At 48.4% G+C, this 71,492-nt stretch overlaps 2 protein-coding genes, 1 long non-coding RNA gene and 1 pseudogene across 7 annotated transcripts in view; 2 read left to right on the top strand and 2 right to left on the bottom strand.

Moving 5' to 3' along the window:
- The window catches only part of LOC100501651 (putative acetate/butyrate kinase domain protein), a 5,762-nt gene extending 3,343 nt beyond the window's left edge, over positions 1-2,419 (top strand). Inside the window, exons 9-15 of one of the 2 annotated variants that reach the window (XR_004849249.1) lie at positions 19-53; positions 162-372; positions 959-1,180; positions 1,258-1,317; positions 1,425-1,587; positions 1,710-1,931; positions 2,043-2,266. Coding sequence is in view for 1 of the 2 variants with exons in the window: in NM_001196331.1 (NP_001183260.1) it covers positions 19-53; positions 162-372; positions 959-1,180; positions 1,258-1,317; positions 1,425-1,464; positions 1,710-1,931; positions 2,043-2,129 (877 nt within the window). In the remaining variant the exon portion in view is untranslated. Of the gene's footprint in view, positions 1-18; positions 54-161; positions 373-958; positions 1,181-1,257; positions 1,318-1,424; positions 1,588-1,709; positions 1,932-2,042 lie in introns of both variants that reach the window. The other variant, NM_001196331.1, reaches the window with a different exon arrangement.
- Positions 2,420-3,360: 941 nt separating this feature from the next.
- On the bottom strand, positions 3,361-7,771 carry LOC118471959 (homeotic protein knotted-1-like; annotated as a pseudogene).
- A 24,116-nt stretch (positions 7,772-31,887) lies between these two features.
- LOC103627122 (ABC transporter A family member 10) lies at positions 31,888-47,434 on the top strand. Of its 4 annotated transcripts, XM_008647437.3 has the most exons (18): positions 31,888-32,064; positions 32,252-32,648; positions 32,768-32,850; positions 32,930-33,032; positions 33,241-33,360; positions 33,460-33,629; positions 33,834-33,998; positions 34,103-34,265; positions 34,400-34,525; positions 34,633-34,716; positions 34,832-35,205; positions 35,509-35,709; positions 35,988-36,097; positions 36,219-36,303; positions 39,504-39,632; positions 39,733-39,838; positions 46,647-46,735; positions 46,833-47,434. In XM_008647437.3, the coding sequence occupies exons 1-18, from the start codon at positions 32,005-32,007 to the stop codon at positions 47,133-47,135; spliced, it is 2,868 nt and encodes a 955-aa protein (XP_008645659.1). In that variant the 5' UTR covers positions 31,888-32,004; the 3' UTR covers positions 47,136-47,434. The 4 variants fall into 4 exon arrangements, with proteins under 4 accessions (XP_008645659.1, XP_008645661.1, XP_008645662.1 ...); XM_008647439.4 differs by lacking the exon at positions 39,733-39,838 and having other exon boundaries at positions 31,889-32,064; XM_008647440.4 differs by lacking the exons at positions 39,504-39,632; positions 39,733-39,838 and having other exon boundaries at positions 31,889-32,064.
- Positions 37,434-39,496, bottom strand: LOC111589347 (uncharacterized). The gene is made up of 2 exons (XR_002748360.2): positions 37,986-39,496; positions 37,434-37,906 (listed from the first exon to the last, which is right to left on the bottom strand). It is a non-coding gene; the product is annotated as an uncharacterized lncRNA (long non-coding RNA).
- Positions 47,435-71,492: the final 24,058 nt, after the last annotated feature.

Raw genomic sequence — 71,492 nt, 5'->3', positions numbered from 1 at the left:
TCAGTTATGTTTTCCCAGGTATGGTTTCAGCAAAGAAATTGTGGAGTGCCCAGGTGAGCTCTGGTGCCCTCCACATCTTTCTAAAATCATTTTAGACATCTATATATATCTTCAAATTTGATGTACCTCATTTCAGTATACTTTACATAACATCATTGTAGGATATTGGCCGTTCAATGCTCATGCTTGTGGCTTTTGGTTTCTACCTATGGATTGGCAATTTTCTTGTGACAAATGCATGGAGTTGTCTGGAAATATCAATTCTTCATTTGGTGGTATGTTGTGTGCAAACCATTCTTCCCTGGAACACTTCCTCACAAGGAATGCTTATTCATCAAGACCTATATTTGTAGGATTAAGTTCCATTGGTAGGTGTGTTCTCATCTGATATTACTCGTATTTTTACTCTTTTTACCCTGGCACCTGTGCATTGCAACGGATCTCCAATAAATATTGAAATTATGTCTCTACTCATTGAGCTATTCATCATACAAATATTATTTTTTTATTTTAACCTTGAAGCTACATATGGATTTTTCTGACTTATCATTAAGCCATAACCTCAAAGAGATTCTGTACAGCTGTGCACAAACGATTCACCGAGCGTACACATATGCATAAACAAATCAATGCACAAAAGTTCTCTGGGTTAAGGCGTAGTAGAACTTTAGAACTAACCACCGTCACCAACTAATCTTTTTAAGGAGTGTATATCAGGTATGTAGATTAGAACCAAAGTTGATCAGCTCCCATTGCATTATTTTCCTTTAAATATGACTGTTAATAAAAAGTTTTTCGACAAGGTTTTGCACTTTGGGAAACATTTTGCTTCTACTTTTGTTTTGGATATCTATGTTATATGTTTTTATGAGTTTTTTCCCTATTGCCTTTCCAAATTGTCTTAGAAATTTCCTAGACTTTTTCCTTACAAATTTCCTTTATGACCAATCTGGTACAGAATGGGCTTTCTTAGAAATCCTAAAGCATTTTTAATGGTGCTTAAGGCTGCCATAGAGTCAACGGATTATATGTTCATCCTTTTCTCATCTGGATACAAGCCATTGGATTCTGCAATTCAATCTATTGCTTCATCAGTAAATGAATCAAGAGGGGTGGATTCACCTTCTCTTGGTGGTGACAGCGCTCTCCTTTTTAATGGCCGCCTTTTCTGCTTTTTAGGGTGAGTACTAGATTGATGTTATATGTTTGCGTTGTCCTGTCATGTGGAATTGGTGGTGAGAATGTTAAAATTTTCAGATCAATACCGTACAGTTGGCTTTTTCCTAGGTGTGCAGCCGCTATTCACCATGCTGGCAGGTAATGGAGCGCTCAAATTTCTCTCGTTGGCAAGTGCCTGATTTATAATCTTGCATGGTACTGGCACTTCCGCAGAAGATTTTATATTTTTACTGCTTTGATAACAGTGGATCAACAGCTGCAGCACTACTTGCTGGTATCCCTCAGGTGACAACAACACTTTCTACAGCTTCACCCCATGTTTTGAGGCTGTCTTTCTGCTGCTCTTTTCTTGTCCTTTTATTTATTCGCAACCTGTGATACCTGGATGTGTAGGAAGCATCAAGCCTGGTAATTCTATAACCCAAAAAAATGTTCTGATGCCGACTCAAACAAATACGTTATCTCCCAACTTCTGCATTTTCTTGATGATGCTTTGAGATGGATCCATTGTACTAAATTTTTTCGTGCAGGTAACATGCCCTTTCATGATGGACCAATTTTACTGGTCAGAGAGGCTACAGTGGTTGGGAGTGGCGCCTGAACCCCTACAAAGACAAAATCTAGTCCCAGATAATGATGACGCCTTGAGCATCCACAATGCTGCAGATGTGCTAGTTGGAGCTATCAGGTCAGCTTTATCGCCGGAAACCAAAGCTCAGGCGGCCAGAATTGCTGATAGGCTTTCTTCTGAGGTGCGTTGTCCTAATGGAACTGTATCAAGGGTATAGCCATATAGACCATTGCTTATTGTTTTTTTTAAAAGGCAGAAAACTTACTACTTTTCACTTTGCTATTGTGGCCAGGATGGAATTGGAGAAGCCCTCAGGATATTGAAGGCGAGAGTGTTGACTCAGAACAAAATCATCAGCTCATTCATCGCAAGTAAATAATTAGTACTGATATGATATGAGGCATTGATTTAAACCACTAAATTTAAGAAATGGACTTCTAATGCACCGCCCCATGTAAGATAGAGTAATTTCTCAAACCAATCAACTTTACGGGGCGTTTGGATCCCTTTATTTTAGAGGAATTAGAATTCACTCAATAAATTAACTTATTTAGTTTGGAATTTGATATTCCACCACTTTCCAAAGTTCAGATAGAAGGCTATCTCAAATTCATGAGGTGTAGGATGGAAAATGATTTTATACATTAGTAGAATTTGTTTCTACTCTGTAACTTACACGACACTCTTCGTCTCACTCATCTATAGTAAAAATGTAGCACATAAATATCTTCGACATCTTACTAATAATAGTATATAAATATATTTTGCATAAAACCGAATTAGCTGAAGGCCCCGTTTGTTTTTGAATTGAATTTCATTTTAATAATTATAAGTTAGACAAAACTAATCAAGTTCATATATTTATATATGTAATATATTTGTATATTATCCTAAATCATATGAGAGAGATAGTTATATACTACATTTATGTTATAGCGAAGCAAGTATATAAGAGTGATATAAGTTGTACATCGGAAAAATAAAAAATCAATTTTCATCTCTCACCTCATGAATTTGAGATAATATTATATGATAATTTTGGAAAGTGATGGAATGTCACATTCTAAAAAAATAGTCTATTCTATTATTAAGATTCTAATTCCTTAAAATGAAAGAAAATAAACGGGATCTAATTAATATATATCTAAATTATTATTATTAGAATGAAATTCAATTTAATGATCAAACGGGACGTTAGTTTATTTGAGAGAATAAAGGTGTAATGCAGTTTTTTTTGAGAGAACGATTCTACAGTGGTCTTTGGGAAAAAAAGATAAGCAAAATTGTAAATAGTTCCACTGTTCCTGACCAACTGATGGATGCCTCGCCGATAGAGATACTACCTGGGTAAAAATGTAATCTCACCACTTGCGAGAGATAATTTCAAGAGTCGATGCCTGGGGGAGTTACATGCAGAGCTAGCAAACCAGTCTCCGGACACCGGAACCAGCCCTAGCGCCAGCGCCAGCACCAGGCACCAGCTCCATGCAGCTCTTTCCCATGCAGAGCAAGCAAACATCTCGCGCTCCACGCCATCGCCAGGCAACCACCTCGCCCCCCCCCCCCCCCCCCCCCCCCCCCCCCCCCCCGCCGCCGCCGCCGTGGCAGTTTTACTGGCCGTGTGCGCGTCGCACTCGGCGCCGGGGCCTGGGCGGCTGCGGCGCGCCCTGGCCAGCGTGAGCCGGCGGCGGACAGAGCCGGTCGTCGCGGTCGTGCACCAGGTGCAGTCCGGCGGCGGGGGAGGCGTCGCCGTGCGTCTGGCAAAAGGGCGTCCTCATGGGCGGCAAGTGCCAGCTGCCTGATGACTTCTCCGGCGTCATCGACTACGGCGGAGAATGTTATCTTATTTTGCAACGAATGGCAAAACTTACGTGTTAAACTATGTTTATTTTTTGAGGGTTAATTACCTTAAATTCGACCAAAATTTTAATAAAAAGGATTAATATCTATCTATCTATATTACTAAATGAGCACTATTTCATTTACCATGAAATGCAGTTGCATGATGTATATACTAGTTGGTTACCCGTGCGTTGCGACGACTTACAACAATACCCACATATTATCTACAAAAGATATGAAGATTTTTTATTGATTGTCTCCACTCTTTGCATGATATTTTTTATGGACACACGGGTACCATAGACAGCAAATCAGAGACCACATCCCTCGCCTTCCCCACTTCCAAGGTTTTGTAGAGCAGGAGGGGAAGGGAAGAGGCGGATATACATGTTCGTTGTCGGAGAAGGACACGACGAAGACCTGGGCATCTGGATGCGACATAGTTAGTATATCACTAGATATATAAAGAAAGAGCACGCAAGCGGAGAAATAAGCCTAGCCGGAGCAGCTCCAAACCAAGAGGAACCCGCACCAGACGTTAGTCCGAGAAGGGCGAGAGAATGCGAGTGTCTTCCCAGTCCTGGTCCGTCGAAGCGACACAACACCACCACCAACTCCGTAGCATATGCCGACTGCTGCCACGCTATGGGCCTTAGTTGTCCAATATCTCAGACCTGTGCTCCTCATCGCTAAGATAACCTAAGCGTGGCAGGCGTCACCATGTCCTCCTCGACGGCACGCATGGAGAAAGGCCAGGAGCATGACCGACTCGCGGCTTCGATCGTGGGCGGGGGCAGCAGGTTGGGTATGAAGAACAGGGCAAAGGCTGGGAGGACGAACGGGATGTCCGACAACGGCGAACACGATGGTGCGTGCATGATATGAAACATCATTGTGGACGTGCAATAGCCACTGCACGAGTCGGTGTCGAGGCTGGTGTCGGACAAATACAGGGATGAGGTGGCGTGGAGGTGAAGGCATGAGGGGAGAGAGAAAAGAAGTAGAATAGCGAACGATGTGGTGACAACTGAGGCGAGGACCATCATTATCGTGCAGAGGTATAGATGGCTATTGGGGGCCTTCCTCTTCCGAAGGTCCTAAAAACATGACTAACCATATGTTTTCAGTATGACTGACTATTACAGGAAGCTTCGGCTTTGGGATGAAGGCGTGTGATATGAGGATACAACTTGAAGGCAAGGATGGACGCTGAAGCTATGGCTAAATGAGCTTCGGCTTGGTATGATAGCGAAGATGAAGGACAAAACCGACCTAAGGTGGAAAAGACTACTTAATCCTTGATAGTTTGCATTATGATTAAGAGTAGATGTTAGGGGCATGAATGTAATCTTATCCGGGCTGCGTTCCGTGCCTATAAATAGATGAACAGTAACACTGTACTGTTCACGCTGGATTATAATCACCCTCGTGTCATTTTCGCAACTTCACCTTCTGGCAAGCCGAAGATATCAATGTAACTCAAATATTGTTGATGTTTGTTCATATTTATGAAATGAGAATATAAATAACTTACTGATTCATAATCATTATTTATATTATTTTGTATTTCATGTACCCTTATTTATATTTATTCACTGAGATGATGAAGGTATGTCCTTTGTCGAAGAGGAAATTCTCCGGCTGGGTGGCGGAATGCACCCGCCCTAAATCCTAAGATGAGGAGGGGGCCTAAGCGTTTTGCCTGTCTGCTAGATGATCGACGAACACGAGTGACCATAAGAACACACAAGAGTTTTAGAGTGGTTCAGGCCGTCGGAGCGTAATACCCTACTCCACTGTGTGTTGTATTGAATCTGTGAGCTTGAGAGCTTGAGTGTGTGAGAGCCTGAGTTGGGTTCAAGTGAGCGTGTAACTGAGTCTGAAAGTTTGCCTTGTAACGTCGTGTGCCCTCCCTTTTATAGCTCAAGGGAGGCACGTACAAGGATACTGAGCCCCGATATGTGGACCCAGGGCAAAATGGAAGGAAATAACTAATGCCTGTAACGCCTGGGCGATCTTCGAGCGTCATAATGTCCGTAGTTCATACAATATTGATATGTCGCGGCTGCTTCCTTGATAACGCGCGAATCATGATGAGTGTAGTACACGCGGCAGCATGGGCGTACTGCTTGCCAACGGAATGGACAGGCACGCCGCCTGCGGGATGGCCTGGTCGCCGCCCATCAGCGGAGTGGACAGGGCTCATTAAATGTTGAGGCGTCACATCGCCTGTCAGCAGAATGGACAGGGCTCATTAAATGCCGAGGCGGCACATCACCTACTAGTGGAATGGATAGGCGACGCGCCTTATCCGCGATAAATGCAGAGGCCGCGCGGCCCAGAGGCCTTACGTCATGCTCCGCCCGCTGGCTTACGTCACGGGCAGTAGGCCACATGGCAGCATCGGGGCTCCGCCTGAGCAGGGAGCAGAGGCGTACGGTATGGTCCAGACACGTGTCGGCTCCGGACCCCCGCCTGGCCTTGATTAAGGCCTGGGTATTCTTTGTCCCCGAATCCCGGAACCTTGCTGTGAGTGGCCCGGACCACACACAGAGGGGTCCAGAACCCATCCTAGGGGTCCGGTTTGCACCCGTGGAGGTCCTGGACCTTACCCGGAGGTCCGGTCTGTATACACAGGGGTCCAGCACTTTCCCATGGGGGTCCGGACCCACTGTTGATACCTTGGAGTATATCGTCTTCTCTGGCCACGTGGCGGCCCCGGAGCCGTCCACGTGGTGGGGTCGGGCGCTGTTTACCACGCGACTAGAGATAGCCGCGTGGGTATCACGTCTTCATACTGTAGTAAGGGGTACCCCTGTTTCAGGGTACCGTTAGTGGCCCTCGGGCCCACCTCAGGGGAGGGTACGAGCCTGCAGGTGGGGCCAAAGCTTGACTGGCGATTGGCGTGCCGCTTCCGTGTGTTTGCTGACGTAATCTCCGCCAATCCGCCTTTGGTCACGCCATCTGCCATGTCTGTCCCTGCGGCTGACTGACCTGTGGCCCCCACCCTTGATGGTTTTCCTGGGCCACGCGTGAGGTGCCTCGATACCGCTGCACTGGTTTAAAAAATCGCCTTCTCTTTCTTCTGCGGCGGCCCCGAGGAGGCGCAGTACTGGCGCGAGCGGCGGTTCGCTCTTTCTGCACCCAGGAACCGACGCCCAAGGAGTACGACTTGTGGGCCTGGGCCCCCGTGTCACAGACTGGGCCGCTTTGGTGCGCGTCGGGCGAGATTTTCCGCAGTGTCTCGGGGCGCGAGCGGGAGAGTCTGCCTTGAAAAGGGATTCACCCCGCGTGCGGCAGTTACGCTTTCGCATTCTCTTCAACTGCTGCGCCCTTTCGCCTCCGAGTCCTCTGCGCCCCCTTGCACTCACGCTCTTCTGCTTTCCGCCGCCGTAGTCACCATGGCCTCGCTAGTCCATCCCGAGCGCTTCCAGTCCGAGGGGGCACTCAACTTGGTGCGCAACCTGCTTGGATGGAGCGCGCCAGCGTTCGCCGGAAGGATCCGCGCCGGCGCCACTCCCCTCAGCGATCTCGTCGCTGGGGAGTTTGTGCTCTTCGTCTCCTACCTCTCCTGCGGGTTGGCGTTGCCGATCTCGCCTTTCTTCCAGCTGCTGCTGGAGGAGCTCGGCCTCCAGCTTCAGCACCTCACGCCCCACTCCATCCTCCAGGCAGCCATTTTTGTCCACCTCTGCGAGATGTGCGTGGGGGTGGCGCTCTTCCGCCAGTGCTCAGATGAAAGGGTGTTGCACAACGACCTTCCGGAGATGGAAAGCGAGGTTAGTTGTGACTCTGCCCTTCGCATGAACTCCATCGCCTCTCGTAGCGGCCTCATCGGTTCCTCCCTGAACTTCACCAGCATCTCATGGTGCGCCTCCATGAACTGGTCTAGCTCCGGCTCCGCCGCAGCGGCTAGGCCGCCGTGCACCGCTGCGCCTCCACCTTCTGTGCTATCTCCGTCAGCCTCGCCGACACCTCCGGTGGTGCCCCCACCTTGTTGCACTCGAGGTAGGCAGTGAGGAGCGAGTAGTAGCCTGGGTGCGAGATGATCTTGGCCTTGATGGCCTCGACATCGCCTCCGTAGGGAGACGACAACAAGGGTTCCAGGCGGCGCAGGCAACACCAGGGCCCCAGGCGGTGGAGGCAACGAAGAAGGCACTTGAAGATCTCTAGGCAGAGCATCGCGTCGGGGTCCAGCACATTGCTGCATGGGCCGGCGAGTCGAGGCCATCAAGACCAAGATCGTCGTCGCCTGATGATGAGTAGCTAGGTCTGTAGAGAGAAGGCAAGGGTCTCGCTGGGAAGCGGCTTTGTAATATTTTTTGGTCTTTGTAATATACTTTTGAGTACTTATTTATCAAGCAGTACTAGCATTTATCTGTATGCTATTTGTCCTTGTTGTGTGTGGCGTTACCAACTCCTCCCTGGTACTTGGCCCCCCTGGGATGTAGGCTCGACGTGTCGAGGCTGGATACCAATATACCTAAGAAAGAGTTGGCAATGGCCCCCGGGAGGTAGCCTCGACTGGGACCTGGACCTGTACACAACTTCGGCTAGGAAGTGTTAGTAGCACACCCATAGGACCCATCGTCTGGTATCAGCCATCCTTTGATTCACGCCATAGGACCTGCAGGATTGAGTCTGGGAAGCCAAGCCTCATGTCCGGACCTATAAGATCACAACTCCAAATACTAGGGCACCCGTTGAAGAGTGGTGGAGGTGCAGGCTTAGGGTACGGGACTAGGCTAAGTGGCTACACAGCTCCGGACCACCCCAGGAAACAAACGCCCTATCTCTAGAACCGGACCCGCAGGTTGCCAGACCCCCTGTATCAGGATAGGGGTCCCGAACTGCAAGCCTGGCTACTCAATTTGGGTGTCATCATACCAGCAAGGGTGGGATCTGTATGGGTGGGTTAGATAAAAAATAATATCTGGAAACTGTAGCAGAATTAAATCATCACAGAAGCACATCTGGGGGGAGGTAAATCTTTTCTTTATAACTTGATATGTATGGGTGCAGACCAACAGGCCGGGCTTATGAGGGCGGACCTCACCGGGCTGGCGTACACATATGCACAACCTAGTTACAAAAATAAGAAACCTTAACCCCTCAGGCTTGCTCCTATGGATAGTGAGAGCACCTAGAGGGGGGGGGGGTGAATAGGTGATCCTGTAAAATCAAACACTAATAGCCACAAAAACTTAGTTTAAGGTGTTAGTACGGCTAAGTAGCGAGTTCTTGTGAACACAATAATCACAGAGAAAGCAACACAAGTGACACACGATTTTTATCCCGTGGTTCGGCCAAGTAATACTTTCCTACTTCCACGTTGTGGCGTCCCAATGGATGAGGGTTGCACTCAACCCCTTTCAAGTGATCCAATGATTAACTAGAATACCAGGGCTTTCTTCCTTATAGTTTTTCTCCCGTTTGCGAGGAATCTCCACAAGTTGGAGCCTCTCGCCCTTACAATAAAGATCACAAAGAATGCACAAGAGTAAGTGATAGTCGCCTAGAGGGGGGGGGGTGAATAGGGCGAAACTAAAATTTACAAATATAAACACAACTACAAGCTGGGTTAGCGTTAGAAATAAAACCGAGTCCGCGAGAGGGTGTAAAACAAATCGCTAGCGAGTAAAGCGGTGAGACACAAGGATTTGTTTTACCGAGGTTTGGTTCTCGCAAACCTACTCCCCGTTGAGGAGGCCACAAAGGCCGGGTCTTTTTCAACCCTTTCCCTCTCTCAAACGGTCCCTCGGACCGAGTGAGCTTCTCTTCTCAAATCACTTGGGAATCAAACTTCCCGCAAGGACCACCACACAATTGGTGTCTCTTGCCTCAATTACAAGTGAGTATGATCTCAAGAACGAATGCGAAAGAAAAGAAGCGATCCAAGCGCAAGAGCTCAAATGAACACTACAAATCACTCTCTCTAGTCACTAAAGCTTTGTGTGGAGTTGGGTGAGGATTTGATCTCTTTTGGTGTGCTTTGCAATGAATGCTAGCTCTTGTATAGTGGTTGAAAGCTGGAAAACTTGGATGCAATGAATGGTGGGGTGGTTGGGGTATTTATAGCCCCAACCACCAAACATGACCGTTGGTGGAGGCTGTCTGTCGTATGGTGCACCGGATAGTCCGGTGTACACCGGACATGTCCGGTGCGCCAGCCACGTCACCAATGCCGTTGGATTCCGACCGTTGGAGCTTCTGTCTTCTGGGCCCGCCTGGATGTCCGGTGCACACCGGACATGTACTGTTCAATGTCCGGTGCGCCAGTATGGGCGTGCCTGACTTCTGCGCGCTTCTGGCGCGCATTGAATGCGCCCGCAGGTGACCGTTGGCGCGAAGTAGCCGTTGCTCTGCTGGTTCACCGGACAGTCCGGTGTACACCGGACATGTCCGGTGAATTATAGCGGAGCAGCCGCTGCGTTTTCCCGAGGCTGGCGAGTTCCTGAGGCCGCTCTTCCTTGGAGCACCGGACACTGTCCGGTGTACACCGGACAGTCCGGTGAATTATAGCGGAGTGCCTCGGAAAATTCTCGAAGGTGGCAAGTTCGAGTTGGAGTCCTCTGGTGCACCGGACACTGTCCGGTGCCCCAGACCAGAGGTGCCTTCGGTTGTCCCTTTGCTCCTTTGTTGAATCCAGTATTTGATCTTTTTTTATTGGCTAAGTGTGAACCTTTTACACCTGTATATCTCATACACTAGAGCAAACTAGTTAGTCCAATTATTTGTGTTGGGTAATTCAACCACCAAAATTATTTAGGAACTAGGTGTAAGCCTAATTCCCTTTCAGTAAGGTTGGAGAGCAACACACACAAATCCGCAGCACACACACGCACACAAGCCAAGACTTGAGCTCAAAACGTAGCACAAAGAGTTCACAACTAGAACGGAGCTCAAATCACTAACACAATCGATCAAATGTGCGGAGACGAAGTGTGGGAGTCTTAGAATGCTTAGTGAATGCTTGGGTTGACTCCTCCATGCACCTAGGGGTCCCTTTTATAGCCCTAAGGCAGCTAGGAGCCGTTGGAGGCCAACTTGGTAGGCCAAACTTGCCTTCTGTCGAGTGGCGCACCGAACAGTCCGGTGCGCCACTGTCACACCCGGTTTTAGAAGGCAAACCGAATGCGAACCATGTACGTGCCAGGATCAGTTATTCACGTACACAGCAGTTACATAACATGGACATCATCACACATTGCTCAAAATAGTATTAAGAAGGGAAATAGTCGATTACATCATACGTCTGAGACGTCCATATAGTCCTTACAATAAATCAAATTGCGGAAAAGAAACGTAGATAACCGCGGCCTTCACAGGCAGCCGACTGGGGGTTGCCGCTAACCCACACCTAGAACTCGTCGTAGTCTTGGAACTCCTGGAAGTCTCCTTCCACAGCTTCATCTTCTCCTGAGCAGTGGTTGCAATGCTGACAACCTGGGGATGGGGGGTTTGGTGTGTAGAGCAAGGGTGAGTACACATCAACATACTCAGCAAGTATCCTGTTTGGCTGTAGTGGACTAGCTTTATGTGGGGGATAAGTCAAGCAGTTGCTTTTAGTTGGTCAGATTATTATTTACTAATAGAAAGCCAAGTTTTAGCGTTAACCCAAGTTATTAACCCGATGTACCCTTTCCAAACGGAAAGAATACCACTTACCAGCACCATAGTCATAACCGAAACCATCGATCTCATAGCCACCTGTACCAAAGTATCTCTGATCAAGTACCACTAATCACTGGAGCTCCCTTGGCCGCTCATAACCGTGAGCACGGCTGATATATCAGTTTTCAAACACTCTGCAGAGGTTGTGCACTTTACCCACAAGCCGTGATTCCCTTTCTACCCGGAGAGAGCTACTCCCCATTGACCACTACCTAGGTGGCCCAGCAGGGCATCACTACGTAGCCTTTACAAAGATTCCCCGGGGCTGTAGCCACCCGTTAGGTTTCCTAAATGCACCGCACTCCTCCCCAAGGGGGCGAACCCAAGCTTGGCAGAGCGAGCCGCATACACCGAGCCCCATTGACGGCACGACGGCTAAGCGAACTACACCCCGGATCCTCTAATTATTCAGCTAAGGGCATCCCATTCCACCCTCATGGTTGCACTGTTTTCCCGGGCGGTCATCCAAAGAACAGGTCCTTATGGAGAGGCACTCGAGAAACCGCTCGAGCCCCCTTAAAGGCCACAAGTATAACATCATAATAAGAAGAGGGAAAACAGCGTATCATAGATAATCTCATCATGTTCATTGATTATAGTTGAGCAATAGCATAAAGCTAAACAATAATAATCCAACCCAAATAGGTAAACAAGGACATGGATAACAAAAGCTAGTCAATCCTTAGGTATAAATGTGTAAAGCGGGAGGTGAATTAAATAATGAATAGGACAGAGATAGGTCAAGAGACACTTGCCTCCACCAACCGACTACTGCTCAGGGGCTTCTCCTGCGAGTTCCTCGGGCTCTTCGACCGGATCGTTCTCTATGCGATTGCAAGCATACATACATACATCCATTCAAATTAGGAAACAAACAGTACACCACACAAGGGGACAAATAAAGTAAATATGCATCAAGTATGACATTCGATATCGCATTCGTTAAGGTTAGAAAGAAACGGGGAAAGGTCTCGCAGGGGTTAAAGATTATGCACTAATGATTAGTTAAATTATGCGCTCTAGTTCCAATTGGTCCTAACAAGAGAATTAGTTATATGCACTAACGGAAACCTAGCCCTTTTTAGTTGATCGACCTTAAGCGAAATGAACAATTGACTATATGAATTGACTAATGTAACGGAATTCTAAATTAAGTTTCCTATTTCATTAACATGAACGATGATTAGCTTGCCCAAAATAAAATAAATAACAGTAATGAAAGAAAATAAAATAAAATAAAATAAATAAAAAGGGGGGGGAGGGTTGAACCGGCCAGGGGGCGGTTGAACCGGCCTGGGGCAGGGGCGGCTGGGCAGGGCGCGGGCGCGGGGCGGCCGAGCTGGGGCGGCTGGGCGCGCAGGGGGGCGGCCGAGCTAGGGCGGCCGAGCCGGGCGGCCACAGGGGCGGCCGAGCGGTGGCTGGGCGCGCGGGCAGGGGCAGTTGGGCCGGGCGGTGGCCTGACCGGGGAGAGGGAGGGGAGGGGAGAGGGAAGGGAGAGGGGAGGGCTCACCGGGGACGGGGACGGGGCGGCTGAGCGGCGGTGCGGCCGAGCTGCAGGGGGCGGCCGCTAGGGCAGGGGGCGGCGGCTAGAGAGAAAATGGGAGAAAGGGAGGGAGAGAGAGGGATTTGGGGGGAAGAGGGAGGGGCGGCTGGGCCAGCTGGGCCCAAAGGGGGCGCGTGGGGGGGGGGGGCGGCTGGGTCGGCCGGGGCGGCCCACGGCGCGGGAGAGAGAAAAAAAGGAGGAGAGAGAGAAAGAAAAAGAAAAAGAAAGAAAAGGGTTTTTCTCCTTTTCGAAATCCGATCTTCCTAGATGAATGCACTTACATTTCTAAGCAATCAAAGAATGCATAGTTCGGCATGGTGCATCAAACAACATAAAGTAATTTAGGGTTTTTCTTTACACGGGAATTCCAAGCCGAATCCCGCTAACTTTGGAAAAGATCAAGGTCTAGCGAGAAGAAAAGGGAAAAAGGAAAGAGTAACGCCTGAATTTGGTGAGAGAAAAGAAGAAAAAATTCTACCCCCAAATTCAGGGCGTTACAAACCTATCCCCCTTAAAAGAATCTCGCCCTCGAGATTCAAGGTTGGCTAGCAAAGAGCTCTGGGTACTTGGCCATCAGATCATCTTCACGCTCCCAGGTTGCTTCTTCCTCAGAGTGGTGATTCCATTTGACTTTGCACATTCTGATGGTCTTCCTTCGGGTGACTCTGTCTGCAACCTCAAGGATCTGCACTGGCTTCTCAACGTAGGTCAAGTCCTCCTGGACTTCAAGACCTTCCACTGGCAACTGCTCTTCTGGCACACGCAAGCACTTCTTCAACTGAGACACATGAAAGACATCATGCACAACGGACAAATTCTCTGGCAGACTGAGCTGATAGGCCACTTCTCCACGTCTTGCAAGAATCTGATACGGACCAATGTAGCGGGGTGCTAGCTTGCCTTTCACTCCGAACCTTCTGACTCCTCTGATCGGTGACACTTTTAGATAGACAAAGTCTCCGACTTCGAAACTCAGCTCTCTTCTTCTTGTGTCTGCATAGCTTCGTTGTCTTGACTGCGTTATCTTCAGATTCTCTCGGACCATCTTGATGTTTTCTTCATCTTCAAGCAAAATGTCTGGCCCAAACACCTGCTTTTCTCCAGGCTGATCCCATTGCAACGGAGTTCTGCAACTCCTTCCATAGAGCGCCTGAAATGGTGACATCTTCAAACTGGTCTGGTAACTGTTGTTATAGGAAAACTCTGCATAAGGCAATCTCTTATCCCATCCGGACTGATCTTGCAACGCACATGCTCTCAACATGTCTTCAAGAATTTGGTTGGTCCTTTCGGTCTGGCCATCTGTCTGCGGATGATAAGCTGAACTGAAATTCAGATGCGTGCCCAAAGCTTCATGCAACTGCTGCCAGAAATGAGAGGTGAACTGCGTTCCTCTGTCTGACACTATCTTCTTTGGCACACCATGAAGACAAACGATCCGAGACATATACAATTCTACCTCTGAAACTGACCTCCTGACTGATTGCTCTGACGGTTCTGGTACTAATGCTGAGGGTACTGCCTTTGGAACTGCTGATGCTGAGGTGGACGCTGGTTCTGCCTGAACTGCTGAGGTTGATTGCCTGAGAAACGAGGACGATTGCTGCTTCCAGGCTGGGGTCCACTGATCTTACGCTTACGATCCTCCATCTCCTTACGCTTCCTCTCTGTCATGATTGCTCTGTCAATCAGGTGCTGAAATGTCGGGAAGGTGTGATTCATCAGTTGGTACTGCAGAGGGTCAACCAAGCCTCTCAGGAAACGGTACTGTCGCTTGGCGTCGGTGTTGACATCTTCAGGAGCATAGCGAGACAACTGCAGAAACCTGTCCCGGTACTCACTGACAGACAATGGCCCTTGCTTGAGGGCCAGGAACTCCTCCTTCTTCACTGTCATCAGACCTGCAGGAACATGGTACTGACGAAAGCTACCTCTGAACTCTTCCCAGGTGATGGCGTCAGGGTGGGCATGGGTGGCGAGGTAAGACTCCCACCATGACTGGGCTGCTCCTCTCAACAGACGGGGACCATACAGGACTTTCTCCCTGTTATCGCACTGAGCGGTATGCAACTCCCGCTCCACAGTGCGCAGCCAGTCTTCAGCATCCATGGGGTCAGAAGAGTGAGCGAACGTTGGTGGATGACCTCTCATGAATTCAGCACGCTTGTCTCTGGGCATCTGAGGCATCTGAGGCTGAGGTGGGGCTTGCTGCTGCTGCTGCTGCTGAATGGCGGCCAAAGTCTGACCAATGGCTTGAACTGCCTGAGTCTGCATCAGAAACATCTGCTCGATCGACATCGGGGGCGGGGGCGGCAGGTGCTGCTGCTGGGGCACCTCCTCCTGTTGAGCGGCTCGCTCCTGCTGAGCACGCCTTCCTCCTCTGCGCCTGTTCTCTGACATCTACAGAATGCAACCACACATCAGAACCGATCTGGCAAATCTTGCAGCATAAGAAAAGAGTATAGAATTCTTCAACAGCACTGAACATATGAGCATCTTCACTGATCTCCAACACAGACCACACAGCTTCTCAGATAAAGAGGAAAATGGAATAAAAGGTTTTCCAACTATATAACTAACTCCATTAACATAATAGGTAAACTAAAATGCAGGGGATACCCACACTCTGGTGACAGTCATTACAAAGATCCAAACCAAACATAGTTCATCATGACAACCATAAATGCACAGGATATAGCAAACTACCCTGTCTAACTAAGACTAACTAAAGCGAGACTAACGCTAAGACTGTAGCTTCTATGTATGTATATTTCGTATTAATTACAAGATCCAACTCTAACGAGCTATGGTTCTAGAGTTATCTTGGTCTTGCAGTCGGGGTGGCCATAAGACTGGTGTCCACGCCGAGGTGAGCGGTACGGGTGCTGAGTCCCGACGGGAGCGGGGGAACCATCATCCAGGTGACGACGTTCCGCGCGCTCAGCCCGCAGCAGGGCGATCTCAGCACGAGCCCTACTCAGCTCGTCTAGTGCATGGTCCAGCTCCGTGTTTAGCACGACGACTAGGTTGACTGTGCTGCTCAACCTAGGATTGCCCTCACCGACAGGTGAGACAATCACGCCTCCTGTGCTGCCAGATGGACGGCGGGGGTAATACTTCAGGTCAAGGCCGTCAGCTACCCCACCGAAAACCGAGCAGTAGTGCGAAAGCGCACGCCGTGCAGCATCTTGCATGGCTGCCTCAGCTGAGTCCCGCTCAGAGATAGAATAGTGCTCTGAGCAGGCCTCCGCACCCTGGAGACTGTTCTCCGGACGGCGCACCAAGCAGGTTGCCTCCCAGCGGTCCGGGTAGACCCCGCGACTGTGCTGGTAGACTACACAGCGATACTCGATAGACCAAGTATGCCGGTTAAGTGCCCGACGTAGCAGGGTGTCGAGCGCATCGTGGAAGTGACACCCGCGAGCAGCGTCGCGAGTGATGGGTCGAGCAACCCATCCTTCCAGCTCATGGTTAGCAGAAAGGTCGGTGTCGTGGCTCGAGCTGTCGTCACCACCTCCGTCGTCTGGGTCTCCTCCAGCAGCTACTCCAGAAGCTGGGGCGCCCAGTGATGGTGCAGGGGGCGCCTCCAGGGGAAGCACGGGGGAGCAGCTCCTCACGGACTCTATCTCCTGCTGGAGCGAGAAGGAAGAGCCCTGCTGCTCCTGTCGTCGACGTTCCTGCTCCTCATGCAGGCGGTGGTGCAGTCTCTCCAAGTGGCTGGACTGTCCGGCCACGGGACGGCGAAGCGGACGCTCAGCAAGGCGGGAGGGTAAGAAGGGGATGACAGACTTTCGTGCAGTGTGTCTAAGTCGAGCCATCTACAAAAGACATCGCAAGCAAAAGGGTGAGAACAGAATTAATATGACCAGCAAATAATGAATCATAAGTAAATGAAGGATTAGAATAAAACATGATTTTCAGCAAGGTATAATATATAGTAGAACATAGGTGTGGTCGGTATGACCAACTTTTGAAGGGATATCAAAGTCAAGGCAGGGACAGAGGTCTATAGTCCTTAGAACGACCATTCTATTCTAGGTTAGCGGTCCTACAGTCAGCACGGCTTTGATACCACTTATGTCACACCCGGTTTTAGAAGGCAAACCGAATGCGAACCATGTACGTGCCAGGATCAGTTATTCACGTACACAGCAGTTACATAACATGGACATCATCACACAGTGCTCAAAATAGTATTAAGAAGGGAAATAGTCGATTACATCATACGTCTGAGACGTCCATATAGTCCTTACAATAAATCAAAGTGCGGAAAAGAAACGTAGATAACCACGGCCTTCACAGGCAGCCGACTGGGGGTTGCCGCTAACCCACACCTAGAACTCGTCGTAGTCTTGGAACTCCTGGAAGTCTCCTTCCACAGCTTCATCTTCTCCTGAGCAGTGGTTGCAATGCTGACAACCTGGGGATGGGGGGGTTTGGTGTGTAGAGCAAGGGTGAGTACACATCAACATACTCAGCAAGTATCCTGTTTGGCTGTAGTGGACTAGCTTTATGTGGGGGATAAGTCAAGCAGTTGCTTTTAGTTGGTCAGATTATTATTTACTAATAGAAAGCCAAGTTTTAGCGTTAACCCAAGTTATTAACCCGATGTACCCTTTCCAAACGGAAAGAATACCACTTACCAGCACCATAGTCATAACCGAAACCATCGATCTCATAGCCACCTGTACCAAAGTATCTCTGATCAAGTACCACTAATCACTGGAGCTCCCTTGGCCGCTCATAACCGTGAGCACGGCTGATATATCAGTTTTCAAACACTCTGCAGAGGTTGTGCACTTTACCCACAAGCCGTGATTCCCTTTCTGCCCGGAGAGAGCTACTCCCCATTGACCACTACCTAGGTGGCCCAGCAGGGCATCACTAAGTAGCCTTTACAAAGATTCCCCGGGGCTGTAGCCACCCGTTAGGTTTCCTAAATGCACCGCACTCCTCCCCAAGGGGGCGAACCCAAGCTTGGCAGAGCGAGCCGCATACACCGAGCCCCATTGACGGCACGACGGCTAAGCGAACTACACCCCGGATCCTCTAATTATTCAGCTAAGGGCATCCCATTCCACCCTCATGGTTGCACTGTTTTCCCGGGCGGTCATCCAAAGAACAGGTCCTTATGGAGAGGCACTCGAGAAACCGCTCGAGCCCCCTTAAAGGCCACAAGTATATCATCATAATAAGAAGAGGGAAAACAGCGTATCATAGATAATCTCATCATGTTTATTGATTATAGTTGAGCAATAGCATAAAGCTAAACAATAATAATCCAACCCAAATAGGTAAACAAGGACATGGATAACAAAAGCTAGTCAATCCTTAGGTATAAATGTGTAAAGCGGGAGGTGAATTAAATAATGAATAGGACAGAGATAGGTCAAGGGACACTTGCCTCCACCAACCGACTGCTGCTCAGGGGCTTCTCCTGCGAGTTCCTCGGGCTCTTCGACCGGATCGTTCTCTATGCGATTGCAAACATACATACATACATCCATTCAAATTAGGAAACAAACAGTACACCACACAAGGGGACAAATAAAGTAAATATGCATCAAGTATGACATTCGATATCGCATTCGTTAAGGTTAGAAAGAAACGGGGAAAGGTCTCGCAGGGGTTAAAGCTTATGCACTAATGATTAGTTAAATTATGCGCTCTAGTTCCAATTGGTCCTAACAAGAGAATTAGTTATATGCACTAACGGAAACCTAGCCCCTTTTTAGTTGATCGACCTTAAGCGAAATGAACAATTGACTATATGAATTGACTAATGTAACGGAATTCTAAATTAAGTTTCCTATTTCATTAACATGAACGATGATTAGCTTGCCCAAAATAAAATAAATAACAGTAATGAAAGAAAATAAAATAAAATAAAATAAAATAAAATAAATAAAAAGGGGGGGGGGGGCGGTTGAACCGGCCTGGGGCAGGGGCGGTTGGGCAGGGCGCGGGCGCGGGGCGGCTGGGCGCGCAGGGGGGCGGCCGAGCTGGGGCGGCCGAGCCGGGCGGGCACAGGGGCGGCCGAGCGGCGGCTGGGCGCGCGGGCAGGGGCGGTGGCCTGACCGGGGAGAGGGAGGGGAGGGGAGAGGGAAGGGAGAGGGTAGGGCTCACCGGGGACGGGGACGGGGCGGCCGAGCAGCGGTGCGGCCGAGCTGCAGGGGGCGGCGGCTAGGGCAGGGGGCGGCGGCTAGAGAGAAAATGGGAGAAAGGGAGGGAGAGAGAGGGATTTGGGGGGAAGAGGGAGGGGCGGCTGGGCCAGCTGGGCCCAAAGGGGGCGAGCGGGGGGGGGGGGGGCTGGGCCGGCCAGGGGCGGCTGGGTCGGCCGGGGCGGCCCACGGCGCGGGAGAGAGAAAAAAAGGAGGATAGAGAGAAAGAAAAAGAAAGAAAAGGTTTTTCTCCTTTTCGAAATCCGATCTTCCTAGATGAATGCACTTACATTTCTAAGCAATCAAAGAATGCATAGTTCGGCATGGTGCATCAAACAACATAAAGTAATTTAGGGTTTTTCTTTACACGGGAATTCCAAGCCGAATCCCGCTAACTTTGGAAAAGATCAAGGTCTAGCGAGAAGAAAAGGGAAAAAGGAAAGAGTAACGCCTGAATTTGGTGAGAGAAAAGAAGAAAAAATTCTACCCCCAAATTCAGGGCGTTACAGCCACCGGACAGGTCCTGTAGACGGTCCGGTGCGCGATCTCCTTCCAAATTTGGCATATCCGACCGTTGCTCCTCTGGGCTGATTGGCGCACCGGACACTGTCCGGTGCACCAGCTGACCGTTGGAGCAATCCACGTGCACACGAAGATTACGCGGCCGACCGTAGGCGCTACCGACCGTTGGCTCACCGGACAGTCCGGTGAATTATAGTCGTACGCCGCCGTCGAATCCCGAGAGCGGCGAGTTCACCACGGACTAGTCTGGCGCACCGGACACTGTCCGGTGCACCACCAGACAGTCCGGTGTGCCAGACTGAGCTGAAGTTTGGCTGCTCACAGCCAAGTCTTTTGCAATCCGATTCCTCTATTTTTGGCACTGTTTCTAGCACTTAGACAAACAATTTTAGTTCAAAAAACAATGTACTAAGTCTAAAAACGTACCTTTTACTTTGATTTGCACCTTTCACATATTTAGCACATAAGTACTCAAATAATGTGTTGGACATTTAATCACCAAAATATTTATAGAAATTGCCCAAGGGCACATTTCCCTTTCAATCTCCCCTTTTTTTGGTGATTTATGCCAACACATCAAAAAGCAACGAAAGAAGTGCAATATCGAATCAAATTGAAGACCAAATTGTTTTTGCTTATGATTTGGCATATTTGGATCACTCTTTGCCACCACTTGGTTTGTTTTTGTAAATCAAATCATTTTTCCTATCTCTAAGTCAAACACACTTGTTTGGGCAAATCAAGAGATGTTCCAAGAGAAAAATTGATCAAATACCAAAAACTCCCCCTTTTTCCCATAATAAAAAATTCTCCCCCACAAGAGACCAAATTTTGCAATTTGAGTATTTTGACAAAATCAAATTCTAACTCTACTATTTTCAAAATTCTCAAGTGGTTGGCTGATCCATTTGCTTTGGCCTTAATTTCTCCCCCTTTGGCATTAAGCACCAAAACATGATCATTTTTGGCCCTTTAACCCCATTGCCTCACCAAAAATATCTATTAAGAGAAAAAAGGCAATGAGAGAATAAGTATGAACTTGGAATTGAGTACACTAATATCGGAGTGCAGTGGAAGTCTTTGTGTCGTCCAAGTTCACCTTTCCCTTTCAATGCGCTTTTGAGACTACATGAAGTATACTCAAACACAAAGGTTAGTCTCAAAGGGTCAAGTTGCAGCATATCTCCCCCTAAATATGTGCACCATTTGCATATGGACTTGTGAGGTTTGGGGAGGTCTTGTACAACTTGAGCACCACAAATATACAACGAGTAATGTAAATGCTTCAAAGTAACATGATCAAAGGCATAGAACACATGTATGCTATAGATCAATCCAAGTTACGCGAATCTAAGACATTTAGCTCACTACGCAACCTGCAAAATGTTTTCTCATCCAACGACTTGGTGAAGATATCGGCTAACTGGTTCTCGGTGCTAATATGGTACACCTCGATATCTCCCTTTTACTGGTGGTCTCCCAGGAAGTGATGCCGGATGTCTATGTGCTTAGTGCGGCTGTGTTCAACAGGATTATCCGCCATACGGATTGCACTCTTATTGTCACATAGGAGTAGGACTTTGCTCAGATTGTAGCCAAAGTCCCGGAGGGTTTGCCTCATCCAAAGTAGTTGCGCGCAACACTGTCCTGCGGCAACATACTCGGCCTCAGCGGTGGATAGGGCAACAGATGTTTGTTTCTTTGAACTCCAGGACACCAGGGACCTTCCTAGAAATTGAAACGTCCCTGATGTGCTCTTCCTATCAACCTTGCACCCGGTATAATCAAAGTCTGAGTATCCAATCAAGTCAAAGGTAGACCCCTTTGGATACCAGATTCCGAAGCAAGGCGTAGAAACTAAATATCTAAGAATTCGCTTAACATCCACAAGGTGACATTCCTTGGGGTCGGATTGATATCTAGCACACATGCATACACTTAGCATAATGTCCGGTCTACTAGCACATAAATAAAGCAAGGAACCTATCATAGACCGGTATGCCTTTTGATCAACGGACTTACCTCCTTTATTGAGGTCGACATGCCCGTCGGTTCCCATCGGTGTCTTCGCGGGCTTAGCGTCCTTCATCCCAAACCTCTTGAAAAGATCTTGTGTGTACTTCGTTTGGGAGAGGAAGGTGTCGTCCTTGAGTTGCTTCACTTGGAACCCAAGAAAGTAGGTCAACTCGCCCATCATCGACATCTTGAACTTTTGTGTCATCACCCTGCTAAACTCCTCACAAGACTTTTGATTAGTAGAACCAAATATTATGTCATCGACATAAATTTGGCACACAAAAAGATCACCATCACAAGTCTTTGTAAAAAGAGTGGGATCGACTTTCCCAACCTTGAAGGCATTAGCAATTAAGAAATCTCTAAGGCATTCATACCATGCTCTTGGGGCTTGCTTAAGTCCATAGAGCGCCTTAGAGAGCTTGAACACATGGTCAGGGTACCTGTCATCCTCAAAGCCAGGGGGTTGTTTCATGTATACCTCCTCCTTTATTGGCCCATTGAGGAAAGCGCTCTTCACATCCATTTGAAATAGCTTGAAAGAGTGGTGAGCGGCATAGGCTAATAGAATTCGAATAGACTCTAGCCTAGCCACAGGAGCAAAAGTCTCCTCGAAATCCAAACCTGTGACTTGGGCATAACCTTTTGCCACAAGTCGAGCCTTGTTTCTTGTCACCACCCTGTGCTCGTCTTGCTTGTTGCGGAACACTCACTTGGTTCCCACAACATTTTGCTTTGGACGTGGCACCAGACTCCAAACTCCATTTCTCTTGAAGTTGTTGAGCTCTTCCTGCATGGCCAACACCCAATCCGGATCCTGCAAGGCCTCTTCTACCCTGAAAGACTCAATAGAAGAGACAAACGAGTAATGTTCACAAAAGTTAGCTAATCTTGAGCGAGTAGTTACTCCCTTGCTTATGTCACCCAGAATCTGGTCAACGGGGTGATGTCGTTGGATCGTTGCTCGGACTTGAGTTGGAGGGGCACGTGGTGCTTCTTCCTCCATCACTTGTTCTTCATGTGCTCCCCCTTGATCCTGTCTCTCTTCTTGAGGTACCTGTTCACCGTCTTGAGTTGGAGGATGCACCATTATGGAGGAGGATGGCTGATCTTGCTCCTGTTGTTCCTGTGGTCGCACATCACCAATCGCCATCGTGCGCATTGCGGCCGTTGGAACATCATCTTCATCTATGTCACCAAGATCAACTTGCTCTCTTGGAGAGCTATTAGTCTCATCAAATACAACGTCGCTAGAGACTTCAACCAAACCCGATGATTTGTTGAAGACTTTATACGCCTTTGTATTTGAGTCATACCCTAGTAAAAACCCTTCTACTGCCTTGGGAGCAAATTTAGAGTGTCTACCTTTCTTACCAGAATGTAATATTTGCTCCCAAATACACGAAAGTAGGAGACATTGGGTTTGTTACCGGTAAGGAGTTCGTAGGAGGTCTTCTTGAGAAGGCGATGCAGATAGAGCCGGTTTATGGCGTGGCAAGCTGTGTTCACAGCTTCCGACCAAAACCGCTCGGGCGTCTTGAACTCTCCAAGCATCGTTCTTGCCATGTCGATAAGCGTCCTGTTCTTCCTCTCTACCACACCGTTTTGCTGTGGTGTGTAGGGAGCGGAGAACTCGTGCTTGACGCCTTCTTCCTTATGATACTCCTCAACTTGCATATTCTTGAACTCGGACCTGTTGTCGCTCCTTATCTTTTTCACCTTTAGCTCAAATTCGTTTTGAGCCCTTTTTAGAAAGCGCTTTAGTGTCCCTTGGGTTTTTGATTTATCTTCCCCCGATGCTAAGGTAGGCAACGGGTCCGAAGAGGTCCATGTGAAGAAGCTCCAATGGTCTTGATGTTGTCATCACATTCTTGCTATGATGAGTGCTTCCCACCTGTTTCCCTGCATGACATGCTGCACAAAGGCCTATCTTTCTCGAAACAAACATTGGTTAGTCCTAACACATGTTCTCCCTTTAGAAGTTTATGAAGGTTCTTCATCTCAACATGTGCTAGACGGCGATGCCACAACCAGCCCATACTAGTCTTAGCTATTAAGCATGCATCTAGATCGGCCTCCTCTTTCGAAAAATCAACTAAGTAGAGTTTGCCGTCTAATACACCCTTAAAAGCTAATGAACCATCACTCCTTCTAAAGACAGATACATCAACGTTTGTAAAAAGACAATTGTAACCCATGTGACACAATTGACTTACAGACAGAAGGTTGTAACCAAGCGACTCTACTAGAAATACATTCAATATGGAGTGCTCGTTGGTGATGGCTATCTTGCCCAAGCCTTTGACCTTGCCTTGGTTCCCATCTCCAAAGATGATCGTATCCTAGGAATCCTTGTTCTTGACGTAAGAGGTGAACATCTTCTTCTCCCCCCGCCATGTGGTTTGTGCATCCGCTGTCGATAATCCAGCTTGAGCCCCCGGATGCATAAACCTGCAAGGTAGATTAATCTTGGGTTTTAGGTACCCAACTCTTGTTGGGTCCTATAAGGTTAGTCACAATAGCTTTTGGAACCCAAATACAAGTTCTGTCTCCCTTGCATTTGGATCCCAACTTCCTAGCAACGACTTTTGCATTCTTACATGAAAGAACAAAAGAAGTGTTGCAAGCATAAAAAACAGTAGTAGGTTCATTGCACATTTTCCTAGGCACATGTGATACAATCTGATTTCTCCTAGGCCTTCTTCTACCATGCATAAAAGTAGAGCTAGACGCAAACATAGCATTGGAATCATTACAAGTAGTATGAGCATAACTCTTATTATGACTAGCAATTTTCCTATCATAAATAAAAGCATGATTCCTTTGAGGGCTACTAGCCATAGGGGCCTTCCCTTTCTCCTTGTTGAGAATGGGAGCGTTTTGGCTTGTTAAGTTCTTGATTTCCTTTCGAAAACCAAGTTCGTCCTTAATTGAGGGGTGTCTACCAATAGTGTAGGCATCCCTAGCAAACTTTAATTTATCAAAATCACTTTTGCAAGTCTTAAGTTGAGCATTAAGACTTACCACCTCATCATTTAATTTAGTAATAGAAGCAATATGTTCATTACAGGCATCAACATCAAAATCCTTACATCTATTACAAATAACAACATGCTGTACACATGAACTAGATTTATTAACTTCCTCTAGCTTAGCATTTAGTTCATAATTTAAACTCCTTAAACTAGAAACAGATTCATGGCAAGCAGACAACTCAGAGGATAGCATTTCATTTCTTTTAATTTCTAGAGCAAGAGATTTTTGAACACTAATAAATTTGTCATGCTCTTCATACAAAATATCTTCTTGCTTCTTTAGCAATCTATTCTTTTCATTTAGAGCATCAATTAATTCATTAATTTTCTCTACTTTGGCTCTATCTAATCCTTTAAATAAACTAGAGTAATCTACTTCATCATCGGAGGATTCTTCATCACTAGATGAAGTGTACTTGGGTGTGTCCCAAACACGTACCTTTTTCTCCTTGGCCATAAGACATGTATGTAGTTTGTTGGGGAAGAGTGAGGATTTGTTGAAGGCTGAGGCAGCAAGTCCTTCGTCGTCAGAGTCGGAAGAGGAGCAGTCCGAGTCCCATTCCTTTCCAAGGCACGCCTCGCCCTTTGCCTTCATGTAGTTCTTCTTTTTCTCCTTCTTCCCGCTCTTTTCTTGTCCCTGGTCACTATCATTATCGGGACAATTCACAATAAAGTGACCAGTCTTACCACATTTAAAGCAGGAGCGCTTTCCCCTTGTTTTGTTCTTGTTGGGGTACTCCTTGCGTCCTTTAAGCGCAGTCTTGAAGCGCTTGATGATAAGCGCCATCTCATCCTCGTTGAGGCCAGCAGCCTCCACTTGTGCCACCTTGCTTGGAAGCGCCTCCCTGCTACTGGTTGCCTTAAGAGCAACAGGTTTAGGCTCGTAGATGGGTAGCGGACCGTTTAGAGCATCGTCCACGTATCGAGCCTCCTTCACCATCATGCGCCCGCTCACAAATTTTCCAAGAATCTCCTCGGGCGTCGTCTTGGTGTACCTGGGATTCTCACGAATAAGATTGACAAGATGGGGGTCAATTACAGTAAACAACCTTAGCATGAGTCGGATGACATCATGATTCGTCCATCTTGTGCTTCCATAGCTTCGGATCTTGTTGACCAGGGTCTTGAGCCTATTGTAAGTCTGAGTTGGCTCCTCTCCCCTGATCATTGCGAATCTCCCCAGCTCGCCTTGCACCAGCTCCATTTTGGTGATCATGGTGGCGTCGTTTCCCTCATGAGATATCTTGAGGGTGTCCCAGATTTGCTTGGCGTTGTCCAAGCCATTCACCTTATTATATTCATCCCTGCAAAGTGAAGCTAGCAAGACAGTAGTAGCTTGTGCATTTTTATGAATTTGCTCATTTATGAAAACGGCATTGTTAGTACTATCAAAGTGCATTCCGTTTTCAACAATTTCCCAGATGCTAAGATGGAGAGAAAATAAATAACTACGCATTTTATGACTCCAGAAAGAATAGTCTTCTCCATCAAAGTGGGGGGGTTCCCAAGTGGAATTGATAGCAAATGAGCATTAGAATTGTACGGAATACATGAATAATCAAATGAATAGTTTTGATTAACCGTTTTCTTCTTTGACGAGAAGTCATTGTCGTCGTCGTGTGATGAGGAAGACGAGGCATCGCTGTCGTAGTAGATGATCTTCTTGATACGCCTCTTCTTCCCGTCTCTTTTCTTGTGATTCGAGCCTGAGTCGGTAGGCTTGTCATCTATTGGCTCGTTGAAGACGGACTCCTTTTCCTTGTCGTTGACCACCATCCCCTTTCCCTTAGGATCCATCTCTTCGGGCGGTTAGTCCCTTAGATGAAGAGTACGACTCTGATACCAATTGAGAGCACCTAGAGGGGGGGGGGGGGTGAATAGGTGATTCTGTAAAATCAAACACTAATAGCCACAAAAACTTAGTTTAAGGTGTTAGTATGGCTAAGTAGTGAGTTCTTGTGAACACAATAATCACAGAGAAAACAACACAAGTGACACACGATTTTTATCTCGTGGTTCGGCCAAGTAATACTTGCCTACTTCCACGTTGTGGCGTCCCAATGGACAAGGGTTGCACTCAACCCCTTTCAAGTGATCCAATGATCAACTTGAATACCACGACTTTCTTCCTTATAGTTTTTCTCCCGTTTGTGAGAATCTCCACAAGTTGGAGCCTCTCGCCCTTACAATAAAGATCACAAAGAATGCACAAGAGTAAGGTTGGAGAGCAACACACACACGCACACAAGCCAAGACTTGAGCTCAAAATGTAGCACAAAGAGTTCACAACTAGAACGGAGCTCAAATCACTAACACAATCGATCAAATGCGTGGAGACGGAGTGTGGGAGTCTTAGAATGTTTAGTGAATGCTTGGGTTGACTCCTCCATGCGCCTAGGGGTCCCTTTTATAGCCCCAAGGCAGCTAGGAGCCATTGGAGGCCAACTTGGAAGGCCAAACTTGCCTTCTTTCGAGTGGAGCATCGGACAATCCGGTGCGCCACCGGACAGGTCCTATAGACGGTCCGGTGCGCGATCTCCTTCCAAATTTGGCATATCCGACCGTTGCTCCTCCGGCTGATTGGCGCACCGGACTCTGTCCGGTGCACCAGCTGACTGTTGGAGCAATCCACGTGTCGCGCGAAGATTGCGCGGCCGACCGTTGGCGCTAGCGACCGTTGGCTCACCGGACAGTCCAGTGCACCACCGGACAGTCCGGTGAATTATAGCCGTACGTCGTCGTCGAATCCCGAGAGCGGCGAGTTCACTGCGGACCAGCCTGGCGCACCGGACACTGTCCGGTGCACCACCGGACAGTCCGGTGTGCCAGACTGAGCTGAAGTTTGGCTGCTCACAGTCAAGTCTTTTGCAATTCGATTCCTCTCTTTTCGGCACTGTTTCTAGCACTTAGACAAACAATGTTAGTTCAAAAAACAATGTATTAAGTCTAGAAACGTACCTTTTACTTTGATTTGCACCTTTCACATATTTAGCACATAAGTACTCAAATAATGTGTTGGACATTTAATCACCAAAATACTTATAGAAATTGCCCAAGGGCACATTTCCCTTTCAGATAGAACTTACGGAGATGCTCTATGTTCCAGGGATTGGGAAGAGGCACTCCTTCGATTGTGGCAAGGCGGACACACCCGGGTCGGCATACTTCCGTCACCTTGAAGGGTCCTTCCCAACCGAGGGAGAGTTTGTGGAACCCTTCTTGGTTCAGTACTTGCCTTAGGACTAGGTCTTCGACCCCGAGCTCCCAACTATGCATGAACCGTTGGTGGTAGCGCTTGAGCGCCTGGTTGTACCGTGCATTCCGGATTGCCGCTTGCCATCTGCGCTCGTCGATGAAGTCCACGTCCTCACGTCGTAGCTGTTCTTGCATAGACTCATCAAACGACTGGACCCATGGGGAGCCCACAAGGACTTCCGGGGGTAGGTAGGCTTCGGCCTTGTAGACCAGGAAGAACGGGGTCTCCCCGGTGGCTCGACTGGATGTGGTCCGGTTCCCCCACAGTACCAACGGAAGTTCACTGACCCAATTTGCCCCATGCTTTTTCAAGCAGTCATAGGTGCGTGTCGTTGTCGTCACCGGAATCAGAGTCCCCAGTGAAAACATCCTTCAGGTCCCCCTCAGGTGACTGATACCCAAGGTCCCGTTCTCCCGCGGCCACATCACCATCTTCGACCTTCTCCTTGCCAGGACGGCAACGAGGCGAGGAGCCATCCTTGGAAGTCTGCTCGCGCCGCTCGCTGACGCGCTTCGCGAGCTTGATGATCTCGCGGCACTCCGCGGCGCTTTGGCGACTGTTGGGGTGCACAGGGCATGGCCCGTTGTGGCCTCCCTGTGGCCGTGGGCGCTTGTTGCGCTCGTTCCGGCCCCCAGTCGCGGCTACGATGACCAGAGCAGCAGACGGCGGCTTCTCGTGGCCGCAGTTCTTCTTCTTCTTCTTTTTGCCGTCTTGGGTGACGGCACCCGAGCCACCCGTCTGGGCGACTTCGATCTGTGGTGCCGAGTGCCATGCATGGCCCTCGACAGCTCTGGCGCACTTGTCGGCCAGAGCGAAGAGCGTGGTGACAATTTCCATGTCATGTGTGGCCAACTTCTCCAGCATCTTCTCATCACGCACCCCCTAGCGGAAAGCGATGATGATTGAAGCATCAGAGATACGGGGTATAGTCCCTCGTACCTTGGTGAAGTGGGAGATGAATGACCAGAGAGTTTCCCCGGGTTCCTGCCTCACTGCATGGAGGTGAGCCTCCACGCCATGCTGTTGATAAGCGCTGGCGAAGGTCGCTGTGAACCGCGCGCAGAGCTCTTCCTAGGAGTAGACCGATCCTGGGGTGAGGTTCATGAGCCAGGTTCGGGCTGGCCCAGACAAGGCTACATGAAAGTATGTTGCCATTACGGCAGTGTCTCCACCTGCTGCCGTAATAGCGGTAACGTATACCTGCAAGAATTCCGACGGGTTTGACGTATCGTCGTACTTTTCTGGCAGGTGTGGCCGGAACTTGGATGGCCAAGTCGCCGCGTGGAGATGATCCGCTAGTGCGGTGTAGCCTACGCCGGCCAATGGGACACCCGCCTGGATCCGGGCGCCCGTTGGAGTTTGTGGTGCGACCGCAGCGAAGTCATAGTCGAGGTTGCGACCCTCGAAGTTCTGTCGGCGCTCACGCGCCCTCTCCAGAGAGACGCGGGCATCCTCTCCCGCACGCCTGCGGTTGAGTTCTGCCCGCAGGTCACTAGACCTCTCTAGAGAGACTGGAACGTCCTCTCCCGCACGCCTGCGGTTGAGCTCCGCCCGCAGGTCCTCAGTCGATGCAGCCCTCACCGAGGGTGAGCGCACTGACGCCGACGCCTCATGTTGACGCCGGGACGACCGAGGCCTGGGCCTGGCTGAGCCAGAATGCGCCATGTCGAGCAGACGGTCGACATCGTCACACCATTGCTTAATGGCCCCCGACGAGGCCGTGGAGCTAGGAGGGTGGTGTAGCAACTCCCTGGCTGCAGACAAGGCCCCAGGCGCAGCCCTTGACGCCCTGGACGCTTGCGCAGGAGTGTGCTACCGCACGGAGTGCACAGCAGCAGTACCAGGCGCAGGGCGGTTGGTGGCCCGTGGTGTGGAAGACGAGCCTCTTCCTCCACCGGGAAGTCCTCGGGCATGAAATCATGGTGCTCGATGATGTGGACCATGGTGTCGAGCAGGAAAACAAGAAAAAACCTAATGCCCAAGCCCCCTACCTGGCGCGCCAAATGTCGGAGAGGAAATTCTCCGGCCTTATGGCGGAATGCACCCGCCCTAAATTCTAAGATGAGGGGGGGCCTAAGCGTTTTGCCTGTCTGTTAGATGATCGACGAACACGAGTGACCACAAGAACACACAAGAGTTTTAGAGTGGTTCAGGCCGCCGGAGCGTAATACCATACTTCACTGTGTGTTGTATTGAATCTGTGAGCTTGAGAGCTTGAGTGTGAGAGAGCCTGAGTTGGGTCTAAGTGAGCGTGTAAGTGAGTCTGAAAGTCTGCCTTGTAACGTCGTGTGCCCTCCCTTTTATAGCTCAAGGGGGGCACGTATAAGGATACTGAGCCTCGACATGTGGGCCCAGGGGCAAAATGGAAGGAAATAACTAATGCCTGTAACGCCTGGGCGATCTCCGAGCGCCATAATTTTCGTAGTTCATACAGTATTGATATGTCGCGGCTGCTTCCTCGGTAACGCGCGAGTCATGATGAGTGTAGTACACGTGGCAGCATGGCGTACTGCCTGCCAACGGAATGGACAGGCACGCCGCCTGCGGGATGGCCTGGTCGCCGCGCGTCAACGGAGTGGACATGGCTCATTAAATGCTGAGGCGGTACATCGCCTGCCAGCGGAATGGACATGGCTCATTAAATGCCGAGGCGGCACATCACCTGCCAGTGGAATGGACAGGCGGCGCGCCTTATCCGCAATAAATGCAGAGGCCGCGCGGCCCAGAGGCCTTACGTCATGCTCCGCCCGCTGGCTTACGTCACGGGCAGTAGCCCACGTGGCAGCATCGGGGCTCCGCCTGAGCAGGGAGCAGAGGCGTACACGGTATGGTCCGGACACGTGTCGGCTCCGGACCCCGCCTAGCCTTAATTAAGGCCTGGGTATTCTTTGTCCCAGAATCCCGGCACCCTGCTGTGAGTGGCCCGGACCCCACACAGAGGGGTCCGGAACCCATCCTAGGGGTCCGGTTTGCACCCGTGGAGGTCATGGACCTTACCCGGAGGTCCGGTCTGTATACATAGGGGTCCGACACTTTCCCATGGGGTCCGGACCCACTATTGATACCTTGGAGTATATCGTCTTCTCTGGCCACGTGGCGGCCCCGGAGTCGTCCACGTGGTGGGGTCGGACGCTGTTTACCACGCGACTAGAGATAGCCGCGTGGGTATCGCGTCTTCATATTGTAATAAGGGTACCCCTGTTTCAGGGTACCGACACCCTTCATGACCTTCGTCTGAAGATTATTATATCTAAAAGGAGATAATGCTTCGAAGGACGAAGGTCTTTAATTATTGACAATCGTGTTGTCTTGTTCTTGATATGTAGCATTTGAGAACAAGGAACAACAATGGCCAAATGGGTCGTGTGTGGCGAGCTGGCGCGAGACACGACCCATTTAATAGTGTCTGAACCAACCCGACATGAGCGTCGTGCGGTGCTTGGACCGTAGCCTCGGCCCTTAGTGCTGGCCCGGCCCGGCACAATTATTTTTTTATTTAAAAAAGTCATATATACATATGTACAATTTATATTCAATAATATAAATATTTGATCATGATGTTCTACTGATTAGATAGCTTCACTCAGTGTCTTCCACCCTTGTTCCATCAAGTTGTGGGTTCAAACCTCACCTCCTACACCGTTTTTTAACATATCCCACCTACTGCACTGCTTTTTAATATTTTACGCCGAGTTGATTTGGAATAAATGTAGGAACTTTTTTTTGTAAAAAGATGACGCAGGACGACCGTTGAAACTGGTGCTTTAAGTATAGTAGAGATATTTGATGCTATAAAAATGTTAATAAATCTCCGGTACAAATTTAACCAAACTTAAAACAATTAAATTTAATTAGGATAGAGGTATCATTTATTCTGGAACGAAGGTAGCAATACTTCGATTCTGGATTGACGTTCTGCAATATGTGTATGTATTCATAAGGTGGCGAGTGCGTATATGTATGAGTGGCTAATGTGTGGTGTGACGAGGAAAAAACCACTTGAGCCTAATCTTGACTCTTGACTCTTGAGTAGGAGTCGGTCTACGAGTCGACGGGAAGACCGAAGTCGAGTGCGCTGTCCGTGACGGCCACGACAAACTGCAAGCGCTCGGCCGGCTCAACAAAGCCAGTTGCCTCAGCATAGGAGAGTGCAGCACCACTGCACCAGAGCATACTCTTCTCGGCTTCTCCAAGCGCGAACAAGAGCCATGGGCGCGAGCCGTCTGGAGCAAACCGATGCTCTCTTCAGGAAAAACCTTGTAATCCAGGTGTTCCCGCCCGCCTTGATCTCCCTCTTGTCCTCAATCTTGCTATCACCAGTCACACATAGATGAGAATTTCTACCTTGAATTCGGACTCGTTTCGACGAACCCGCGGAAAATTTCTACCATGCAAGATCACTCACCATGACACTGACTTTCGACGGGTTTATTTCACTCCCAACCCAACCCGCAGAGGCGCGCCTGCAAGACGAACTGCTGCCTGATCCTGTTCCCGCTGGCCCTCTGCTCCGTCATCGGCGGCTTACAGATCGCCATCAACCACGCGTCGTCGCAGGGGGGAGGAGGAGGAGGAGGAGGAGGGGGTGCGACCCCTGCCATCCGTCTCGACTGCAGCTGCAGCAACGTCAGCGTAGACGAGAACGCGCTCGGAGGCATACAATGCCCGGACGAGTGCCCGTTGCCTCGAGCGCCCAAATGGCCTCCTGTCGTCAGGACCCCGTCGCCCGAGTACCGGGCGGTCCAGGACGGGCTCTTCCCGTTCGCTGATCTCCCGGACGCTTCGTGCAGAGCCGAAGGGTCTTGCCCGGCGACATTCCTTGTCACCGGCGACAACCACTCTTTCGTAGGGAGTAAGTTTTTTTTTTGCTGTTCAATTGTCCACTCCAGTGCAGCCACATGGTCTGCACTCTGCAGTGCAGTGCTAGCTTTTCTCTGACTGGTTTCTGAAATCACCTTTTTCTCCTTGCAGGTGTGATAGATAACATTCTTCCTACCCATAGTTCTTCGGTGAACCTGTCGGCCGATGTTTCTGCATTGTCTGATTTTGTTCTGGTAGGATTAATTCTCTGGGTTCTCTGTGTATGATCATCATTATTGGTAGGGCATTTTACTGACGTTTGAATATCTGCAGGCTGACGATGGAGAATTTCACCAAAGTTTTCTTCAGAACAAGTGCTCTCCTAACTTGACACTCTCTTATCCAGTTCAATACGGCAATAATGTTGTGAGTCAAGGTAATTATCTCATCCCCATGCAAGATTGCTCACCGACGATAAACATGCTCGATTGGTCCAACTAAATAAAGGGTTGCAGTGCCAATGGCTTGAGTTGGTGCTGACACTGCAAAACGATAAATAAACACACAAGCAATTCTCCTGTCTTACCATGTAGCAATGTTACTGCATTTTACTTACCACTGACGCTTACTGGAACTTGGAGTAGACGTACGATGCACAGAAGGACTAGTTCTCTGGCGGGACAGTTCACGGCTAATTAATGATGAGTTATATGGAGGTTATTACCAAGGAAATAGGAACCATAAGATCGATGAAATTGCTGCAGGTCGTGTTTCTGAATCTTTGTGCTTTCAATCAGTTATTCTAACTAACTAACTAACTATACTGCTCGTTGACATCTGATATGTGGTTCATCTACGTGCAGTCTATGATTTCTTAAGCTCTGACCAGAGCAACTTCAACCTGATCATCTCATATAACTCGACAAACGACTACGGTGTTTACGATGAATCAGAACAATCTATCCCTGTGATTAATCAAGCAGGCCCAGTGCAGAAACCTAATTTGGTTCAAGTCCCACGATTAGCTAATATGGTACTGCTTTTCCTGAAACTTTTCTTTAGTTTTGTTCAATTGGAAGCCCTTTGTTCCCTAAACATTTTTTTTCCATTCTCATATGCATATGTGGTTCTTGGTTTTTTATTCTTCTACAGTGACTTGGTTCATGCACTACTCTCTTCATTTTTCAACTATTTGTGGCACCCTTTCATCATGTCTTACACTTTATAAAATTTTCAGGCCTCAAATGCATACCTTCATTTAAAGGGCAATGGTTTGAAGATGCCATTTGAATTCGTAAAAGAAATGCCTAGAGCAGCTATACCTATACACGATGGCCAGTTTGATTTGGCTCCATACATAGGGCAGCTACCTTTTGTATGGACCATGGAGCTTCTTTTTCCGGTATGACATGCCCTTGTTTTTGTATAGCCAATATGAATACCATATAAATGTGGTTACATTATAGATATTTTCATATCTCGTGAACCGGTGAGTTGGTTCTGCAGGTAATTTTGACAAACCTTGTGTACGAGAGACAGAATAAGCTAAGGATAATGATGAAGATGCATGGCCTTGGAGATCTACCGTATTGGACTATATCCTATTGCTATTTTCTACTGTTGTCGCTGCTCTATGTGCTGTCCTTCGTGCTGTTTGGTTCTGCCCTTGGTACGATACGTTGCTTCGCGCGTTGGTTCATTTTTGAACTAGATAAAAAATAAACGGAGGGAGTACTTTATAAGAATTAAATAACCATGAGGGAATTGGCGCAAGTATTTATATGAAATTATTTCTATGTTCAGGTTTAACATTCTTCCGCCAGAACAACTACGGCATGCAGTTTATATTCTATTTTGCTTACATGAACTTGCAAATTTCATTTGCATTTCTTATGACAACATACTTCTCTAGTGTGAGGACAGCTACTGGTACGCTTCTGTCAATGTGTGCGTTATATCCATTCTATCAGATCGATAATGTGGAGTATATGTAGTTCTGTACCGAACTACTGACTATCTGGCATCTCTTGATGCAGTGACAGGATATCTATACATATTTGTGTCTGGCCTTCTGTCACAATTCATGTTCAGACCCTATGTTGAAGATAGTAACATCTCAAGTATGTACAAAGTTCCACTAGCTATATCTTAATGTTAGTCATCTTCTTTTTTATGTAAGTTTTTTCCGTTATTTCTAATAATTTTCTTGGAAATTCTGTGTTTTCTTATCCCAAGGAATCTGGATCACTCTTATGGAACTTCTACCTGCATTTTCCTTATACCGCATTGTCTACGAATTCTCACGATTTGCACAAGCACAGCCTGAGAATTACATGGCCTCCTCAGGGATTCAGTGGGCTGATATGACTAATCCAGAAAGTGGATTGGCAGGTGTGCTTACCATTATGGCAGTAGAATGGCTCCTGTTCCTTTTATTTGCGTTCTATCTGGATCACTTCCGTTCCTACAAAGACGGAATCAGGAAAGCAGCAGCGCTTGTTCGCTCCCGCATACATGGGAACCATTCTGAAGCTGCTCAGCAGCAAAACGTACAGCTTCAGGAGTTCAGAGCTTCCATCCAACTGGAGAGAACAGACGTGCTGAAAGAGGTGTGCTCTGCTCTTCTTCTTTAGTACACTCCAATCAGTTTCATACAGCTCCAGGAGTCTATTCTCTCTCTCTCTCTCTCTCTCCCTCTCGCCTTTTCTTTTGAGAAAGAGATTCAGGAGGCTGTTGAGATAATTCATGAGGAGTTTAAACCGTAAATACTAGGATTCATTAAAGCACTAGAGCTTGAAATATAGAATCAGATGAATCTGAATTTCGTTTTTGAAACATCAGATTAGTCTATATTCAAAGTCATCCCGTGCAGTAAAACATATCAGTTTTACCATTTTCTTATTTCTTTTCAGAGAGAGATAGTTGAACTGATATCAAAAGAATCCGACAGAAGCTATTCAGTCATATGCGACAACCTTGGGAAGGTGTACCGTGGAAAAGATGGAAATGCAGATAAAATTGCAGTCAGAGGAATATCCATTTCCATGTCACGCGGTCAGTGCTTCGGCGTTCTTGGCCCAAATGGCGCGGGAAAGACCACTCTTATTAACATGGTAAGTTCAAATATAGAGGACATAATAGGTTATGATCTATAGACAATCGGTTTTTTAGAACTCTAAAGGCTGGTTTGGCGACAAGGGATTTGGAGGTTGCTATTCAATAAATAGCAAATGATTTCATTTCCCATGGATCCCTTTTAAATTCTTTATCACCAAATCAGTCCTAAATTTTTTAGTAGAAAAATGTTTCAGTGTTATATTTTAGCTTTGCAAATATCCATCAGTTATACTGATTAACATGTATTGAGCCTTTATTCTGAACCTGTCAACAGCTGACCGGATTTTGTAAACCTACCTCTGGCACCGCGTACGTCCAAGGGATGGACATACGCTTCGATATGGACAGAATATATACAGGAATTGGTGTTTGTCCACAGGATGAGTAGACTATTCTATCTCACTCAGATGTTTAGTTTTCTGTACCAGTTTTTTTTTTCAGGTTAGATTATTTAATAGGTGCCAGCTTGTGATAACTTCCCTCTTTCACGAATGACCTGATGCAGCTTGCTATGGGAAAGCCTGACTGGTCGTGAGCATCTGTTGTTCTATGGAAGGCTTAAGAAACTGAAGGCTGCAGCACTATTCGAGGTATCTTTTTTTTTGATGGTTTTCTTTCGGTAATTATCGACTACTTGAAGTACTATCTAGACAGGGCTTTACTCGGGTTTTCTTTCCATCAAAAGACTGGACAAAAAGTTTGTTTAGCTATTATGTTATGACCGGCAATCCAGCAGCCCTAATATATAAAAGGGAGAATTACATGCTGCACCACTGCATGACACACAACCTCAGATTTCACCTTAGCAATGAAAATTCCTCAGTTCTACCCTTGTATTCGGAGCAGCGCATCAGAAAAACTCTCACCGTCAGCCGTTACCGTTTGCCGTCACCTGCAGTTGGGCCCCACACGCCACATCCCAAAATCCCCAATCGAACAACAGAGGGAAATCCATCGCAAAAATCCTTGTGCCGCCGCCCTAGGTTCCCGTCGCCGCTGGTGGTCGCCGTCGCCGTGGAGGCGCGCGGCGCTGCCCCTGCCGTGGCCCCAGACGCCCTCGGCCACGCGGCTGCTCCTCGCCCGGAGCCCGGTAGACATCGCCGCCGCTGGTGGTCGCCGTGGAGGCGCGCGGCGCTGCCCCTGCCGTGGCTCCAGACGCTCTCGGCCACGCGGCTGCTCCTCGCTCGGAGCCCGGTAGACATCACCGCCGCTGGTGGTCGTCGTGGAGGCGCACGGCGCTGCCCCTGCCGTGGCTCCAGGCGCCCTGGGCCACGCGGTCGTCGTCCCCTGCCGTGGCTCCAGAGTGGAATCGCCGCTCTGCTCACCTTGGCCTGCGAGGCGCGCGGCGCAGCTGCTCCTGTCGTGGCCCTCGGGACGAGCCGCTGCTCACCATGGTCTGCTAGGCGCGCGGCGCAGTTGCTCTCCAGAAGCTGACCCGCGGAGCTCGCTCGTCGGCCACGCGACGCTCCTCACCCTCGGCTGCGAACCTCCTCACTTTGGAGCCACTACTTATGAAAAACTTATGTCAAAATAAGAAAAAACTTTTTGAGAGTGCATGGTGATATAATAATTGTTGTACCACTACTTACGAAAACATGTGGATGGTGTAGTGGTGAGGTGCTGTACTACTATCCTAAAGGTTCTAGGTTTGACTCCTTGAAGTCCTCTTTTTTTTTTCCATTTTTTTCCATTTTTTTATTTGGGCTTGCTGAAGGTATTGTTCACACAGCATGCACTAGCATATATTCCAGACAACATGCCAACTCAAATATTCCAGACAGTGCCAGACTCAAATATTCCAGACAAAGTGCCAGACTAGCATATATTGTTCACACATCACTACAACACAGATCACCAATCACTACATAGCATGCACTAGAAAAGTTCACACATCAATACAACACACAAACCTGCCACACTTCAAATTAAATGCTTTCAATTACATTTCATCACAAAGAAAAGCGAGGAAATTAAAATCATAGTAGCGCAAAAAGCTCCAACAATCTTCTTCATCTCGCTCAAGTTGTGATTCACCTTCTTAACTTCAGCGATCAGGTCACTAATTGCTTTCGCGTTAGCAGTTGCCACATGTTGGTGCCCAATGTATTCATTTGGACCGCCCGCCAACCCTTCTGCTTCTATCATCTTCATATAATCATCCAGCCACATGAAGAAGTCACATTTTCGCAAATCCTAATCAAAACAAACAAAGTTGAGCATAAATAATCCCAAATAAACTAAAGTTGATAGGGATGGCAAAATAAGGATCAACCTTCCATGGGCACTTCACGAACTCACGACCATAGTTGCCATTCTCAGTTTTCCTCGATGTGAGCCGCAAAAGAGGCTCTGGCCGTTCACACTCGGGGCAGCGCATAAGTGGCACTGTCCCATACTGAGGCCATTGATGTCGTCTGTTCGACGAACTACTCGCACGCGACATGTGATTCAGGCTACAACAACAGTAACAAACAACTTCAGGCTGCAAGTAATGTACATAATTGGACCTGATACTTAAGAACAGAGAGAACCCTAAGAACAAGGTCCCTAAAGATGAGTGTCAAGTAATTTCACTCATCTTGTAATCCAACTAGTCTCATACCCATGAAAATTTCGAGTGTATACTTTACTGGATGTTGAAATTTCACTGTGCAGGATGAGTGTCAAGTACTTTAATGGATGACAACTTCAGGCTATTGGATGTTGAAATTTCACTGCGAGTTTCACTGCGAGAACCCTAAGATACCTTTCAGAGCGAGGGAAGGGAGATCCACGCCGCCAATCCGACGCCCTCGCCCTCTGCGCGGAGAGGCCACCAGATCCACGACGGGGCTACTCCAGAGCTCGCCCTGCTCCTCTTCGCCCTCGCCCTGCTCCTCTTCGCCCTCGCCTTCGCCCTGCTCCCTCCGCGCGCCGATCTGTCAACGGGGTTGAGGACAGTGGGGTTGCGAGGACGGTGGGGTTGCGAGGACGCACATTGAGCGAGGGAGGAGGGCACGACCCGTCGGTGGCGTGGGGGGGGGGGGGCGTCGCCGGCGGGATTTGCCGACGGCGGGAGGACTGGGACCTCGCCCTGCTCCTCTTCGCCTCTGTAGAGGTGGGGGTGTGGCGACGGGCCGACGGGGGGACAGTGGGCGGCGACGGCGGGACTCCTCCACCTCCCGGCGCGACGGCGGGAGGACTCCACCTCCCAGCGCGTGAAGGTCTGGCGATTTTGGATTGGGGAATTGTTGGCACAGTTGAGCACCGCTGGCCAGGCTGGGACCCACATGACAGTAACGCCAACACGACGGAAACGGCGTGGGATGGCAAAGTTGAGCACTGCATGGCACACCGGGGTGAAAAACGAGTATGGGTAAAATCTGTGGCTAGCGATGAGTTGTGCGCAAAAACTGTGGTGCGGCATGTAATTCTCCCTATATAAAATCAGTTAGTTTGTTTAGATAGATAAGTATAGGTTAGTTTGTTTAAATGAATAAACATTAGTTAGTTTGTTTAAAACGGATAAGCATTAGTTTGGAACTCCTGATTAGAGTTGTTTAGTTTGTTAGGTGCTGCTATCACAAGATATATATTGTATCCCTTTGGTTAAGGAAGAAATCAAACAGACAATTATTTTGCTTGTGGTTCCCCCAAACATCTACTTTTCTACTGTTCACCCGTGTACTGTTCATCCGCCATAAAATCTATAACGCAATAAAATCTATGTGGATGTAAAACCAAACCATCGCACAGTAGAAGCTACTGAAAACATCATAGGATGATCTCTCGGTCTTGCTTTCACTTTCAGGCCATTGAACAATCCTTGAGAAGCATGCACTTGCTTGCCGGTGGCGTTGCTGACAAACTCGTGGGAAAATACAGTGGCGGCATGAAGCGTCGTCTCAGCGTTGCGATCTCTCTAATCGGTGATCCCAAGGTATTTTTTTTATGTACCTACCAACCGAAAACATGCATGATTTAATGAACACCTAATCTACATGAATGAATAGATATATGTTTGCGGAACACCTCTGTAGGTTGTTTATATGGATGAACCAAGTTCTGGCCTGGACCCAGCGTCGAGGAAAAACCTGTGGAAGGCTGTCAAGTCTGCAAAACAGGATCGGACAATAGTTCTCACAAGTACAGTATTTGCTCCAGGAAAATTTAGGTTTTTAGTTTATAAGTTCCAAACCTACGAAAGATTTACGTCCAAATCTTCTTATTTTCACCTACCATCATGAGACTTGTTAACGTAACTGATTAGATGATTCGGGCTAACCCTAGAGGTAGCTATATAGTGTTTGTACATGGGCCACATGGGTCTAGCCACATGGGCCTAACTAACTATATACTCTAACACCCCCGCAGTTTGAACTTCCGTCGCAGCGGAGTTCACAGACTGGACGCAAAAGGAAGACATGCATTACACCATAGGATCCCCTCACAGACGCAACTAGCCACTACTGATGTTGAGGCTGGAGCGAAGCTCAGTGAAAGTCGAGGACGGAAGACCCTTGGTGAAGATATCAACAAAATGGGAGGTGGTCGGGACGTGGAGGACCCGAACAACATCGGCGGCGACATAATCACGGACGAAGTGTAGATCGATCTCTACATGCTTGGTCCGCTGATGCTGCACTGGGTTGGTGGAGAGGTAGACCGCGTTGATGTTGTCGCAGTAGACCAACGTGCTCCTGGAGAGGAGACTGTGAAGCTCGGCGAGGAGCTGCCGGAGCCAAGCAGCCTCCGCCATGCTGTTGGCCACGGCACGGTACTCCGCCTCGGCGCTCGAGCGGGAGACAACCGGCTGGCGCTTCGACGACCAGGACACTAGGTTGCCACCTAAGAAGACGTCGTAGCCGGAGGTGGAGCGCCGAGTGTCTGGGCACGGGGCACCCGGCCCAGTCAGCGTCGGTGTAGACGACCAGCTCGGAGGAGGTAGACCGGTGAAGAAGTAGCCCGTAGTCGACGGTGCCCGGGAGGTAGCGGAGGAGGCGCTTGAGAGCCGCGAGGTGGGGCTCCCGGGGGTCGTGCATATGGAGACAGACCTGCTGCACGGCGTAGGAGATGTCCGGCCTGGTAAAGTTGAGGTACTAAAGAGCACCAGCAAGACTCCTGTACCCGGTGGGGTCCTCGACTGGGTCACCCTGGGCCTCAGAGAGCTTCGTCTGCGTGTCGACTGGGGTAGAGCAGGGCTTGCAGTCAATCATCTTGGCCCGCTCCAGAATGTTAAGAGTGTACTGCCACTGGTGAAGTAGGAGTCCGGAGGGACGAGCCTCAGCAGTGACCCCTAGGAAATGGTGAAGCACGCCCAGATCCTTCACCGAAAACTCCCGCTGAAGCGCGTCGACAAGGCAGCGAAGAAGAGACTGACTGGAGGCGGTGAGGACAATGTTATCCACGTAGAGAAGCAAGTAGGCAGTCTCTGCTCCATGATGGTGGACGAACAAAGACGTGTCTGACTTGGCCTCCACGAAACCCAGGGTCACCAGGAACGTAGCCAGTCTGGAGTGCCACGCCCGCGGGGCCTGCTTGAGGCCGTAGAGGGACCTGTTGAGCCGACAGACCATGTTAGGGCGAGAGGAGTCCATGAACCCCGCTGGCTGACAGCAGTAGACGGTCTCGGTGAGGGCGCCGTGCAGGAAGGCGTTCTTGACGTCGAGCTGGTGTACTGGCCAGGGGCAAGCAAGGGCCAGCGAGAGCACCGTGCGGACGGTGGGCGGCTTCACAGCCGGGCTGAAGGTCTCATCGTAGTGGACTCCGAGGCGCTGAGTGAAGCCCCGAAGAACCCAGCGAGCCTTATACCGCTCCAGGGTACCATCGGCCCACCGCTTGTGCGTCTAGATCCACTTGCCGGTGACGACGTTGGTGCCGGGCGGACGGGGCACGAGATCCCACGTCTGGTTGGCGATGAGCGCCGCGTAATCCTCCTCCATCACCCGACACCAGTGGGGGGCCAGCAGGGCGGTGCGGACGGAGGAGGGTATCGAAGAAACCCGCGAGTCACCGGTCGTGGCCACCAGGACTCAGGGTGGCAAGGTACCAGCCGCGTGCCGCGTCACCATCGGGTGGACGTGCCGCGGGTCGCGGTGAAGGAGCGGTGGGTGGTACACCGGTGTATCGACACGTGCCGCGGGCACTCGTGGTGGTGGTGTAGGTGTCCCTGGCGGGGACTGGGCCACCGGCGACGCCGCTGGAGGAGAGGTCATCGGTGGGGACGACGGTGGTGGTGGGGATGGTGGCGGTGGAGGTGCGAACCCCGGCGGCGGCAGCCGGCGCTGGTAGACCCGCACCGGCTGGGTGAAGCGGGCCGGAGGGGTCGGTACCGACGGCCCCGCAGGCGGTGCAGTCCCACCACCCCCGCTCGGCCCCGGGGCGATCGGAGATGGGGCCCATGGAGAGGCGACACCACCGAACCCAGGCAAGGCACCGGGCCAGGAGTAGGACCGACAGGCGGTGAGTGAGTACCTGCAGAGAGAGGAAGTATAGGTGGCTCGACCATCGCGTCAGTCGGAAAGAGAGTGAAGAGGTCAAGGTCAGGGTCGAAGGAGGGTGGTGTGGTGGTGGAGTATGGAAATACGGACTCATCAAACACCACATGGCGAGGGATGAGGACCCGACGAGAGTAGAGGTCAAAGCAGCGGTAGCCCTTGTGGTCTAGGGAGTACCCGAGAAACACAGAGGGTGGAACGGGGTGCTAGCTTGTGAGGAGCAGTGGCAGCGGTGTTCGGGTAGGAAGCACACCCGAAGACACTGAGGTGGTCATACATCGGAGGGGTACCAAAGAGTGCCTGGTGAGGAGTGGGGGCCGGGCACGCAGTGGAAGGGAGATGGTTGAGGAGGTAGGTAGAGGTGTGGAGGGCCTCAGCCTAGAAGCGTGTCGGTAGGTGTGCCTAGAGAAGAAGAGTGTGGATGGTGTCGTTGGTCATGCGGATCATGCGCTCAGCCTTGCCGTTCTGGGAGGAGGTATACGGGCAAGACATCCGCAACTGCATCCCGTGGGAGAGAAAGAAGTCACGGGAGGTGGAGTTATCGAACTCCCGACCATTGTCACACTGAACGACCTTAATGGTGAGGCCAAACTGAGTGGACACCTAGGCGAAGAAGTGGCGGAGGGCGGGCAAAGTCTCAGACTTGGCACGCAACGGAAAAGTCCATACATAATGAGAAAAATCATCAAGCACGACAAGATAATATTTGTAGCCCGACATACTGGTAATAGGTGAAGTCCACAAATCGCAGTGTACAAGATCAAAAGCATGAGTAGCATGCAAGGAAGAAGAGGAAAAAGGAAGACGAACATGGCAGCCTAATTGGCACGCATGACAAAGATGCTCCTCAGGTGATCTAGTACATGGGATAGTGGCACTACGAGTAAGCTGCAGCAAGGCATCACGTCCGGGGTGTCCAAGGCGACGATGCCAGGTAGTAGAAGATGTGGTGGCGGCAAAAACAGCAGCAGTGTCAGGCGACGAGGACAAAGAGGAGGTGGCATGCGGGAGCCGAAGGGTGTAGAGGGGGTCGGTGCTATCACATCGGAGGAGGGGCGCCGAGTTGTCGAGTCCTTCACAGTAAGACCAGAAGAGTCAAACTCGACAGAACAAGAATTATCAGTGGTAAAACGGCGAATAGAAAGAAGATTGTGGACCAAAGAAGGAGCGACAAGAACATCTGGAATGCGAAAAGAGCCGGGAGGGCCGGCGGCACCCACAGATGTGACAGAAAGACACGAGCCATTCGCCACCATGATGGACGAAGGGAGAGAGGAAGAAGGAGGGCGAACAGAGGTGAGTATACCAGGGTTGGGAGTGGTATGGTAGGTAGCACCGGTGTCCGTGATCCACTGGAGACTCATCGATGGAGTCAGAGTGGGTCTGGAAGGCAGCCAGGGCGGTCGTGTCCCAACCAGCCAGCCCGGACGGTGGAGCAGCCAGCGGTGTGGGCCACGACGAAGCGGCAGGCATCGAGGTCCAGGGCGACGGAGAGGCGAAGGTGAACCCCGGCGGCGAGGTGAACCCCGGCTGCGCAGCAGCGAACATGGCCACCGGGGGACGAGCCTCAGAACCTGGCCCCTGGAACGACCACATGGAGATGTGTCCTGACCACGAGTGGTGAAAAGTGGATCAAGGCGCACCCTGCTGGGGTCCCGGCGTCGGTGCATTGCCACAGGCACCACCGCCGGAACTACCACCACCACCACCACCGCGGCGATGGCCATCACCACCCCCGCCTCCGCCACCCCAACCCTCGCCGTCCATGCCTGGCCCGGGTGGATGAGGGCCAAGGGCAGACTGAGACGGAGGAGGTGGATGGGTCGGGGTGATAGCCGCTAGTGGTGTCAAGGAGGACGAGGACCCCGGGCCAAAGATCGAAGCAGCACGAGCACGAGAGTGATCTCCTCCAGGGCAAGGTCGTCGTGGACCTGGAGGAAGGTAGGGAAGGGGCGCTGGCGCATGATCAATGACCGGAGGTGGGTGTAGCGATCGCTGAGGCCGTGCAGGACGTTGAGGACGAGGATGCGGTCCTCCACGGGGCAGCCCAGATCGCCAAGTGAGTCCGCCATGGTCTTCATCTTGCGGCAGTACTCACTGACGCTGAGGTCCCCTTGGACGAAGGTGCGGAAAGCAGCGTCGAGGCGGAGAGCCCAGGCCTCGGCATTGCCCAGGAACTGGCCCTTGATGGCTAGCTAAACAGCCTGAGCGTGAGGAAGGTTCCGGAGGAGGCTGTGGAGGTCAACGGAGATCGTCCCCATGATCCAGGTGAGCACGATGCTGTCGAGGCGCACCCACGCGGCATTCGGCGCCACGCCGGTGGGGTCGCAGAGGACATGGTCATCTAGGGCGTAGCGGCGAAGGGTGAGGAGGAGTAAGTCCTGACAGCGTGCGTAGGGCGGCGACTCTGGCTCTAGGACGACAGGAACCATGAGGCGAATGTTCTGGACACTCCCAACCTGGAGGTGGAGCTGAGCCACGAGTGGGTCAGTTGGGTCATGCCAGAGCACCGTGGGGATGGTGCGGGGCCCGGTTCCGATGGTCGGTGCGGTCGGGACGCCATACACGCCGCCCGTGGTGTCAGAGGAGGTTGCCCCGCCGTCGTGGGCTGCAAGCGAGGCGAGGAGCTGTTCCACCGCGGTAATCTGAGCAGTGATAGCGTCAACGGCCTCGCGCTCGCGCTCCCACACGAGGGCCGCTTCCTACAAACGGGCCTGTTGCGCCGCGTGCTCCGCACGGGCAGCGGTGAGGGCGGCGACGGTGTATCCCTGGTGCGCAACCGGTGGAGGCGGCGGCTGATCGACGACAGGATGTGGATCGACGACCAGCGGCGAGGGAATTGGTGGGGGAGGGTCCTCCAGACCGGCAACCCACGCGGGAACCGCATCCGCCACAGCCGCAAGGGCCGAGGCGGTGCCCGCAGCGGTAAGGGCCCCACCGGCGGCGCTAGGCCCTGCCCCCCACGTCGGCCTGAGCACAGGGGAGGCAGGAACTGACCCCCAGGCCCCTGCCACCAGCGCCTGCGCGCCCGCAGGGGAGGCAGCGGCGTCGGCTGGGAGGGGGTGGAGAGGCCGGGGGGCACGCCCACCAACAGCGGCCGCAGCGGGGTCAGAGCCCGCGCGGCCCCCAGGGGAGGCAGCCCGTGGCCAGGCGGAGAGGGGATGGAAGATGGTGGGCGAAAGAGGTCGCTGCTCGCCAGCCATGGGCGCACTCGGAGCAGAGAGGCGCGGGCGCGGTCGGAGCAGAGAGGTGCGGGCACGGTCGGAGTAGAGCACGGGCGCGCGCGACGACGGCGTGCCTGGCCGGGTCGGGGCACGCCGGGTCCTCCTGGGCGCGGCTTGGCCGGTTCCCTGGTGGGCACGTCGAGAGGTAGGGCGTCGAGCCTAGGCGCCGCTGTGGCTCGGCGTCCTTGGACGGGGTCGACGGCGGTGGGCGTGACCGGCGACGGCATGCCTGGCCGACAGCGCCGGGTCCTCCTGGCGCCTGGGCGCGGCTTGGTCGGTTCCTTGGCGGGCGCGCGGGAGGCAGGGCGCGAGCCTGGGCGCGGTGGCGGCTCGGCGTCCTTGGTGGCTTGGCGGCTGTGGAGCAGAGACTGAGCAGGGGAGAGGCCACGACCGGCAGGGAAGCAAACCCTAGCCACCGGCGGCTGAGGGGTGAGGGAGGAGCGAAACCCTAATCTGATACCATGTTAACATAACTGATTAGATAATCAGGACTAACCCTAGAGGGTAGCTATATAGTATTTGTATATGGGCCACATGGGCCTAGCCACATGGGCCTAACCATATACTCTAACAATACTGACAGTGTAACAACTAGAGATGGCAATGGGTACCCGCGACCCGATACCCGATGGGTATTTACTCCATTAGGGTATGTATGTGGGCTAAATATTCTACCCGTGGGTCTGTTATTGGGCAAAAATCTTCACCCAACGGGTAAACGGGTATTAGAACGTTCCACCTTCACCCATACCCGTTAACCCGTGGGTATAAAATACCCAATATAAACTTATCCGAAGCATGAACTTGGACTTTAGTCATCCAACTTTTTTACTATTTAACAACAATTTAATGTAATGGAACATGTAATGTGCTATGTAGTACTATCATAGTGTTACTACTTTATCCAATTATCTTTGGTGTGTTGAATGGATGGTTAAATGACGCTAGAAAATTTTATAATGGTATTTATATGGATATACTTGACATTTGTATAGTATAATATTTTGATAGTTGTTTAATTTTTGTGGGTACGGGTGACCCGATGGGTGACTCATACCCACATGGGTATGGGTATGGGGGTAAATCCATACCCGCCAGTGTATATGGGTGACCCGATGGGGTTATTTTTGTGTCGTGGGTATGGGTATGGGGTAGTAATACCCGGTGGGTATTTACCCATTGCCATCTCTAGTAACAACATGGTGAAAACATTGCTTGCATCTATATTTTCAGCGCATTCGATGGAAGAGGCTGACGTTTTGTGCGACCGGATCGGGATCATCGCGAATGGTAGCTTGCAGTGCATTGGAAGCTCTAAGGAGGTGACACTATGGCCTCGATCAGATCTGCAGATAAGCAGTAGCCAGTGATTCCGAAGTTCTGACATGGCCATCCGTCCGATTCCTTTCTTGTTTCCAGCTGAAAGACAGGTACGGAGGCTCATGCCTGCTCACAGTAACAACTCCGGCCGGCGGCCAGGAGGAGGAGGAGGTCGAGAGGCTGGTGCAGTCCATCTCGCCGGCGGCGAACAGGGTGTACCGCGTCTCGGGAACACAGAAGTTCGAGATGCCGAAGCGGGGGATGAAGATCTCCGCGGTTTTCCAGGCCATGGAGCAGGCGAAGAGCAGCCTGGACATCGTCGCCTGGGGCCTGGCTGACACCACGCTGGAAGACGTCTTCGTTCGAGTGGCCAAGCAGACTGACATGTCCACTGTGACCTGACTGAATACCTCAGGTGATGAACTCATGAACGCGAGACGCGACACAGATTTGAGCAGCCTGGACTTTTGCAAAACCTCGGTAAATGCGGTCAGGCGCAAGCAAGCGGATCCCACGGCACGATCGAGCGTGCGCGTCAGGAGCATCTGCCGCGTGTTTCATTTCCACGCGTGAGCTAGCTGCTAGTAGACATTGCACCTGCACAACCCTATAGAAAAAACCAATGGATTCGAGTTGAGTCATTTTCACTGTGTATCATTATAAAAGTTTATAATTATTGTGAGAATGTCTACATTACAGAAGCTGTCGCAGAACCTCCCAAGTTATCGGGCCCACATGCACCTGTCCTTGTCTCAAAGACCTCAGACAGCTATGCGTGTGCACCAAACAACTTAACAGGATCTGTCCGAGTGCCCCGAGGACCCCGGATAAACGACTTACCGCCAAGATCGCAGGATTAAGTAAACACAAATCACACACCAACATTTGCAGCGGAAATAAATTCTTTATTACAAAATGATTACATGTTACAATAAGTTTACATTATACAATTATCGGAGTGATTACAAAAGAAAGTGATTCAAAAGAATTACAATTTAAAATGTATAAAATATTTATAGGTTTTAAAATACATGCTAGCTTAAGTGACAATCCTCAATAAAGAAGCTAAAGATGGGATACACCTATATAAGAAGGCCGAGCCCACCGGCACTTAGCAGCATCCACAACAGAACAAAATTATAACCTGAAAAACAACAGGGAATAAAACCCTGAGTACGCAATTACTCAGCAAGACTTACCCGACTAAAGAAAAGACTCTCAAGGGTATGCTGGTTTATTGGGAATCAAGGTAATGCTTATCAAATTTCATAGACTCATTTTGCAAAAGAGCTTACTAGTAGTGGATCCTTATGCCAAAATTTTACTTCACAAGTTAAGTACTTTTCCTGAATCTAGATTTGCCTAATCTAGAGCATTCACTTGTCCTACACTAGCTTCCTTTTATCAACTTTAGTTTCACTTGTTATCTACGATGCAGGGCAGTGATCCAGTCTTCATATCCGAGAAGTAACGGCGATCCGAATCGATTAATACTCAGCTGAGGATCTCCAACCACACGACATATGTAGCACTTAACCCTTGCATATGTCAACTCGCCCACAGGTTTCTCAAGACCAGAACGGGTTCACGCGACCCGAGAGCACAATACTCCACCGTCCAGCCATTGGCCTGGTTGGTACACGTTACTCTCGCCATGGTGCCCGCCATGTTTCCGAGAGTACAGCACCCCACCTTCCAGTCTCTTGCCACGGAGGGTACAAGCTACTCTCGCCATCGCTCCACTCCCAGTGCGTGCGAGCTGTTCTGGTATTGGTCCGACCGAGGCTAAGCTTACCCATGATGAGGCATGTGGCCAGTTAAAGGGTCCTAGACCAGCAGGCCAACAATCGGAACGGTCCTTAAGCGACACAGACGGGCGACCTTTCCTGCTCAACGTCTGGTCTCATCTTATTATTTAACACCCAAACCATGTACCTGACAGAGGTACCATACTTGAATGATGAATTCATCACTGCAGATGATGCGCTCAACATTACAAGTCCTTTTTCATAAAACAAACCCATACCCAGTGTCACACATCATTCTTTTAAAAAGAAACAAATTTTAATTCTCTAGGCAGGGCTAAGCCTCATTAGTTCTTTTTATAAAACAGGTATCAAGGAGGATAATCAAATTCCAAGGAATGGCAATGTATCAAGTGTTTCATCACTCAACTCCTATCACCTAATGCAGCATATAAGTGATAAAAGTTTTAAAACAACAAGGAGGTGGCAAATGCACCGGGGCTTGCCTGGGATAACACTACGTTAGTGTTGTTAAATGACGACCACTTGGTGAGCATCTTCCATCCTGGCACTTGATTGATTCATCCACTTTAGCTTCGTCCATCAGCATCGTCTTATGATTAATCCAGCTCTTGTGCTCCACATCACGTGATTAATTAACGTACCTAGATGATATGCATAATGCATATGAGTGAATAGGAGCATAAATAGCACAAGATAGATAAGTTATACTAAGGAGGATACAGACTTAAAGCAAGACATCACAATTCTTAGGTGTAACAACTAGATATATTTAACTCTACATCAGACATGACGTTCTAGTCAATTGGACCTAAACACATCATCAAGTAACATTAGCAATATACAAATCCTAATATATTTAGAATAAATATAACACTGATGTACCACAATATTTAAAAACAATTACTATATGTTGACATATCACTATGTATCACAATTACATTTTTTTCATTTAAACGGATCGAACTCAAGCATCAAAAAGGCTACATATAACTCCAACCTCATGAACTAGAATATCCTACCGAATGATTAACACCACTCTTAGTACTAAGGAACAACTCATTATTAACAAGCATAGAATTTTATAGTATAGTATTTATCTTAATTTAAAGGTTTAAAACACTTATATGCATAAACACTAGATACTTCTGACTTTATACAATCATGAACTTTGAGGTAATCGGACCTAATCCAAACATTATGTAACAATAACTAAACACATTAAACATGAGACACATGTTCACTTGAGGTTAGCTACTTCAAGACTTCACCAATCAAGAACCAAGAACTAATTAATCCTATCTAGCCAAGCAAGAATGATTCTAAGTAATCAGTTTAACGTGTGCAGATTTTCTGGACAGCAGCACAGTAGTCAATTGTTTTATTCATAACTCACAAAATATGCATCCAAAAATAGTAAACTAAGACTTTTTGGAAAGCTTATAAAGTCCTCTACAACTTTGGTATTATCATCATAATGAGATTCGACAGTTTAAAAGGTCAAACAGTGCTAAACTTTAATTATGTCCAGATTTGGACAGAATTCGACTACTTACTTCAAAAATCCATAACTGGAGTTTCAGAAATCCAAATCAGGCGATCCTAGACTTTTTAGAAAGCTAATAGAATTGTCTATAATTCATTTATAATCATCCCAGGTTAATTTAATGTGTATCTAAGTCAGTTAATACAAACAGTCTCTTCTGTCCAGATTTGGACAGATTCAGACTTCATATTTCAAACAGCTATAACTTGACTTCTAGACCACCAAAATGGGTGATCCAAAATTTATTGGAAAGCTTAAGAAAATTACTACAATTATTCTATAATTACTAAGGGCTGATTCTCAGTTTAATTTAGTCAAACAAGGCAATTTTCGAAATCAGTACAGAATTTAGACAGATTTAGAAACTGGACTTGGAAAAATCATAACTTCTAAACTGCTAAGCCTATGGTCATGAAACTTTTACACAATTAAGATAAAGAAGTTATCTACAACTTTCCTATATAACATTTCTACAGAAAACATGGTTTACTTCATTGAACTAGTGGCATAACTAAAACTAGTCATGCAGTCCAAATAGCAAGCACTAAATATGCCATGAGAAGGACAACGCTATAAGAAGTTTTAGGAAGAACAAAGCTACAAAACAGCCAACGTATAGTCTGTGTAGATAGTGCAATATGAAAATCATACATATTAGATGTTAATATACTATTGTCACCCTCAATGCCTAAACCACTATGTAAGGCAGGCAACATCTATCCTATTGTGAAATTAATCTAACCAAACCACCGTCACAACAAGATGAGTGAACATAGCAATTTGGAGATATGAGAGAATTACAAAAACAGAAACAATCACATTATTCCAGCTTGCATCCAGATTGCCCAACACTACCATGGACCACATATCAACACGTATATGAACTACACTGCATGAATATGAACCCGAAGGAGCCAATTTGAATCTAGACACTATCAACAGCAGGATTCCTGCTAGCAAATTATTAATATATCTTGCATCGTTAAAACATAGAGGAACAAACAAACTTGCTCAGCTGCAGATCATGAACATATGAGATTCTCAGAGAAAAAAGAATTATACAACAAAGAAAGGAAAACATAGTCAAATGAGACGTATTGAGATCATAAACATCTCACTAGTGTTTCTATCGCTACCAGGATGGGACCAACTGAGCAAGTATTAAAATTACAACCCCACAACCTACCAGGTTCTCTATCAAATGACGTTGATTAATTTAATTCTAAACTATAGCTACAGCTCCTCCATGCAATACAGTAACAACTAAGAGATGGCTAAAATCATGCCAAGAATACCTTATACATATTTGCAATATTTCAAAGTCAAGTCCCTTTGCAAGAATACAAATCACAAAAGTCAAACTACCACAATCATGTTTTTGCACCCAACTACGATATTTCATCAATTATCTAATACACTAACAACGACATGAACATAAAAGGGAAGAGGGAGTGCCTTCCCTTACGATGCCATGGAATTGACACAAACAACAACAAAGACCTAGAAGCTATCACCACCGCACACCTAGGCAATGGACAAGAGAATCATGGACCAATATATCTATTCATTAAGGTAGTGAACAAAATGAGTAAAACAACTTACCATGGACCCAGATGACTCTGACAGGGAGGACACAACAACGATTCCAGGTTCAGCCTTTTTATCAAACACTTGACAAGCGCCACACTAAAGCTTTCTTCTCCTCATCAGGACTACAGAGATCCAGCATGCTACTGCTGTACCACAACTGGGCTAGTGCTGACGTGAGAGGTGAGGGCCAGGGGAGCCATGGGGGCGGCTGGAGGACAGGCGCTGGTGCGAGATTGGGAAAGGGAGCGAGAAGACGCGGCTGCTGCAGGTGATGCCGTTAGGGAGCAGGGGCGAGCTGAGCATGGGGAGCAGATGTGACGACCTGTTTGCTGTTGGGGTAGGGCATCACGGCGGGGACGACTGACTCCAAGAGCAGTGAGGGGAAACGACGGCCGGCTGCAGGAAGGGACGACACCAGCCACGGGAGAGGGTCTGCGCAGGGAGGGATCCAGGGGGAGCCGCCATGGGGAGAGGAGGAGATAGGGGCGAGTTGCAGGTGGAGGAGAGCGCGGCTGTGAGGGAGAGCGCTGGGAGACGGAGCTTGGGCGAGCTCCATGCCTGGGAGCTGAGGGCGAGTGCAAGCAGGCAGGGAGAGAGAGCGATGTGAGCGAGTTTGGCTTCTTCACGTAGGAATAGAGAGGAGATAAGGCTAGAAGACATAAGCGGTGGAAAGGATGAGGAGGATTCAGATTTTTGTTTCTCCAAACACTTAACAAAAGGAAAAAAAATGCAGATATTTTAAGTCTGAAATCTGGTAATTCATTCGCAGTCTGAACAGGGAAACAAATTAATTACAAGTACTCAATATCGGCTCTAATCTCGGTCTGATTTAATTTTTGCATCAATATTGTTGTCGTCGAGTTCTAATAATATTTGCTTGGACCAAAATCGCAAGAGTGAGTCGAGATTCCAAATTAATGTTCCATTAATCCATAATTTTAAACGAAGTTTAAGAAACCGGATTCGATTTCAAAGATTAGAGTTTGGGCAAGACGTCGATGGCTCAACCCAAACGATACTGGATTCGATGTTCCGAAAATTACCAAAGTCTGAATTTTACAAAATAAATTAGGTCAATTTAGACAGATGGAGATAGACACGATATCAAAATCGTGATAAACGAGGTTGATTAAAAATTAGTGACCTTTACATTCACAACTATCACGTGTTAACGTCCGCACTAGTGGTCGAGCAGACGATAAACACCTGGGGTGTTACAACCCTTCCCCCTTAAAAGAATCTCGTCCCGAGATTCGGAGCGAAAGACTTTTAAGAGTAGAGAAACATGTAACTCCTGTCCATACCAGTGATAGCATAAGGTAGTTCCAGGTGGAGAACATCATATCAAGAGGTTGTCTCCCAACACTAAAAAGCTTCAAGGCTTCACCTTTACAATAAAGGATGCAAAGGGAACTTGTATGTGTGCAGTCACCACTTGAGTCAAAAGACATGTGACCACACATGAAAGTGGTATATCCGTTTGATCCAATAGAGATGATAGATGTTGCTTGATCACTTGACAAACAACATAGAAATTGTTTCAAGGGAGGAGTCCACGGAAGATCACACATCAGTGTAGTTCCACAATGGATCATGACTAGAGACCTTGATACCAGCATCCGACGAGTAGCACATCCCTGTGTGCGCATTCAAAGGAGGCTCTCAGTTTCGCTGCGGCACCATAAGTCCTTAATCGTGACACCACTACCGAACTGACACCAATAACAATCTCACGTAGCAAAAATAGATTGTGCCAAGATAACGCATTGACATAGTCTCATAATGGATTACAACTACTAACTGTGATACCAGCGCGTGCCGAGTAGCACAACCATGTGTGCGCACCCACAGAAGGCCCTCGATTTCGTCACGGCACCACCAGTTTTAGTCATAACACCATTATCTGACATAACCAATAAGAAATCTCGCATGGCACAGATAGACTAAGCAAGGGTGACTATATACAAAAGAGACTCCCCCAGTCAAAATGGCTACAAGTAGAGAGCCAATAGATCATGGCCCGATGAAGTGAACATGGCATGGCCATAACCTAAACTTGATGAAAGGAGTATAATGGGAGACTGTTAATTCAGCCCCGAGCATATTTCTATGTCCATCGCAGAGATTATCAAGTCAACGATTAGGGTCTGATTAGATATAGAGGGGAAAACGATCAGAAGATTAAATTGGTATGCCTTCGAGAGATATGAGGAAATCAAAGGCATTAAATTCAAGAAAATTTATTGGGCATTCCTTTCCTAGATTATATTGAGAAAGCAACAATGTAATTCTCATGGAGAGGCAAAGCAGAATAGAAACATCAGCTTGCACCAACCAAACAAGGGTATGGTTTAGGATGAAAATATGACCATAAGAGAGCTACAAGTGAATTGTCAGGATCACAGACCCGAGATCCTTATCTTTAAGTTTGAGTGCATCTTATGTCCAACAAGGGGATTACCTAAACATCTATTTATATGACCTTGATCACAAAGTAATGATGGAAAAATTCAGACTCGTCCACGTTTGGAAGCTGGGGAAAAATTTCAGGGAATTAACATCGATTTGGGTCATGGCTCCTAGATGAGGACATGGCCAAATTTTTAGTTTACACAAACATACCACCAACATTCTACCGGCACAAACACACCAGAACAAACACAAGTTGGACTAGCGGTCAAACTAAGAAGAACCATATGCCACATAAATACATGTCTAAAGGACCCAACAAACAAGACTAGAAATTTGCTTATAGGATAGTAATGCGTCACATATTTTCCAATTATTTATTATCGGAATAAAGATGAGAAAAGCATGTTCGAAAAGCATGTTCGTTCACAATCACCAATTATTAGAATAAGGGTGAGAGAAGCATATTTGTGCACAAACAACAAACACAATGCAATAATCAGGATGCATGCTCGTCCTATTAGTTCTCACGAATTTTGCCAACATAATGTGGCAATATCGTTCTATATCGGTGGCATACCTACGTCTCTCTCGATATATTGCTAGTCGTCAGCTACACATACGAGTTCGAAGTTAGTGTACCTGCAGAAAATTCCATCACAGCCCAATTCCCAATGATGCAATTCACACATGACAGTTTATCACAGTTTATACTCCATATATTGCTATATGGAGGCCAGCTCATCATTAAGCGTCGAGCCACGCATAGGCGCCGCTGCCACACTTTAACCACAGGGCAGCCCATTGTGGTACATTACACTTTTCAGTATTCCCATATCTGTATAGCCATACACATCCATGGGGTACTGAATCCCGGAAAAGTAAATACTCCACATCGCAGCCTTCATATATACATATGTGTAACATGTATATAATCAAGCGCTTTTTATACTCTCCCCTAGACCGACGTTTGTTCGGTCATGCTCTCACATCTCACCTTACCTTGAGCGTCGATCCATTCAAAACTGAATGGCCTCAAAAATAACATTACACATGTATGCGTTACCCTTCCCAGGTTATGAGTTAGTATTCTGAACTAAGCCACCTAGTAGTCCTTAATTTAGGGCTTAACAGAGGATGTCGCTAGCATTATAGTTTTTCAAAACTGATTTTCAAAGCCAAACAATGTGTTTAGTCGAAAATAGGTTTTTTCAAAACCAAAACTTTGTTTTTAAAGTACGTATGTGACTGTATCATACTTAATCAAGCTCCAATACCAGCTGTCGCAGAACCTCCCAAGTTATCGGGCCCACATGCACCTGTCCTTGTCTCAAAGACCTCAGACAGCTATGCGTGTGCACCAAACAACTTAACAGGATCTGTCCGAGTGCCCCGAGGACCCCGGATAAACGACTTACCGCCAAGATCGCAGGATTAAGTAAACACAAATCACACACCAACATTTGCAGCGGAAATAAATTCTTTATTACAAAATGATTACATGTTACAATAAGTTTACATTATACAATTATCGGAGTGATTACAAAAGAAAGTGATTCAAAAGAATTACAATTTAAAATGTATAAAATATTTATAGGTTTTAAAATACATGCTAGCTTAAGTGACAATCCTCAATAAAGAAGCTAAAGATGGGATACACCTATATAAGAAGGCCGAGCCCACCGGCACTTAGCAGCATCCACAACAGAACAAAATTATAACCTGAAAAACAACAGGGAATAAAACCCTGAGTACGCAATTACTCAGCAAGACTTACCCGACTAAAGAAAAGACTCTCAAGGGTATGCTGGTTTATTGGGAATCAAGGTAAAGCTTATCAAATTTCATAGACTCATTTTGCAAAAGAGCTTACTAGTAGTGGATCCTTATGCCAAAATTTTACTTCACAAGTTAAGTACTTTTCCTGAATCTAGATTTGCCTAATCTAGAGCATTCACTTGTCCTACACTAGCTTCCTTTTATCAACTTTAGTTTCACTTGTTATCTACGATGCAGGGCAGTGATCCAGTCTTCATATCCGAGAAGTAACGGCGATCCGAATCGATTAATACTCAGCTGAGGATCTCCAACCACACGACATATGTAGCACTTAACCCTTGCATATGTCAACTCGCCCACAGGTTTCTCAAGACCAGAACGGGTTCACGCGACCCGAGAGCACAGTACTCCACCGTCCAGCCATTGGCCTGGTTGGTACACGTTACTCTCGCCATGGTGCCCGCCATGTTTCCGAGAGTACAGCACCCCACCTTCCAGTCTCTTGCCACGGAGGGTACAAGCTACTCTCGCCATCGCTCCACTCCCAGTGCGTGCGAGCTGTTCTGGTATTGGTCCGACCGAGGCTAAGCTTACCCATGATGAGGCATGTGGCCAGTTAAAGGGTCCTAGACCAGCAGACCAACAATCGGAACGGTCCTTAAGCGACACAGACGGGCGACCTTTCCTGCTCAACGTCTGGTCTCATCTTATTATTTAACACCCAAACCATGTACCTGACAGAGGTACCATACTTGAATGATGAATTCATCACTGCAGATGATGCGCTCAACATTACAAGTCCTTTTTCATAAAACAAACCCATACCCAGTGTCACACATCATTCTTTTAAAAAGAAACAAATTTTAATTCTCTAGGCAGGGCTAAGCCTCATTAGTTCTTTTTATAAAACAGGTATCAAGGAGGATAATCAAATTCCAAGGAATGGCAATGTATCAAGTGTTTCATCACTCAACTCCTATCACCTAATGCAGCATATAAGTGATAAAAGTTTTAAAACAACAAGGAGGTGGCAAATGCACCGGGGCTTGCCTGGGATAACACTACGTTAGTGTTGTTAAATGACGACCACTTGGTGAGCATCTTCCATCCTGGCACTTGATTGATTCATCCACTTTAGCTTCGTCCATCAGCATCGTCTTATGATTAATCCAGCTCTTGTGCTCCACATCACGTGATTAATTAACGTACCTAGATGATATGCATAATGCATATGAGTGAATAGGAGCATAAATAGCACAAGATAGATAAGTTATACTAAGGAGGATACAGACTTAAAGCAAGACATCACAATTCTTAGGTGTAACAACTAGATATATTTAACTCTACATCAGACATGACGTTCTAGTCAATTGGACCTAAACACATCATCAAGTAACATTAGCAATATACAAATCCTAATATATTTAGAATAAATATAACACTGATGTACCACAATATTTAAAAACAATTACTATATGTTGACATATCACTATGTATCACAATTACATTTTTTTCATTTAAACGGATCGAACTCAAGCATCAAAAAGGCTACATATAACTCCAACCTCATGAACTAGAATATCCTACCGAATGATTAACACCACTCTTAGTACTAAGGAACAACTCATTATTAACAAGCATAGAATTTTATAGTATAGTATTTATCTTAATTTAAAGGTTTAAAACACTTATATGCATAAACACTAGATACTTCTGACTTTATACAATCATGAACTTTGAGGTAATCGGACCTAATCCAAACATTATGTAACAATAACTAAACACATTAAACATGAGACACATGTTCACTTGAGGTTAGCTACTTCAAGACTTCACCAATCAAGAACCAAGAACTAATTAATCCTATCTAGCCAAGCAAGAATGATTCTAAGTAATCAGTTTAACGTGTGCAGATTTTCTGGACAGCAGCACAGTAGTCAATTGTTTTATTCATAACTCACAAAATATGCATCCAAAAATAGTAAACTAAGACTTTTTGGAAAGCTTATAAAGTCCTCTACAACTTTGGTATTATCATCATAATGAGATTCGACAGTTTAAAAGGTCAAACAGTGCTAAACTTTAATTATGTCCAGATTTGGACAGAATTCGACTACTTACTTCAAAAATCCATAACTGGAGTTTCAGAAATCCAAATCAGGCGATCCTAGACTTTTTAGAAAGCTAATATAATTGTCTATAATTCATTTATAATCATCCCAGGTTAATTTAATGTGTATCTAAGTCAGTTAATACAAACAGTCTCTTCTGTCCAGATTTGGACAGATTCAGACTTCATATTTCAAACAGCTATAACTTGACTTCTAGACCACCAAAATGGGTGATCCAAAATTTATTGGAAAGCTTAAAAAAATTACTACAATTATTCTATAATTACTAAGGGCTGATTCTCAGTTTAATTTAGTCAAACAAGGCAATTTTCGAAATCAGTACAGAATTTAGACAGATTTAGAAACTGGACTTGGAAAAATCATAACTTCTAAACTGCTAAGCCTATGGTCATGAAACTTTTACACAATTAAGATAAAGAAGTTATCTACAACTTTCCTATATAACATTTCTACAGAAAACATGGTTTACTTCATTGAACTAGTGGCATAACTAAAACTAGTCATGCAGTCCAAATAGCAAGCACTAAATATGCCATGAGAAGGACAACGCTATAAGAAGTTTTAGGAAGAACAAAGCTACAAAACAGCCAACGTATAGTCTGTGTAGATAGTGCAATATGAAAATCATACATATTAGATGTTAATATACTATTGTCACCCTCAATGCCTAAACCACTATGTAAGGCAGGCAACATCTATCCTATTGTGAAATTAATCTAACCAAACCACCGTCACAACAAGATGAGTGAACATAGCAATTTGGAGATATGAGAGAATTACAAAAACAGAAACAATCACATTATTCCAGCTTGCATCCAGATTGCCCAACACTACCATGGACCACATATCAACACGTATATGAACTACACTGCATGAATATGAACCCGAAGGAGCCAATTTGAATCTAGACACTATCAACAGCAGGATTCCTGCTAGCAAATTATTAATATATCTTGCATCGTTAAAACATAGAGGAACAAACAAACTTGCTCAGCTGCAGATCATGAACATATGAGATTCTCAGAGAAAAAAGAATTATACAACAAAGAAAGGAAAACATAGTCAAATGAGACGTATTGAGATCATAAACATCTCACTAGTGTTTCTATCGCTACCAGGATGGGACCAACTGAGCAAGTATTAAAATTACAACCCCACAACCTACCAGGTTCTCTATCAAATGACGTTGATTAATTTAATTCTAAACTATAGCTACAGCTCCTCCATGCAATACAGTAACAACTAAGAGATGGCTAAAATCATGCCAAGAATACCTTATACATATTTGCAATATTTCAAAGTCAAGTCCCTTTGCAAGAATACAAATCACAAAAGTCAAACTACCACAATCATGTTTTTGCACCCAACTACGATATTTCATCAATTATCTAATACACTAACAACGACATGAACATAAAAGGGAAGAGGGAGTGCCTTCCCTTACGATGCCATGGAATTGACACAAACAACAACAAAGACCTAGAAGCTATCACCACCGCACACCTAGGCAATGGACAAGAGAATCATGGACCAATATATCTATTCATTAAGGTAGTGAACAAAATGAGTAAAACAACTTACCATGGACCCAGATGACTCTGACAGGGAGGACACAACAACGATTCCAGGTTCAGCCTTTTTATCAAACACTTGACAAGCGCCACACTAAAGCTTTCTTCTCCTCATCAGGACTACAGAGATCCAGCATGCTACTGCTGTACCACAACTGGGCTAGTGCTGACGTGAGAGGTGAGGGCCAGGGGAGCCATGGGGGCGGCTGGAGGACAGGCGCTGGTGCGAGATTGGGAAAGGGAGCGAGAAGACGCGGCTGCTGCAGGTGATGCCGTTAGGGAGCAGGGGCGAGCTGAGCATGGGGAGCAGATGTGACGACCTGTTTGCTGTTGGGGTAGGGCATCACGGCGGGGACGACTGACTCCAAGAGCAGTGAGGGGAAACGACGGCCGGCTGCAGGAAGGGACGACACCAGCCACGGGAGAGGGTCTGCGCAGGGAGGGATCCAGGGGGAGCCGCCATGGGGAGAGGAGGAGATAGGGGCGAGTTGCAGGTGGAGGAGAGCGCGGCTGTGAGGGAGAGCGCTGGGAGACGGAGCTTGGGCGAGCTCCATGCCTGGGAGCTGAGGGCGAGTGCAAGCAGGCAGGGAGAGAGAGCGATGTGAGCGAGTTTGGCTTCTTCACGTAGGAATAGAGAGGAGATAAGGCTAGAAGACATAAGCGGTGGAAAGGATGAGGAGGATTCAGATTTTTGTTTCTCCAAACACTTAACAAAAGGAAAAAAAAATGCAGATATTTTAAGTCTGAAATCTGGTAATTCATTCGCAGTCTGAACAGGGAAACAAATTAATTACAAGTACTCAATATCGGCTCTAATCTCGGTCTGATTTAATTTTTGCATCAATATTGTTGTCGTCGAGTTCTAATAATATTTGCTTGGACCAAAATCGCAAGAGTGAGTCGAGATTCCAAATTAATGTTCCATTAATCCATAATTTTAAACGAAGTTTAAGAAACCGGATTCGATTTCAAAGATTAGAGTTTGGGCAAGACGTCGATGGCTCAACCCAAACGATACTGGATTCGATGTTCCGAAAATTACCAAAGTCTGAATTTTACAAAATAAATTAGGTCAATTTAGACAGATGGAGATAGACACGATATCAAAATCGTGATAAACGAGGTTGATTAAAAATTAGTGACCTTTACATTCACAACTATCACGTGTTAACGTCCGCACTAGTGGTCGAGCAGACGATAAACACCTGGGGTGTTACAGAAACCCTAGCTACAGTGCGGCTACAGTACAAGTGACCTAATGGGCCAGGCCCATGTACATATAACTATAACATCCCCGTAGTCCAAACTCTAGCTACTGCAGATGTTGAGACTGGACCGAAACTCTACAAACACTACGGACGGAAGCCCTTTGGTGAAGACGTCGGCGAACTGGGAGGTGGTCGGGACGTGAAGGACGTGAACAGCTCCACAAACAACTCGTTCCTGATGAAGTGAAGGTCGATCTCGACATGCTTCGTGTGCTGGTGCTGGACGGGGTTGGTGGAGAGGTAGACGACGCTGACATTTTCGTAGAATACCAGGGTGCTCATGGTCAGCGGACTGTGGAGACGCGAAGCTCCGTGGTCGAGGACCGACGGAGAAGGAGCCCGAAGTCGAGGGTGCCACGCAAGTACCACAGGATCCGCTTCATCGCGGTGAGGTGCGGCTCCCGAGGATCATGCATGTGGAGGCATATCTGTTGGACGGCGTAGGCGATGTCGGGTCGGGTGAAGACGAGGTACTGAAGTGCCCCGTCGATGCTCCGGTAGCCGGTCGGATTGGCAACCGGGGACCGGCAGCAGAGACCTTGCTTTGCATGTCCACCGGGGTCGCACAGGGCTTGCACTCGGCCATGCCAGCGCGCTCAAGGAGGTTGACGGTGTACTGTCGCTGGTGAAGGAACAGGCCCTGGGGACGACGCTCGACGATGATCCCCAGGAAGTGATGGAGCACCCCCAGGTCCTTCATCGCGAACTCCTGCTGAAGGCAGGAGATGATGCGACACTGGAGCCCAGTGGAGGAGGCGGTGAGCACAATATCATCGACGTAGAGGAGGAGGTACACAGTGTCCGGGCCACGACTGGGAGGAACAGGGATGTGTCCGACTTGGCTTCGATGAAGCCCTGTGAACATAAGAAAGTGGCGAAGCGGCTGTAACAAGCTCAGGGTCCTGCTTGAGGCCGTAGAGAGACTTATTGAGCTTGCAGACCATGTTGGGGTGAGCAGGGTCAACGAACCCAACGAGCTGAGTATAGTAGACTGTCTCCGTCAGGGTGCCATGGAGAAAGCGTTCTTCACGTCGAGCTGGTGGACCGGCCAGTCCCGGGACAGAGCGAGAGTTAGGACAGTCTGGATGGTGGCATGCTTGACCACCGAACTGAAGGTCTCGTCATAGTCAACTTCAGGGCACTTGGTAAAGCCCCGGAGCACATAGCGGGCCTTGTACCGCTCCAGGAACCCGTCGGCATGCAACTTCAGCTTAAAGATCCATTTCCCGATGACCACGTTGGTGCCATGGGGACGTGACACCAAGTCCCAGGTGTGGTTGGCCTGGATAGCGTCGTACTCCTCTGCCATGGCACGCCGCCACTACGGATCGACAAGCGCACCATGGACAGTCGTGGGAGTCGGCGGTAGGGTCGGAGAGGAGACCGTGGTGAGAGTCAGGCGATCGGGGGCCCGGAGGACACCCGCCACACACCGGATGACTATCGGGTGGATGTGGCGAGGGTCCCGGTGGACGATGACAGGGTGAGAGGCCAGGGGGTCAGCGCGAGGGCGAGCTGGTGCACCGCGACGACCACAGCGCTGGTACGTCTGGATGGGGTTGGTGTATCGAGACGACAGGGCCGGTCAATGCGATGCGGGAGACGCCGAGGCCCCACGTGGCTGTGCGGGGGTCGTGATAGGCGACGCAGGGGACGCCGTGGCCGCACGTGGAGATGGAGGAGACACCGAGGCCGCACGTGGCTGTGAGGGGGAGGGTGGCACTGGTGGGGTCGAGCGAGGCGACGTAGGGGATGCCGAGACCGCATGAGGCTGTGCGGTGGAGAGCGTCGCACGCAGGACCGCGCAGGGAGGCGCGGTGAACGGACCTACAGGGAAGGGGGGGACGACAATGGGGGACACAGGGGCGAGATCGAGGAACACGTCGAGCTCGGTGAAAGAGGCAATGGAGGATGAAGAGGAAAAGGGGGAAATCCAGCTCGTCGAAGACGACGTGGCGAGAGATGAGGACTCTATGTGAGGTGAGGTCGAGGCACCGGTACCCCTTATGGTCAGGGGAGTACCCAAGGAAGACACAGCGAGTGGAACAGGGCGCTAACTTGTGAGGAGTGGTGGAGTCGAGATTAGGATAGCAAGCACACCTGAAGACACGGAGATGATCGTAGGAGCAGTGGGTGCCGAAGAGAGCGAAGTAAGGAGTGGGTGATGTAACGCCCTGAATTTGGGGGTAGAATTTTTCTTCTTTAATACTCACCAAATTCAGGCGTTACTCTATTTTCTCTTCCCGTTTCGCTCCTTCTTCCCAATTTCAAAGCAGTATAGCGACTGTTGTTCGTATGGTGTGTAAACAAAAACCTAAGTTGACATGGGTGTTGCATCATGCCGAGACATATTTCTTTTGCCTGATGTTGTGTTTAATCGCGTGTTCGTCTTGTCTTGTTTTGGATTTCGATTCACGAGTGGATTCCGATCAGTGGTTGTGCGTGTCGTGGGATTTCGACCCGCGACGCGACCCAGCCCGACCTAGCCCGGCCCGGCCCCGGCCGCGCGCCCCCCTCCCTTCTCTCCCTTTCCTCTCATTCAATTTTTCCCACGCAACAACTTCCTCTCCTCCACCTCTCTCTCTTCCCCATTGTGCCCTAGGTTTTGGAGACGGTGATTGCCGGATTTGGACCCCAAGGTGAGCTCTTCTCCCCTCCCTCTCCCTTCCTCTCTCCCTTCCCTTCTCCCTCCCTGTGCGTCCCTCTCTTTTCCCCTGCGCGCGCGTCCCGTGGCCCCATGCCTCCCCTCCCCGGCAGCTCGCCCCTCCCCGGCGGTCCGCGCCCGGGCCCGCTCCCCAGCGGGTCGCCTTGCCTGGCGGCCGTGCCCCGCTCCCTGCGCACGCCCCGGTGGCTCGCTCGCCCCAGCGGTCGTGCCCCCTAGCGGGCCCCGCGTGCTCCTTGGTGGGCCCCGCACGCCTTCCGCCGGCGGCCCGCGCCTCCCCGCGGCCCTGCGCGCCCCGGCAGCTCTGCGCGTGCCCTGACGTGGCCTCGCGTGCCCCCGGCGCGCACAACGCATTCCCGTGCACGCGACCGTAGTTGCGTGATGTTTAACTTCTGGTTTAATCCATTTTAAATTTAGTTTAGCCGATGAGCTGCGTCGCGTGCTTCACCGCGCGACGATTTATTTTAAATTCACCTTTATCAATGTGCAATGTCGCGCGCTTCGTCGGGCGACGATCTATTTTAATTTTAGATTATTTAATGTGCTGCGCTGCGCGCTTCGTCGCACAGCTAATTAATTTGATTTCAGATTCTATTAATGTGCCGCGTCGCGCGCTTCGTTGCGCGACGATCTACTTTAACATCAGATTATTTAAAGTGTGGCGTCGCGCGTCTAGTCGCACGACGTTTTGTTTTAAATTTAGTTTGGATGACGTATGCCGTCGTGCGCTTTGTCGTGCGACGCTTGACGTTATTTTTGTAATTAATGCAAGGGTCTCGTGCCCCGCTCCGTCGCGCGACGAGTCGATTTATTCTTAATTCAGTCTAAGTGTTGTGTCGCGCGTTTCGCCGCGCGACAATCCTTTTTTTAAAAAAAACTTACTTTGGTCCGTTAATAATGGTTTAATATGGAACATGACTTTAACCTATGCATAGCACGATGGCCAAATTAATACTATTCTATTAGACGAGTTCTCTGACTTATAATCGCGTAACGCAATCGCTCTTCGACCGTCATTCTCTCTTTCTTGCTTAGTCGTAGGTGTGAGCCCTGCGCCGAACGTCTGCTTATTTATTATATTCTATTGTATGGTGTACTGTTCTTTTGTATTAAATTTGTGGAATGTATGTTTGAACTCGTATAGATAATGGTCAGTTGGTGGAGCCCGAAGGAGTTGCAGGTGAAGACCCTGAGCAGCAGCTGGTTGGTGAAGGCAAGTGTCCCTTAATCCATTTATGTCCTATTCATTCTTATAATTCACTCCCCGCATTTACACAATTATACCTAAGGATTGACTAGCTTTTGGTTTATCTTGTTCTTGTTTACCTATTTTGGTTGGGTTATTTTGGTTTAGCTTCATGCTAGTGCTTCACATTAATCAATGAACATGATGAGATTATCTATGATACACTGTTTTCCCCTTTTGATTATGATGATATACTTGTGGATTTAAGGGGACTCGAGCTGTTTCTCGAGTGCCTCTCCATAAGGACGGGTTCGTTGGATGACCGTCCAGGAAAATAGTGCAACCATGAGGGTGAAAGGGAAATGTGCCCTTGGGCCATTTCTAAGTATTTTGGTGATTGAGTGCAAACACAAGTGCTTAATTGTGAATCTATGCCCATGGATGAACAAGGTGCAAATCACAAGCAAAGGTATGTTTCTAAGTCTTAGTACATTGGTTTTGTGTACTAATATATTTGTCTAAGTGTTAGAAACAGAGAGAAGAAGAAAAGGAGAAGGTTAGCTGTGTACAGCCAACAGGCTGGTTCGGTCTGGGGCACCGGACTGTCCGGTGGTGCACCGGACAGTGTCCGGTGGTGCACCGGACAGTGTCCGGTGCGCCAGGCTGCCTCGGCCGAAGAGGCCGCTCTCGGGAATTCGCCGACGGCGTACGGCTAAAATTCACCGGACTGTCCGGTGTGCACCGGACTGTCCGGTGAGCCAACGGTCGGCCAGGGCCAACGGTCGGCCACGGATTCTGCGCGTGACACGTGGTCTGGCCAACGGTCGGAAGGAGGCACCGGACTGTCCGGTGTGCACCGGACTGTCCGGTGCGCCAGATCTGCAACGGTCGGCAACGGTCGGCTGAGCTGTTTATGGAAATAAATCGGGCACCGGACAGTGTCCGGTGTGCACCGGACTGTCCGGTGCGCCCGACGACAGAAGGCAAGGATAGCCTTCCAGATGTGTTCTCAACGGCTCCTAGCTGCCTTGGGGCTATAAAAGGGACCCCTAGGCGCATGGAGGAGTACACCAAGCATTCCTACAACCTTTCTAAGCACCAAGACATTGATCTAGCGCATTCGATTCATTGTGATAGCATATAGAGCTCTTGTGGAGTTGTGTACTCTTTGAGTTGTGTTGCGAGCTCTTATTGCTGCTTGTGTGCGTGTTGCTCTGATCTTTTGAAGTCTTGTGTGCGTTGCTCATTCCCTCCCTTGCTCCGTGATTCTCTGTGAACATCTTTTGTAAGGGCGAGAGGCTCCAAGTTGTGGAGATTCCTCGCAAACGGGATTGAGAAAAGAAAAGCAAGAACACCGTGGTATTCAAGTTGATCATTGGATCACTTGAGAGGAGTTGAGTGCAACTCTCGTCCGTTGGGACGCCACAACGTGGAGTAGGCAAGTTTTGTACTTGGCCGAACCACGGGATAACCACCGTGTCATCTCTGTGATTGATTTCTTGTGGTTATTGTGTTTTGACTCCTCTCTAGCCACTTGGCCATAATTGTGCTAACACTTAACAAGTTTTTGTGGCTTAAGTTTTGAAGTTTTACAGGATCACCTATTCACCCCCCCTCTAGGTGCTCTCAGAGGGTGGAATGGGACGCCCTTAGCTGAATAATTAGAGGAACTGGGGTGTAGTTCGCTTCGCCGTCGTGCCATCAATGAGGCTTGATGTATGTGGCTCGCTCTGCCAAGGGTGGATTGCCCCTTGGGGAGGAGTGCGGTACATTTAGGGAACCAAACGGGCGGCTACAGTCTCAAGGAATCTTTATAAAGGCTACGTAGTGAAACTCTGTCTGTTCACCTTGGTAGTGTTTAAGGGTTTGATCAGCCCGAGGCAAGAGGGAATCACGGCTTGTGGGTAAAGTGTGCAACCTCTGCAGAGTGTTATGAAACTGATATATCAGCCATGCTCGCGGTTATGAGCGGCCAAGGGAGCTCCATTGATTAGAGATACTTTGATGAGATGTTTGGTTTACAGGTGGTGACGAGGATGATGGTTATGTTTATGCTTATGGTAATGGTAAGTGGTATTCTTTCCGTTTGGAAAGGGTACTTTTGGGTTAATTCTAAAACCTGGCTTTCTACTAGTAATAATAACCTGACCAACTAAAAGCAACTGCTTGACTTAACCCCACATAAAGCTAGTCCACTACAGCCAAACAGGACATTTTGCTGAGTATGTTGATGTGTACTCACCCTTGCTTTACACACGAAACCCCCCAGGTTGTCCACGTTGCAACCACTGCTCAGGAGAAGATGAAGTTGTGGAGGAAGACCTCCAGGAGTTCTAAGAGTACGATGAGTTCTAGGCGTGGGTTAGTGGCAAACCCCCAGTCGGCTGCCTGTGAAGGCCATGTTTATCTACGTTTCTTTTCCGCACTTTGATAATTGTTAAAGACTATGTGGATGTCTCGGACATCATGATGTAATCAACTATTACCTTCTTTTTTGCTATTATTTGAGCACTGTGTGATGATGTCTAGTTATGTAACTGCTGTGTACGTGAATTGCTGATCCTAGCACGTACATGGTTCGCATTCGGTTTGCCTTCTAAAACCGGGTGTGACATAGGTGGTATCAAAGCCGTGCTGACTGTAGGACCGCTAACCTAGAGTAGAATGATCGTTCTAAGGATTATAGACCCTTATTATCACCTTGACTTTGGTATCCCTTCAAAAGTTGGTCATATCGACCAAACCTATGTCCTACTATATATATTATACCTTGCTGAAAAATTTGTTTTATTCTAATTCCTAATTTTTTTATGGTTTACTTGCTGGTCATATTAGCTCTGTTCTCACTCTTATGCTTACGGTGTCTTTTGTAGATGGCTCGTCTTAGACACACTGCACGGAAGTAAGTCATTCCTTTCTTGCCTTCTCATCTCGCGGGGCATCTGCTTCGTCGTTCGGTGACTGGTCAGTCTAGCCATTTGGAGAGGCTGCTCGCTGCCTGCACGAGGAGCAAGAGCGTCGGCGACAGGAGTTGGAGCAGCAAGGCTCTTCTTCCTCACTTCAGCAGGAGGTAGAGTCTGTGAGGAGCTGCTCTCCTGTGCCCCCGCTGGAGGCGCCCCCTGCACCACCATCGGGCATCCCGGCCGCTGGAGTAGCTGTTGGAGGAGACCCCGACGACGGAGGTGACGACAGCAGTTCGAGCCACAGCACCAACCTTTCAGAGGAACAGGAGCCAGAGGGATGGGTTGCTCGACCCATCACTCGCGACACCACTCGCGGGTGTCACTTCCATGATGCGCTCGACACCTTGCTACGCCAGGCACTTGACTGGCGTACTTGGTCTATCGAGTATCGCTGTGTTGTCTTCCAGCACAGTCATGGGGTTTACCCGGACCGCTGGGAGGCGACTTGTTTGGTGCGCCGTCCGGAGAACAGTCTCTGGGGTGCGGAGGTCTCCTCAGAGCATTACTCAATTTCTGAGCGGGACTCAGCTGAGGCGGCCATGCAAGATGCCACACGGTGTGCGCTTTCGCACTACTGCTTAGTGTTTGGTGGGGTGGCCGATGGTCTTAACCTGAGGTATTACCCCCGCCGTCCATCTGGCAGCACAGGAGGCGTGGTTGGCTCACCCGTCGGTGAGGACAATCCTAGGTTGAGCAGCACAGTCAACCTAATCGCCGTGCTAAACACAAAGCTGGACCATGCCTTAGATGAGCTGAGTAGGGCTCGTGCAGAGATCGCCCAGCTGCGGGTTGAGCGTACGGAGCGCCGTCACCTAGAAGATGGTTCTCCCGCCCTCGTCGGGACTCAGCACCCATACCGCTCACCTCAGCGTGGGTACCATGCTTATGGTAACCCCGACTGCAGGACCAGGATAAATTTAGAACCATAGATCGTCAGTGTCGGATCTTGTAATTAATCTTTAAAAATAGAAGTTATAGTCTTAGCCTTACTCTCAGTTAGTTTCAGTTAGATAGGGTAGTTTGCTTGTCCTATGTTTTTATGTTTGTCATGATGAACTATGATGGATTTGGATCTTTGTAATGACTGTCGCCAGGGTGTGGGTATTCCTTGCACTTTGGTTTACCTGTTAATGCTAATAAAATTAGTTATCTAGTTGGAAAGCCTTTTCACTCTACTCTCCTTTTTATCTGAGAAGCCGTGTTGGCCTGTGTTGGAAGTCAGTGAAGATGCTTATCTGTTCAGTGTTGTGGAAGGATTCTATACTCTTTTCTTATGATGCAAGTTGCAAGATGAGTTCTGATGTGTGATTGCATTCTGCAGATGTCAGAAAATAGGCGCAAAGGAGGAAGGCATGCTCAGCAGGAGCAGGCAGCACCGCAAGATGAGGCACCCCTGCAGCAGCTACCACCTCCGCCCCCGATGATGATAGAGCAGATGTTCCTGATGCAGACTTAGGCAGTTCAAGCCATTGGTCAGACTCTGGCCGCTATGCAGCAGCAGTAGCATTAGCCCCCACCTCAGCCTCTGATGCCTCAGATGCCCAGAGACAAGCGTGTTGAATTCATGAGAGGTCATCCCCTAGTGTTCGCTCACTCTGCTGACCCCATGGATGCTGAAGATTGGCTGCGCACTGTGGAGCGGGAGTTGCACACCGCTCAGTGCGATGACAGGGAGAAAGTTCTGTATGGTCCCCGTTTGTTGAGAGGAGCAGCTCAGTCTTGGTGGGAGTCCTACCTTGCCACCCACGCCAACCCCGACACCATCACTTGGGAGGAATTCAGAGACAATTTCCGTCAGTATCATGTTCTAGCAGGTCTGATGACAGTGAAGAAGGAGGAATTCTTGGCACTCAAGCAAGGGCCTATGTCCGTCAGTGAGTACCGAGACAGGTTTCTGCAGCTGTCCCGTTATGCTCCTGAAGATGTCAACACAGACGCCAAGAGGTAGTATTGTTTCTTGAGAGGCTTAGTTGATCCCCTACACTATCAGCTAATGAATCATACCTTCCCCACATTTCAGCATCTGATCGACAAAGCGATCATGACAGAGAGGAAGCGCAAGGAGATGGAGGATCGCAAGCGCAAGATCAGTGGACCTTAGCCTGGAAGCAGCAATCGCCCCCATTTCTCAAGCAACTCGCCTCAGCAGTTCAAGCAGAAGCAACGCCCGCCTCAGCAGCAGTTTCAGAGGTAGTACCCTCAACATCAGCAGCAGAATCGCCAGAACAATCAGTCAGGAGGAAGTCAGTTCCAGAGGCAGAATTAGCAGGCACCTCGCCTCCCCTCCCCAGCAACCAACCAGAGCAGTCAAGCAGCCCCAGTTCAAGGTGGAAGCAGAGCATGTTTGCATTGTGGAGAGCAAGGCCATTGGGTGATGCAATGTTCGAAGAAGGCAGCCCAGCAGCAGTCAGGCTCTGGTATCCAAAGGGGTCTACCTTTGACTTGATTGGATATTCAGATTCCGACTATGCTGGATGTAAGGTCGATAGGAAGAGTACATCGGGGACATGCCAATTCTTAGGAAGGTCCCTGGTGTCATGGAACTCTAAGAAACAAACTTCCGTTGCCCTATCCACCGCTGAGGCCGAGTACGTTGCCGCAGGACAGTGTTGCGCGCAACTACTTTGGATGAGGCAAACCCTCAGGGACTTTGGCTACAATCTGAGCAAAGTCCCACTCCTATGTGATAATGAGAGTGCTATCCGCATGGCGAAAAATCCTGTTGAACACAGCCACACAAAGCACATTGACATCCGACATCACTTTTTGAGAGACCACCAGCAAAAGGGAGATATCGAAGTGTTTCATGTTAGCACCGAGAACCAGCTAGCCGATATCTTCACTAAGCCTCTAGATGAGAAGACCTTTTGCAGGTTGCGTAGTGAGCTAAATGTGTTAGATTCGCGGAACCTGGATTGATTTATAGCATACATGTGTTTATGCCTTTGATCATGTTCCTTATGCATTTTGTTGCTTATTGTGGTGCTCAAGTTGTACAAACACTCCCTGGACCTCACAAGTCCTTTTTGCAAGTGATGCACATATTTAGGGGGAGCTGTGCTACAACTTGACCCTTTGAGACTAACCATGTACTTGAGTTTGGTTGTTTTAGTCTCAAAAGAGGATTGAAAGGGAAAAGGTGGACTTGGACCATGCAAGACTTCCACTGCACTCCGATGAAAAGAGTAACTTTTCCAAGTTCATCTTTATACTCTTATTGCCCTTGTGTTCTTCTTTGAAGATTTTGGTGAGGCAATGGGGTTAAAGGGCCAAGATTGATTCCGTTTTGGTGCTTGATGCCAAAGGGGGAGAAAATAAAGGCCAAAGCGATAAATGGATCAGCTACCACTTGAGATATTTTGAAAATAGTAGAATAGAGCTTTTTTGTTTGTCAAAACTCTTTTATTGTCTATCCTGTCAAAAGTTGGCTTCTTGTGGGGAGAAATGCTGATTATGGGAAAAAGGGGGAGTTTTTGGAATCTTGAATCAAATACTCTTGAAATGACTCTCTTTATGCCTTAACATGTGTGTTTGACGTAGAGATAGAAATTTGAGTTTTGATTTGCAAAAACAAACCAAGTGGTGGCAAAGGATGATCCATATATGCCAAAATTGAACCAAAACAATTTTGAGTTCTTGTTTGAAATGATTTTGTATTTGTTCTACTTGCTTTATGTTGTGTTGGCATAAATCACCAAAAAGGGGGAGATTGAAAGGGAAATGTGCCCTTGGGCCATTTCTAAGTATTTTGGTGATTTAGTGTCCAACACAAGTGCTTAAGTGTAAAATGGTGGACAAAGTACAAATCAAGGATAAAGGTATGTTTCTCAGACTTAGTATATTGTGTCTAAGTGCTGGAAACAGGAAAAATCGAATTGGAATTGTCT

The sequence above is a fragment of the Zea mays genome, chromosome 5 (assembly GCF_902167145.1).
Source record: "Zea mays cultivar B73 chromosome 5, Zm-B73-REFERENCE-NAM-5.0, whole genome shotgun sequence".
NCBI classification, from domain to species: domain Eukaryota; kingdom Viridiplantae; phylum Streptophyta; class Magnoliopsida; order Poales; family Poaceae; genus Zea; species Zea mays.
Note: the sequence above shows the minus strand (reverse complement) of the source record. Positions and strands in the feature narration are given on the sequence as shown.

Coding starts and splice junctions, on each gene's coding strand:
- LOC103627122 (XM_008647437.3), top strand. CDS start 32,005: ATGGGCGCGAGCCGTCTGGAGCAAACCGATGCTCTCTTCAGGAAAAAC. Junction 33,361..33,459: donor GATCGATGAAATTGCTGCAG/GTCGTGTTTCTG, acceptor ATCTACGTGCAG/TCTATGATTTCTTAAGCTCT. Junction 36,098..36,218: donor GGTGTTTGTCCACAGGATGA/GTAGACTATTCT, acceptor GACCTGATGCAG/CTTGCTATGGGAAAGCCTGA.